The following is a 62,289-nucleotide window of genomic DNA, read 5'->3' on the forward strand; positions in this document are numbered from 1 at the left end:
TATATTTGAATTACAAACTATGTCACGTGTAATAGGTTGGTAAGTGACCCTAAAGCTTAAAAATAACAACAATACTATCAATCATACTGTGTTTTAGGTAAAGGAGACCGCATGTAGCGTGTCTTATAGAGGTAAACTGACCATACAATGTGAAAACCTTTCAACATGGAGGTCTGAGATTGATGGAAAGCTTCCTGAATGTCAACCAATGAGAAGGCTGGATGCTAATTAACACACAACCTATTTTATATTTAACTGAAATAATAGCATATAGAACAATAATCGCAATAAATTACGCATAAGGGTCAGATTGAGCTAAAGACGGTAAACTACATGCAACAAGTACAAGTTGAACAACCATTAGAACTTTAAACCATGAGCAAGACAGCTGTACATACTGATCATAAAGGTTCTTACGTCTGTATCACGTCATCTTCAGTGAGGTACATCCTTACCTGTTACTCCAAACATGGAGTATCAGATCATGATGAGTGGAGGATCATGAGATATGATTAATATCTCTGTCTGATAGGGAACTGCAACACCCTATTAGATCCATTCTGATCTACTATGTGAACAATTAAAACAGATTTGATAGTAATTATATAGATACATAGAGAGTTGAGAGGTGTATTTCTGAAGTATTTGGATGGTTGAATCATATTTGAATATACTGTTACGTGTAATATGTTAGTAAGTGACCCTATAGCTTCTTAATAACTACAACACACTCAATCCCACTGTGTTGTGTTTTAGGTAAAAGAGACCTGGAGGAAGAAATGAAGGAGATCATATCAGTCAGTGACTTTTTGCAGGAAGAGCTGACAACTTGTAAGACACAAAATGATCCCTGATAATTGTTTTTGATCCACATGTATCACTCTTATTGTACCTTCTTGCTGAGATGTTTCCAAAGACTTACTAAAAGTAGACAGTAACTGTGTTTGCTACCCTCTAGGCAACCATTCATGTGTTATGTATCGATACAAATGTTCACTATTGTATGTTATAACTAGGCACTGTTGTTGTTTTGACAGTACGAACTGAAGCTTACAAACTGGAAGGAATCCATAAAGAAAAAGAAGGTACTCAAAAAAACAAATGTGTAGTTGATTATTGGTGCCGTGCAGAGGTTTCTGGAAACAAATAGCTCATCTGCTGTAAATCCACAAATAACTTAAAATAATAAGTTGACGAGCTTTGATGTTTGCCTCCAGAGTTGAGCAGGAAGCTGCAGTTCCAGTGTGAGGAGTCTGAGCAGGACGCTGTCAGGTGAGCTCCACACCAGCCAGATAGACAATATTATTCAATGTCTCCAGCTGTTTGGAGTCAACAGTTGTAACACTAGATGGCAGCAATGATCAGAATCCTGAATATTGTTTCCTTTGAGAAATTGTCTGGTGTCAGACCTGTATTTTAGATTTACCATATTGGCATATTAGATTATTTTCTTCAGTCCTTCTATTTGTTCTGTATATTGTCTTTTTGCATAATTTCCTATTAATATATTGATATCATTTTAAAACTTGAATGTTGAAATTGTAATCAGCATTATTGGCCAAGTAACACAAACAAGGTATTTGACTCCAGTGTACATATATATATATATATACCTTTCTCTGAGGTATATATTGAGTAGAATCACTTCCTGCTAGATGGATTTGAGATATTAAAATGAAGAAATGTGCATATGTTTCATTCTACACATCGAAAGTCCAAAAGAAGACGCTGTAGCGTCAAGGCTTAAGTTTAATACCAGTGTAACTCTTTTTAAATGTTATGCTTTTATGTTGTTAAGCACATTTACATGTATGGTGACTGGTGACTCATCAGTCATCATACATGTAAATGTGCTTTAATTGTACTATATACCGCGTACTTAGCTTGTCATGGCTGTGACACATTTTTGTGTTATGTCACAGGATCATGTGATATCGATATCTGGTGTTACACAAATGTAAAATGAAGAATATGCTGTAATCACAGACCAAAGCTGATAGCTGTGAAGTGATGATTAACACTTTGTGAAACTTGCACCGGGTCTGCTATGCACTCTGTACGTTTAGGTGAAATGAAGGCTCTGGTGGAAACGTTTACGTTTTATATATATATGTTTATATTTTGCAGGCATTTGAAGCAGAACAAGAAAAGCGAGGAACTGCTGGAACAGTACAGATGTGAAATTCAGGAATTCAAGCTGAAACAGCGGAAGCAGCGGTACGTATTTAAAGTGCAATTATGTATCACGGAAAAACTTTTTAAAAGTTCGATATTTCTGATAAAGTCAGCCTTGTTTTTGCAGGATGAAGTTTGAAAACCAACTTCATCAACTGATAGAGCAGCATAAGAGTCTGCACTCTGTCTTTGTAAGTTTATTTCATATAAAATAACTTGCACATAATCTAGATTTTTGTCTTAAACTGATAACCTTCAAATTGTTACTTAGACTCCAGAAAGGCTCTCAGATGAAATAGAAAGTGCAGAGAATACAAAAAGTCAGCTGCTATCAGCTGGTAAGTTCCCTCTCAAGCAGTAAAACATTTAGTGTTTCTTTTCTATTCCCGACCCCTCTTTGATTTGGTCTTCTTCTGTAATTCTTACAGAACAAATGAAGTTGGCTCAGCTGCACCGTCTCAATGAGGAGCTTGGCGAGATGGAGAAACAGAGGCAGCCGGAGAAAACAGCTGCAGAGACTCGGGAGTGAAACAGCGTTTCTTAGGTATTTTATAGAATCAGAGGGTCCCTCATTTAGATGTGCTTTGATCTGTTCGTGTCCGTTGAAAACCTTTAATCTCACAAATGTTGTCTTCTAGTATCCTGTGTGGATATGTTCCTGTGTTCATCTTACTTAAATATTGTGTATTCATATCATAAGTTATTCACATATTTAAACATATAAAGGTTTTAACATTGTTGTGAAGTCCATGGGTTTACTTTATGAACCTTAAAGAGCCTATAAATGAATAGTACAACCGTTCACTAGAATATTCTGTATATATGTGCACACAGCCAGATTAAATTTCTTTTTAAAGAGATTTAATAAAAGACATTTTTGCAGTATTTCAAATACAATTTAATACTATCCGAGGTTTAAACAACATCAACACATTGACCCTGTGCAACTGATTTCACCGTACTTAATGCCAATTAGTTTTTACAGCCAAGAACACACGCTTGCATATTAATTAAAATAAACACACGACACTTTGACAGTACAGTGAGGATGATCATCAGCTAATTTGTTATTTAAATTATCAACAAGCCCCCTTTTTTTTAAGATAAATATGTACATCATTATCCCGTATAGAAAACATTGTATCCCCTGAAGTGTCTGTATGACAATCGATCCTCCAGTCCGACAGTCCGATGCCCTGTCGAGCTCTCAAGCAGCCTGGGAACCGTACCGTAGATCTAAAGCTTTGCTTTACTAGTATTTACAGACCAACAAAGGACTCAGCAGCTCTGCGTGGGGCGTAGGCCTCACAGGTTAAGTGACTTATGTAAGAAGGCATGGCCCTGCCCCAGTACGCTCAAATGTAGCCTCGCTTGTTCTCTTCCTTTCCTTTATCGGTGATGACTCATTTAAAAGTGAAAAGACAAAGAAACCGGGTTTGTAGTCAAATCTGTCTTCTTTTTTTTTTACAGTGTTCAGGACAACTGCAAGTGCTTTTATATTTTTATTTACATTACATAAGACAAGTGCTAGCACACTTACATTTTTAACCCCACTCCTCCAACCATGGACGCCTGTAGGCTTCCGGATGCTTGTTGGACACCTTCAACCCTGAGCAGTAGGTTCACGACTCCACGCCTCGACAGAACGGTATATGTAACTCTTTTGTTTCACTGTGTTTTTCATTCTCTATAATCTCACATATTTGCCTTTAAATTCTCCACCTTCATCTGGCGTTACTCCTCTTCATTTTCTCATCTTTGCTTTCTGCTCTGGGTTAATAATTGCCCTCGTTGGGCCATTGGCACACGGTGAATCCACAAGGACAACTTTCTCCCATTCGGTTTCAAACAAGTACCAGCGACACAAACACTTGCAGAAACACACATCAATGGCATGTTACACATGCTGCGTTACGCCACGTTTTTTAACTGGCATGGATCTATTTTCTATCCCTCAGGTGCAATATGTAATATCTTTCTTTTATCCTCTCCAACTCCCTCAGCCACGTTCGTACAAGTTGAATTGCCCTACCTCTTTCTGTTTGGTGGAACATTAGCCCGTGCAGTCGAGTCACTGCTCTTTCTCTCAGTCACCATATAAGGTCAAGGTAGTACCAGGTTTTGGCACTCAGGCACATTCCAGACCCAATGACTTTAGTTTGTTTTCAGCATTTTCATATATTGTCTTTCAAGTTTTTATTACTTCTTGTGAAAATCCAGGAAAGGCTGCAGTGTCGAGCCGCAGAAGAACTTGGATAGTGGCGTTTGTTGGCACATGTGGGCAATGGGCCTTTTTGATCATCTTGCATAAATAGTTTCCATATAAAAAGGTGGCTCCTCCTCCTTTCGTTATCCCAAGTTATTCCCCATCTGTCAACAGAACAACAGGGATGACATTGAATGAAACAGTGTAGGAACTCATTTTAGTCATTTTCCTCTCTACTGTCCATAGTATGAGGGACAGCCCTAAGTCACTTATATTTAACCAGTATACCAGTAAATATACAACCAAATTCAGTGGTATTTAAAATATAATAATAATCAATAACAATCATATAGTTGTACTAGACTTCTAGTGAAACAGCAATGAACCTTAGCTCGTCCACCAACATTTATTTTCACAGGTGAGAAGCAAACACTATTTCAACATTAATCTGTAGTTGTTTGGGAATAAAATGATGTAGACCATCTATAAAAATATCACTAAAACATATATATATATATATATATAACGTTTATCTACATTTCAGTAACTTATTTCCATTTTCAAACCTGAATTAAAAATCAAAAATTGCGTAAAGCCTTAACGTGAGTTGCAAAGAAATCGTTTTTTCATGTTTTACTTTATAAATTGTAAACGTATCACATTCACACAAGTGTACTGTATCCTGCTGCATCTCATTAACTCAAATACAGGATCTATATTTTAAACAGCTGTGTCATGAGGTTTAATCTAAACCCCTGACTCCACTCATACATGTCCTAACTGCTTTACACCTAACGCTACTTTTGCTTCTGTTTATATCTCTCTCCCCTCCACGCTGCAAACATCACCCTCGCAGTGATATATTACCTCAAAGCGGCTGTAGACCTTCTTCTCCTTCCTCAGACTCTCTATCCTCTTCAGTAATCCCTCCCGCTCCTGGATGTTGGTCAGTGGATGCAGAAACCGACTCTTTTTGATGGAGTTTTGTCTCTCCAGCTCCTTCTCCCCGCTGGCACCGCCTCGGTCTCCTCCGGCTTCTTCTCGCTCCACTCGGTTCTTCTGGCTGTTGGCGGAGATCTGCTCTAGAATGACTTTGGTGTCATCTCGTAGGTTACTGCTGAAGATAACCGAGCTGCCCGTGGCCTGGTATCGAGACGGGCCCGACGTGCTGGTCGGTGTCTTGTGATTGGCTGTGGTTTGGTCCGTCGCGGTAGGTCCTTTATCTTTAGCCGTGATCTCTCTGACCGTGCTCATGGTCCTATCATCTCCGGAAGATTTCTTTTCTTTGTCCTTGGGCCCCAGGAATCCCTTTAGCCTCTGAGTCTGCTTCTTTAAGAATTCAAGTGTCTTACCCTCACCCTTGCTCTCCCCAAGTGTGTTGATGGATGTATTAGATCCCAAATATTTGTGCAGTCCTTCCCTGGATTCATCACGCGGCATAGTTGTAGAACTATGAGAGCGACTCTTTTTCAGTTCACTCTTTTCTGCATCTGTAGCGTCTGTGGTCAGGATGTCTTCGCCAGAGGAGATGCGGCGAGGATTCAGTCCTTTGAGCTTCAACGGATCCCTCCTGAAGAGCTTCGGTGAAGCGAGGGGCTTTAGAGACTTGAATATATCCTTCTTTTGACCCTCAGACGCACTTTCCTCTTTATGAGGTTGAGTTGTCTCCGAAGGTCGCTGGTGGCTCGTAAAAGGCCTGGCGGAGATTATGGATGGTTTCAAGGAAGTAAAGGAAGATCTGCGAGTGAGCTCTGCCAGCTTTGCAGAGATGTCTGTCTTCTTTGGTTCAGGTTCTGCTGAACTAACAGAGACAGTTGGCATCTTTGGAGTCATTGCAGGTTTTATGGGAGGTTTAATAGAAAGGTCTGGCTTTTTTTCAGCAGGCTCTGGGGCTTTTAGCGATGACTCGGTCTCCATCTTTGAGGCTTTTCTCTTCTCAGCCAGCTCTTTGAAATACTGCAGTCTATTGGCTGGGTCATTCATGTTCATAGAAAATGATGTGACTTCAGATTTCTGAACACTTGGTGTCTTCTTTACCTCTTCGTTGATTTTCTGCTGTTCCTCTTTGGCTTTAATCTCGTCTTTCAATCGAATTTCCTTTTCTTCTTGCTGTCGCTGTCGCTCTCTCTCCTTTTCGTTCAGCTTCTCCCTTTCTTTTTCTTTCTCCTCCCTTTCTTTCTCCTTCTCCCTTTCTTTCTCCTTTTCCCTTTCTTTCTCCTTTTCTTTCTCCTTCTCTTTTTCGTCGGCCTTCTTTCTCCACTCAAAAGGCTCACGAGTCAATGACCTTCTCTTCTCTAGTATCTGGGCCACAATCGAGGAGGTGCGCACTGCGTCTAACTCCTCGTCTTTCTCTGTTGCTGGTTTCAGGCCAAGGCTACCACTGTGTACCTCTGCTTTGGAAGATGAGAATATAAGCGAGGAACGCAGGCGAGAGCTACGTTGAAGAAGTGGGTTAACACGTGAACGGAATGATTCATGTTTGGACAGGAAGAGATCTGGAGTCTCTTTCACCTCCACATCTACACCCACTTCCCTTGCTGCCCCCCTCTCTGTTGGAAGCAGATCCTTGGTTGTTGAGTCTTTACTGTTGCCCTCAGGTAAGACGGGCTTTCCATACCGTGGTCTTATGGCAGCTGGTCTGGGATTGGCGTGAACATTCGGTTGCTCGTTTGTTGGCTGCTGAGATGGCGGAAGATCTTCAAACGCATCAGGCCCCAAAGGTTGAATCAGGCCTTCTTCTCCACTGTCCTCATAGGTGCTGAGATAGGATTGGATTCTCCAACTCCTCATGCCTTTCTTAGCACCTTCATCTTCATCATTCTCTTGATCAGATGGTTTGACAAACTGTTTCTTCTCTGGTGGGTGGATCTGCGTGGGAGACTTCTGGCAGGCATACGCCTGACCTATGGTTGGCCTTTTATTGGTGGTATCCCCTCCATACCTCCCGGCTAATGGATGTGCCTGGTGTTCCTCTGGTCCTCTCAAGTCCTCAGATGAAAAGTAGCCTCGGCCATAGTTTCCTGGTGGAGGCTCGGGATCTGAGCGATAGCTTGAATCTGAATACTGGTCAATGGAGAGTTGTGAAGGACGAACTTGAAGTCTGTCGTAGTGTCCGTGGCCAGATCCCGGCCCAGGCCCTTCATTGTAGTGATGGCTACCTTGGGTCTGCTCCCTGCCAAGAAAGAGTTATGGTTCTTAATTGTTTTATTATACATGTATTGTTATGTGTAAAGACATGTACTCAATTAGGATTGTGATACATGTGATGATTCTGAATAATTCAGATTCCAAACGGTTGTAGATATTAAAGGGTTAGCTACCTTTGAAAATCGGTCTCATCCAGATTATTCATGACTCTGTGCCTCATGTATTGCCTCGAAGATGAGTAGTTTTCCTGGGTTCCCTCTGCATAGCTGTGCCTCTTGAAGGAAGTGTTACTCTGCTCCATTTGCCTGGAAACTATGGACCTCCCCTGCTCCAGGTACGACTGCTGCTGACGAAACTGTTGCTGGGAATATTTTCCAATTGTAATTCCTGCCCCAGGGTCAGCGGTGTGACGAAACGGATCGCTCCTTCGGAAAGGAAGTGTGAGGTTACGATCAGAGTCTCCGTAGGGGAAGGCACCGGGAAGCTCAGGCTGCCTGCGGTAACGCAAAGACTGGGTCCTATTCAGACCGAACTGGCTGCCCAAGTAACTGCTGTTGCTGCCGGTGTCAGAAAGAGCAAGCGCTCCATTGGATGGGTCAATGACTAGAGGCTCTGACTGAGCAAAGAGAATGCGAAACTCTTCATCAAAGGTGGAAACTAGCTCCCCGAGGAAGAGGTGGGCGATGCAGCGGTGGATCTTCTCAAAGGACCACATGAAACTGTAAGAAAAAAAGAAAGAACAGTGGAGGTAATTAAAGTACTTACATTTGCAGAGTGAACGGCAAGGGAGTCTTGAGAATTCAATAAAAACAGCATTTAATGGCTCACCTGTAGTTGCCACTGAGTACCGCTTTGCAGTCAGCAATCAGGAAACGATCCTTCACCTGCCCCTTAAAGGATTTCCCCGTACGGGAATAATAGGTTACTCCTGCCACAGTCCTCACGCGCACCATCTGTAAAACCAAATTTCAGTCAAGTTATGGACAAATGCAAGCCTTAGTGGAAATGACGTGTTAGAAATAAGTAAAAACCACAATAAAAGCCAAAGGATAGCCAACTGTTAGCCCAGTCTTTTGAGGAAATGCAATGAAGGCGAACTCACAGGATGCATGTCCAGGTTGACTTTGCAGTTGACGACCATAGAAACAAAGTGATGGGCTTCCTGCTCGTCCAGTAGAATGTAAACCGGAATGTGGCGTCCTGCTGCGCCCAGGAGATCCTTAAAGATGTCAACATCTGTGAACGTGTCCATCACCACACCAATAACCTGAAGCAGAAGAGCAAGAGTTAGCTCACTATAATAGTGTCTTTATTAGTTCCGTTTTATAACAATTTTAACTAAATAAGTCATTTAAAATTGCAATATGAACGATTTCATATTTTCAAAAAAGGAATGTATACAATATGTACATGTTTATGGTACTTTTGACGGGATTGCGTAAATGTTTCTGCTGACAATGTGATAATGAAGTAGGACGTTAAGACTAATTTATGTACTAACGTTATTTACACCGTTCCATAGATTCTATAAAAAATGTAATAATGAATTCAAATATTGTGTAAACCTCAATGAAGACATCTCTTCCTCATTCCTCACTCAACCGCATTGGGTCAAATAAATAAACCAAAGGCCACATGATGAATACATGTACAATAACAACCGGCTCTCAAACAAATAACTGACACTACATGGGAATTTAACTTACAATACACGTTGTACACAAATGTACACAATAAACAGGGTATAGAGAGATTAATGACTCTCTGTGTTCTACGGTCCTGTTGAAACACTTTTATGCCTGAACACAGGAGAGTCACACGTTAAAGAGATGTTTTCACTTCACAAAAAGACAAATAAATAACAACACAGCCTAACTGACGTGGTTTGACTCATGTTCACTTCGTGTAAATTGTATTTCAAATCGAGCCAAAGGCCAGCGAGGTCAAAATTCATCTGAAAGGGAGTGGTGTCGAAGTTGGCAGCAGCAGATAAAAAGTAAGATTAAACTGAGAATGAGACAGCATTACCCACACATACATTGATCCCTGCCAGCCCAACTGTTTTTTGTTTTTTTTAAAGATAAAGTTTGATTTGTACCGTACATACTGATAAGACAGAGAAAGAGGATACTCATGGTGTGTTAATGTATTACATCATAGGTGTTTTCCACCCATCCACTGTTAGATGCCATGAAAAAGAATGGTATGTGCTTCGAAACAAAAGCATTCTTAGCAGTTGTACACTGAATACGTGTATGTTTAAGTGCAATGCTTTGATCTCAGCTTCAGATGCTGCTTTTCCTAGTAATACCAGCCGAACGCAAACAGGATATGCAAGTTTAACTCCCGTCTACCCTCCCTTTTACTTACTTGGCGTGCATTCTTGATGAGCCTCCTGGCCTGCTCCTTGATGCTCGGCATGTCTGGGTCGGAGGGGTTGACTAGAGTGGTGACCTCCGTGGGCCCCATGAAGCTTTGCTGCGGGTGCGGCCAGCCCATGTCCAGCCCCGGGGCATCCAGGTCAGAATGCATTGGCCAGTAGGTGTCGGAAGAGCCATCGTCCTCTTGACCTCCCTCGTGGTATGTCAGCTCTGGGACATTAGAGGGCTGGTTGGGCGTCTGGATTGTGGACTTGATAAATTCAATTTCTGCCTGTGACAGGAAGCCGACCACCTCTTCAGTCTGGAGGAACTCGTAGTATCCCTGGTGTGACAGGAGACACACCCAGATTCATCAAACCAATACGTCTTTTAAAATAATTATTTATTTGATACGCATGTAAAAACAAGTACAAGTGCAAAACTGCAGTTTTACCTGAATGTCATTTTCTATCAGAACATCAATAGCGAGGCGGTACTCCTCAAGGTAATGAGGGGTTAGGTAGTTTGGGTCGAGGGGGTTATCACCGACAGACGAACTCTGAGATCGGTGTGCCATGGTTGGAGAGAGGGGTGGGGTCAAAGGTCAGGGCTCGGGGGAGGAGGAGTTTGTACCTGTGCAGAAAAGGCAGAACAAGAAAAGGTCAGTGATGGACAAATGATGTTGGTAAATAAAAAAAGATGACACAATGCTAAAACATTACAGGTTTTTAAGAATCTCAGAGCAAACGGGTACACTAAACTATCTTCAGGGATTCAGTCACATTGCTTCTGTAGACTAGACGACAACACAGCACCCCTGCATCAGTGATATACAATACTCATAATTCCACCAAATATTCCTCAGGGTGGTGAGAGGCTTTGTGTCACGATACACAAGAAGACAGATAAACTATAACCTGTTACACAAAGAGTCTATTGTTGCCGAGTCAAGAGCTGGTGCAGTAAGTTTAACAAGTACACTTTTCACATTAACACACCTTTACCGGCACACAAAACAACATAGTAGTATTCCCGGCAGACGTTAGCAGTTGTGACAGAGCTCTACAAACTTTTCTAAGTATACAAGGCAAATTAATGCAGATTTATTTATAAATTATAATTATTATACAATTACAAAATAGGTGTGGCACTAAACTAGAAATAACTCGACAACTCATGTCATGTAATATTTAACTGGATGACCTTGCACAATAATAATATTAATAAAGAGCAACACCAAGACATTGTTTGTAACTTCCTCAGACTAAATATCTGACCCCAATGCATCATCACCAACTCTGCTTAATTGCCCGTTTAATGTAACGTCAGTCGTATTCAGCAAAGAAGTATCCTGCTCCCGGTAGCACAGATGATAAACTAAAACTCCACGTAAAGAAACAGGATATGGAAAACACAGTAAGAGTAAGAGAAAGAAGACAGTCAAGAGAAAGGGAGGAGTAAGAAAGGCATTTAGAGGTGTATAGACAGGTTCTCTCGTATCTCGGCTCAGTAAATCCTCCTGCTGGTGCGTCATGTTTCAAGTTGCTACTCGGACCTCATCCTGAAAAATCTGGTTCAGTCGCAACACACATTTACACATAAGAGCAGAACAATGACGAACTGACTTAATTTGAGGTGGTGAAAGGAACATTGTCAATAACAATTTGGGAATGTGCGATTGAGAAAGAGAGGATAGAGAAGGTTAGGAATGACTTTGCAGATCCACAGACCCGGCAAAGAGCCAAGTTTAATATCCTTCACATCATTTGTACGCGGATGAATCGATTCATTACAATTCTCTCACTCAAAGCCCAAAAGAGACAATAAACCACCATCGAAAAGCAAGATAGATGGAAGGCAAAGACAACTAAACCTGCCAAAAATAAACTTTACGACAAAATACACAAGGAGGGACATAATAATATCAATCAGGACTGCAGCTAGCGGTTGTTTTCATTATCAATTCATCTGCAGATTATTTTTTTACGATCAACAAATTGATCATTTGTCCATAAAATTGCTTGTTTTGTCCCACCAACACTTTCAAACCTAAAGATGTTCAGTTTAGTATCAAATAAGAAAAACAAAGTCATCAGAGCCTCACAACTAAGAATCTGAAACAAGGCAACGTGTTGCACGAAGAATTATTAGTTGATTGTCAAAAAGGTTGCCGATAACAATAGCGTGTTTGATTCACTTCGTTTAGACTACGTTTGGCCATCATTATTTGGCATCTGTTAATCATTTTCTGGTTTACTTTATCTACTTTCAAAAGATAAAGTAAATGATCACTGACTGAGGTCTCAGGCTGGATTCCAACCCTCCACACCGTCATCAGGCACCATCAGCTGAGCCACGCAGGACATCTCACTGATATGTAATGTGGTCCTGACGGCTGCATACTGGATCTGTCATCTGACGGTGGACCCACCAGTATTGTTCAAGTATTCAAAGTAAGCTGGTTAAAAACACTTAGACAGTAAATCTCAGGACTATGCATGTGTCCCTCCTGCACATTGCGGCCCATGGTCAATACAGGAAGTGTTTTTGACTGAGTGGATATATCACCACGGAACTGTGGTTTATTGATAGCTGGATCAATAAGGGTGTGTGAGACCTGGGGTCTGAGTGGGAGGGTGAGTAGATCTTTTGTAAGGTTGTACCTGCTTTAGAAGAGTGTTGCGTGTTTTTCTGTTAACTTCCTCACACACTTGAGAGATCAGCGGGGATAGCAAAAGGCCCGAGTCCTAACCCGCAATCAGTGGCAGAAGAAGCCGGTTCACCATGAAGCCTGGTGAGTCACCGGGGAGCCCGGCCTTTTCTAGCCTGGGGGATAACTCGGAACATGCTGCTCTCTGGTGATTCATCTGCTGGCAAAATGGCTGACATCCTGTTTCCGTACTCGGTTTGTGCCATAGAAATCAGGCCTTTGCGGTGTGCTGTTCCCATTTAAAAGTTCCATAGCGGGCAGCGGGGTATGCTAGACGCACATACTGCTTTCATGGAATAATTTGACTCCTGCCAAGTTTCTAATATGGACGAATCACAGCTACGTTCACGTGTTTAGTTTTGTTCGTTATTTCAAAGAAGTGTAGCAGCCTGGGGCTTGATGTCTATAATTATGCTAAGGCAGCAGTAGAGAACATACCTGAGGACGTGTGATAACAGCTAAAAACTTATAGGCGTGCACCTGGCTGTGCATGTCAAAATGTTTAAACCTCAGAAAAGCTGCCTGCCATGTGTGGCAACACAACAACAGCCAACAAAATGGCAAAAGATAATGAAGCGTGCCACTAAAACCGAAAGATATCAACACAGAAAACACAATTGAGGAGTTGAAAGCATGTGATTTTCAGCATTTCTACTTGAAAAATGGATTAATTATTAAAATTGTGGATGATTACAACACTCTCAACTGAGAGGAAAACAGCTAATCTGTGAAAATCAACCCTTAGGTGAATATGAGCTCAGTAGGTGACTGCAGAGCACAGTAAGGAGACCCTGTGACCTCTGGGTCACTGCAGAATGAAGCAACGGAAGAACAACACAATGTAAGAAGCATGGAAGACTTTCTCCACCTCGCCTGGTCGGATATTCAAACTAATTTCGGCTGCTTTGTTTGTTGTTATAGCAACTGCAGTAAGCATCAAACCGTAGACAGTGACACGATGATCGGGATTGTTCTCTTTCTTTTCTCTCTCTCTCTCTCTGTTCTTTAGTTAAAGCTTTCTGCTCCCCACACAAGGACGAGGCTGCCCTAAATGCACCACTGACAAAGACGGTTTGAAACACTAAACCACCGCAGGGCCGCAGCTCTTCAAGGCTGATAAACCCAATATTCAGATGTGCCGGGACATTTTGTATCTGTCTCAACATGTGAATTAGAGAAACAAGCCTGAGGAGACACAATCTATCAATCACAAACTCCCAAAACTATGTTCTATTTTCTCTCTTGTCTTACATGCACACACACACACACACACACATGCAGCTGACCACTCCTCACTAAACAAACACCAGGATTGATCCGGCATACCGCCTTGGTTGATTCATTTTGTGCGATAATTCTGTGTGAATGGTGTAAGAAACGTATACCACAAAACAGGTTTGGTGGGACGAGCCACTAATCTCCCGATGCTCCAGTCAGGACCTTTCAGTGCCACTTTCGTCAGGTTAACGCACACACAAACACAGATGAATGCAAACACAGAGCACGACTTTGTCTCTCTGTATATCATCGCACCTGTGGAACGGACTGTGGAAAGTCACATGTAAGGAAGAAATGGCGACACATGTCCTCCCCTTTTTCTAGCAGCACTGCTAGAAAAACAGGTCCGCTGCCGTCCTCGTCATCTGTTCCACCTGCCTTAATGTCTGCGGGCCTCTTGAACGGAAAACACGACAACAAGAGCTGAGAGAAATACTTCTACTTCGCATTTGCTCTCCCTAGCAAAGCACACTATTGCTCATACATGTTTTACAACCACAGACAATGACCCCTTGTAACATATACAATGCAAACACAGCTATGAATGGGATGCAGCCTTGGCCATACTGCTAGTGTGACAAGATGAAATCTATAATAAGAAGCACACATGCAGGGAGGGACTTGCCACTAAAAAAAAAAAAAAGAGCTGGCACTAGAAAAACCTTTCCCTCCAAATTATAAACACATGTTGGATTATTTCTATCCAGTGAGTCACTGAGTGAATCGAGCAGAAGCTTGTAAAGGTGAAGTTTGAATCATTATATTGCTTGTTTGGTACAAAGCTACCAACAATTTGAATAAAGATAATATAAGAGCCAATAGATTAAAGCCGAGAGAAGACGACACGTAGCGGATGTCTTGCTTGCTCAACACAAGGCTGCAGGACAAGGACCCTGTATTATCTCATCAATATCTCCAAATTAGAGGGATGTCATGATAGCTTCATGACAACCTGTAATCCATACATAGCGTTGTGCAGCCAATGCATCAGACACGCTCGTAAAAGTGTCTCTGCCTTTTCGAGCATTATTTATCTTCTCTACCCCAAACAATACAGTGCAGACAATGCTCGACACAATCTGACAAAAAAAAAAGTGGCAGTTATTCTCTTTCCTGGATGTCTTCAAAGGGCAGGAATAAGAGCAGCAGTTCGTCAGTGACAGCCAATGCGGAGCCTTCTGTGTGCTTAAGACTATAATAACACCACTGTTCAGGTTTTGCAATACACAGCAGCAGCTATAGCACGATGATTAATCCTCTATAAACGTCAGGCTGCTGGTGAGGAAAGTCACCAGCATTTCACTTTTTTTTATTCCACACACGTTAATGGAGTAATGAATAAAAAAAGCATAAACCAGACTAGGATACAGGAGATATTACACCAGCAGGAGAATAGATTATAATTAAGATGCAGGTAGAGGATAATAAAGTTGGATTTACATAAAGCAAGAAACAGCTAGAATAGAATAAAACAGGATTGAGTGGAATAATAATAGGATACATTTTAAAATATATTAAAACAGGACACAGTAGAATATAATAGACCCTTTGTACAAATAGTTCTTTTGTCCCATTTTGCACTTGCAAACTTCGCCTTTATATCCACTCCTGTCAGTACCTCCAAACTTTGCTGCAGTACTTTGTCTCCTCACTTTGTACCGACGTGAAACCGCCGATGTGCGTCTCCCTCTCGTCGGTATTCCTCGGATCGGGCTACAACTCCACCCAAACCCCCGGTGTGCACCCTCCACTGACAAAACTAGCGAGGACAGGCCACAGGGTCTCCAGGCCCGGGCTACTTGCTTCACTCGGCGGGGTGTGAACCTCCGAAGCTACCGCCACATAGGGCACCGACCAGCGCGCGGAATCAGGAAGGAGTCGCGACTCCTGCTGGGCAGGGCTTTCCCACCGGCGTGACTCCTCCCAAAACCCGTTGATCACTGGAAGCAGACAGACCCATTGGAGGTTCACTCCCACTGGTGTATTTCAAAAGTGTTGGCCTTTATGTAATAGCTGCTAATTTGGGATTTATCCAGCCTTCATGAAACAGAAGTTTATCCAAACTTTTTCCCAAAACTCCTTTAACATTGATGTTTTTTTTTTCTGTAGGACTTTGTTTAAATTGTGTCAGTTTTGTTCAAATAAATTGCCCTTTGCACTTACTTTGTACAATTGTTTCTGTCTTCTTTGCACAGTTCTGCACTTGTTTTGTTTTATTTTTGGCACCTTACCTTGTCTTTTGGCACGTTATGTTGGATGGATTGTTTGTGCTGCGTAAATAGTATTTGTTTGTGGATTGGTTGACAATAAAGTTCTCTTGAGTCCCTGGAGGATTGTGAGTGTCTGGCAGCCGTTCAACGCTGCACTATAATTTAAGACAGGAGAAATAACAGTATTCCTTCCATTTCTTAATTCAACACTCTCAGCAGTTTTGCTGCTAAAGCCTCACTGGGTCTGGTATGACCGGTAGCCTTTGGTGGCTAATGTGAGCTAACGTTAGATATATGCTGCTTTTTAGCAAAAGTTAGGCTCCCTTTGGTCTCCTTGGAGACCATGTTCCCCACTGAAACACTGTGTGGATGAGCCGCATGCTGATTCTCTCCGTGGTAAAACACCGAATCAGCAGACTTCTGCACTTCTCCTTTCTATGGATCCTCTACTGCAGACAGCACTACTCAGTGTCTCCTTTACGCTGGGCTGAGTTTGGGAAGCCTGTTTTTCTAAAGGCCATGAAGCCACAGTGCAGGCGCTACTCAGATTCAGTGACACTATTTGAATGTGTATCATTTGTAGGAGAAACTGGGTTTAGCAGATTGTTTTAACACCTTTGGCCAAAAGGTCAATGACTATTTAACATGTTCCTGAATGTTCCTTAATTCCAACATTCATTGATTGTGCAATAACTCACTTGCAGTCAAATACACCTGCAACCATGACATTAAAACAAGGCATAGTACCGGTTAAAGTATACACCGCTGTGTGTGTACGTGTGTGTGTGTGTGCACTTTATAGCGGCCGTCCTTTGTCCTGAAACGTGTCTATGAGACAGAACACACCTTGTTTTATGGTTTTCTGATAGCAACACACACACACACACACACACAGGTATGAATATTGCTGTGTGTTCAGTCCTGCTGAAAGGTGTGGCTCCCGTTTATAAGCACCAACGTCCTCGCAAGCTGTTATTCACGCAAACTGCAGGATCCATATTCCTGGGTTCTTACTTTACCTGTTTGCTCTTTTACTAGTTATGCAAATGTACAATTCTCAGCTTGACAAAGATATGAAATGAGAGTTGAGTGCATACGGCTGAGTGAGCATTACAAGTAGACTATGGCTGTGTGCAAGGAAAAAGAATACTGTGTGGTTGTGAAATTATATCCGATGAAAGAAGTATGAGTGCCAGGAGAGAGTCTGCTCACATGCACAAGCTCTGATAACAATCCTGAGCAGGTATACAGACGCTGAAACACAGGGTGCGGCCGCTCCATGGAATGCGCTCAAGGCATCTAACCACACCCACGGTCTGTCTCCCTCTCTCTCTCTCGCTCTCTCTCTCTCTCTCGCTCTCTCTCTCCCCCTCTCCCCCTCCCTTGGCCTCTCTCACCCCATCCTCCTCCCTCTCTGAGTCACCTGGCAGCCATTGAACAGGTGTATACAGGTCCAGGCAGAATCCAGGCCGCAGCTGAATCCTGGCCTGCATCTCAACCTGCCTGGCAGAGGAGTCTGCATTATCTGGGACGATTTGAATTCAAACAAGATTTATTGTGTTGGCTGTTGTTCAGTGTTGTTATATATGTAGAGCACAATCACAGTGAGTACATAATTAATGGTTTGGACCACCACAAGCCAAAACAGCTTCAGTGTCTCCTCCTAAAAAACTGGAAACGTAGTGTATTATAATAGATGTTAGACGTGGTTTCATTTTCCTTTTTCAGAGGATAACTTTGTTGTTAAAGTGAGATGAGAGATGGGAGACAAAAGCACAATAGTTCTGTGGAAAGCGGAGTAGCTCAGTGGATCAGGAGTCACTCAACACCAACAGTTTGCAGGTTTTGTCTTTCTATTATCTCAGTTCTTTCTCAGGCCTGGCTTTATGCAATTGTGTCAGATTAGTTTTTTTAAAGCCGTTTGTAGATTTGTGTGTCACGGGGCATGGTGGAGGACTCAAACGCAGACCAGGCAGAGTAGAGTGAAGCAGGAATTTGAATCAATGATGAGATCGGCACAGGAGACTTACAGAAATACAACAAGGGAATCCACGGACGAGACAAGAGACGAGGGGGGGGGGGGGGGGAAATCCAGCAGGACTGAAACCAGGAACAGGACAAGCCGAACAGGCGGGTAGACATTGCAAGGAGTTTATGAAGAGGGAAGAACAGGTGAGAAGAGTTGTGCTGATGAGGGGGAAGTGCTTGATTAATGATCAGAGGCAGGTGAAGGGAATTAGGCTGAGGGAGTGACTGACAGGTAGAGTGGAGAAACACAAAGACGCACAGAACACAGAGGCAAAGCCTAATCGTGACATTGTGTTCCTTATTTGAATTTGGTGCATGTCTACAGTCTAAAGCTGTTGTCCCAGAGCAGACTTAATCACCATTTACTTGGATCAACAGGACTTTACTTCAGCACTAGAAAGTGAATACAAAGAGGTCAGTCTGTGAGTCCGCTCTTGTCTTGTCTCTCTGGAGCCTGCATCTCTGAGGCCCTGAGTTTTCCCAGCATGCTTTTCTCACGCTGTAATGTCACACCTGAGTATAAGGTGACTCTCTGGAGCCTGGGGCTCTGAGGTCATCTTTACACCACTGTGCCGAGAGGAAAGGGGCATACACATTCACTTCAGCACTATACAGTATATGGGTTGCTATGTATGTATGTGTGTGATGGGGGTGGCAGTGTTGTGTATAGTTGGACTGTCATGCCAATGAGACGACACTACATTCTCATTACCACCCTCCATATAATGATATTTCACATGTAGTTTCTTCAGTCTGCACCATGTGAAGATCCTGCAAATGAATACTTCTCAAGAGAGTAAAACAGGATCCTGATGTGTGTGTGTTTGTGTATGTGTGTGTGTGTGTGTGTGTGTGTGTGTGTGTCTCTGTGTATGTGTGTGTGTGTGACAAAGAAACCTGATTATCTAATTCCCCTTATGTTGTTACGCAAGAACACCCAAATAGTCACTGATAAGTATCTAAATGAAATTTGCATTTTGAACCTGTCAAACCTGCATGTGTGTGTTATCAAATGTGTGTGTGTGTGGGTGTGCGTGTGTGTGTTCCTGCTTTGACCAGAACTTGAGACCTTGTCAAGAGACTCTGACAAGCATTACAGTCCAGTTCTAGTACTGGGTGGGGCATCATATGAACCATGAACAACTCAGGTAGAAGGAAAGTCCCATAGTGTGCGCAAGGTTTTCATTATAGTAAGTGTGTGTGTGTGTGTGTGTGTGTGTGTGTGTGTGTGTGTGTGTGTGTGTGTGTGTGTGTGTGTGTGTGTGTGTGTGTGTGTGTGTGTGTGTGTGGTCTGACAGTGTCACCACATACCTGTGACAGGTGTTGTCAATCTGATGCTATTATTTCCACTGTACTGAAACGATGATAATGACTATTCGGGAAACACCACGCGTAACTTAACAGACAGGATACAAAGACGGAGTAAACATGCTTTATCAAACCAGCTTGACACCATCATGCTGTTACTACAATGGCTGCTCCAAGGTTATTGTTACTGCCTTTACCACTAAATAATGATAATAAACTTGAAACAGCAACAAATATTTCATGAGCACAAGAACAAACATTAAGCTCCGACACATTACACTCTGCATTAAACCTCACAGGACGGCTGTGCTCGGGGACATAAAGGAGTAGTCTTGACTTTTACATAAAGTTTATATATCAAGAATGTAGTTGAGGGTTGAAACCAAATATTAAAGCAATTAACGATGTCCTAAAATAGGTCTAGGTGGGAACAGCAAGAGATCAAAAACTGTTTTACCGTCTTTCAAAGGTGACTTAGATAAGTGTTTGCACCAATAACTTGGGCTTTACATTTCAGAAAGATCAACAGGCGGACAGGACTGATAGAGGCGTAAACATGCAGCAACACAACGATGGATATCACTCACCAAACAGAACAAGCTGGCAAAGCAGTTAAGACTCAGCTGGACGGGGGCACCTGTATCAAACAAATGCTGGTTACCACGAAGAGCAGAATACAACTTAAATGTAATGTTTAGGTGTGAAGTGAGTCTCCTATTAGTTAAATACGTATATTAATGACACTATTTTAACATTCATACTGATGTTTTTTCCCTGATATGGGATAAATTGGTCCTCTGGGCTCTGGGGATAAATTAAAGATCACATTTCACTCAGTCATCAGGATGTCCCGAATGGTTTCCAGTACTCAGACATTGAAAGTAAAGCTGATCCTGTTGTCCTACTTCTGGGACGTAGGCAGTGGCTTGTGGGGAATCCCTTGACTCCTTCAAATACTTGTTTCCACTGTGCACCAAAAGATGCCACCCTTTAGTTCAACCGCACTGCAATTAAAAGTCCATTTCAGTTTGTGGCGCGTGTAGATCAACCAGCTGTCTTATACCGCCCCCTACTGAACTGACCTGAACTGAACTTGAGAGTGTTAGCTGACAGTTGCAACGATGTTACTGTAAATTAAACAGAAACTACAGCAATTAAAACAAGTCATGGACGGACACGCCAATCTCCTTCTCATATAAGCCTGAGGTAAACTGAAAACATGATGAGGACAATTAGAAATTGTTGTTTTAGGAGATAAATTGTTGTTTAAATGTATTGTCGGAAAAAGGGCAAATTAAATGGGGTAATAGGGTTTCATACATGTTGCAATGCCTGTCTAACCCTCATTCATTACAGAGTACAGTAATAAACTAAAATCCCCTTTTACGTAAGGCAATAAGCGATCTCGTGATGTTGTTTTGTTTCTGCATCGTCACCCGAAGCCAACTAGATGGAAAATGAAACTAGGTTGGTAAGTTTCGTTTTCCAGAGTAGAGCTGCAGTCGGTGTTTAAATACAGAGACTGTCTGCGTTGCAGCATTCACGAGTCAAACATCGCTTCATCTCACCGGAAGAGTCTCTGATCACCGACCAACATGAGCAGATCTACAGGTAACACATAATGTCTTTTGTGTGTAAATACGATAATATGCTGTGTTATTTGGTGCTTTGCAATATTTGTTTTGCCATATATACACTATATAGGGTTCATAATCGTCTGTGTTGAATGCATTTCGTTTTTTTTTCACGTTCGTTTTTTATTCAAAAAGAATGCTTTCTATATTTAATTGACTTTCCACTCGTGCAGACTGGGTTCCTTCCTTGTGGAGGGAGACCTTTGAGGAATTGCTGGACGATGAGCTGCACTCCGGACACCAGTGGACTCTCAACTATAGCTACAGTCAGACAGACCAAGTCACCCCGGAGGAGAGAAAGAGAGGCTGGAAGGTCTACTGCCACTCTTCCGGCTATGGACAGTATGTATTGTTACATATTCTCAAAGTATCAAGATATATAACTTTAAACTACAGTAATTTATATTTAAGTTAAGGAGGATAAGAATTAGCTGTGAAAACTGTAGACAGAGTTTATGTTTTTCTAAGTTGGCTGAATGTGCAGCAGGCGGTCTTGTTCTGCTTTTTCTAATCTCTGTCAACAGATTGTACAATCACATGTAGAAACTGTAGGCAACTGGGCAAGATTTTTGTTTTTGTTTCCATTTGTAGTCTGAGTGGTATTGATTATGGTGCCTGAAAAAAACACAGAATATGATTTAACCAACAAAGTTATGAGAAGATTGATCCTTCTTAAGTTAAATGTTAGTTTAACAATTCTAAAACATGAATTCTGGACAATTTTACACATTTGTGCACAAAACCACGCTATTTCTCGTACTAAGTTTCTGTTATTTACAAATACATCAAAGAAAAATTCCTTGTATGTAAAAAAAACCTACTTGCCCATAAATCTGATTCTGATAACTTGGAGGAAACGCTGCAGACCTGAGAATACATCAGGTAGAATCTTACAAACCCTGAGATGCTCTGACTCTTATATATTGTCTTCTCATTTCCCACAGTTTCCTGTGTGATTCTTGCTCCAAGATCTGGTCTTCAGCAAAGGTGACGTTGTTGTTTCGTTACCGGCTGCGAGGTGAAAAGGGGATAGTGATCATGAGGCCCTTTGGACAGGCCTGTCGCAGTTGCAAAGACAACAACTTTGAAAAACCTGGTTTTTCCACGGAAGAGGTGGAAAATGTCTTACTCAGTCTGTTTGCCAAAATCCGGAAGAATTGCTACGGAGAGAAGGACGTCAACGATCATAATGGCGGTTCAGGAAACCGCACGGATAATAGAAAACCACACAGGAAGGCCTTGTGTGAGGCCTGCAGTCAGGGCATCTGCCGTCAGAGCGTCTGCCATCAGGATGATGATTAGGTGTGTGTGTGTGTGTGTGTGTGTGTGTGAGACAGATGTAGATAGAGACCGACAGTCACTGACTGGCAGGTTGTGTGCTGATGTTGCTTTGCTGTTTATATGACTCTATTTTCCTATTTTGAAGTTGGCTAATTCTGTTGTTATGTTGATATTGAGTTATGATTTCTTTTGTACCATCAACACCAATAATACAAGTTTTCTTTTTTACTACCAGCACCAATAATACCATTGTTCCAGTCAATATATTAAAAAGGTTTTGCATTTTTTTCACTTTTAATAAAGTCTTATGTTTTTGTTTCAACATGTGTAGTTTTATGGTTGTTTACATACATAAACATATACCACAATGTTTGACAGTATCATGGAGCCTATATTCTGTTTTCAGTTTTTTAAACTATATTCTATATAATATAATAATATTATTGTATAATTATTATAATAATATACATATTATTAATTAATAACAATTATTAACTCACCTGTTATCGCAGCTAAAATACTGTTGGCCTCCTTCTTGGAGTAGGCAGTGGCTTGTGGGGAATCCCTTGACTCCTTAAAATACTTGTTTCCACTGTGCACCAAAAGATGCCACCCCAGTTTGTGGCACTGTGGATCAACCAGCTGTGCTGTTTTATACCGCCCCCTACTGAACTGACCTGAACTGAACTTGAGAGTGTTAGCTGACACTTCACGATGTTACTGTAAATTAAACAGAAACTACAGCAATTACAACAAGTCATGGACGGACACACCAATCTCCTTCTCATATAAGCCTGAGGTAAACTGAAAACATGATGAGGAAAATTAGAAATTGTTCAGTAGATAAATTGTTTAAAACCCTTACATACTGTTAGGGTCAAATTTGACCTGTTTTGACATTTGACAGCAGTAAAAATACCCTAAACGTCATTCCTTTAGCTTGAAATTTGATGACTTTTCCTAAAGTGACCCAAAATACACAAAAATGAAAATATTTTAAAATTGTTTACTGCTACACATTTTTGTACACTGAGGCTGTTTTGGGTCAAATTTGACCCGTATCTGTTGAGATGGATTTTAGATCTATCAGTGTGGGTAAATCAAGGAAAATTGTGGTTTTAGGGAATCTTGAAACTGTACAGGCCATGTTTGTGTGTATTTTTTATGGGACAGTGGTGACAGAGTTCAAGGGGGACCTCGAAACTGTCACGAGAACTGTCTGTGTTCCCACGACATTTGCCCAGGTTCCTGCAGACAGACACCTGCTGGTCTTTGAAGGGGCATGGGGGAGCCTCGAAACAGTGAAATAGTAAAACAGCATAGGAGTGATCATGGTGCACAAAGGGAACAGAGGTCATCCAGAGGTCAGAGGGTGCCTTGTCACAGACACAAGGGGCCTTTCTCAATATGCGTACTTCTCTGTAATTGTGAACTCGTGGACTTGTGAAACGTCATCAGTCTCAGCCCAAGTACTATTCGTCCAAATCCCAATGTCCCCCCTAAACCCTAAGCCCTGAACCCTCAAGGACTTAATTGACGTCACTGGTAAGTGGTTGAGTGTGAGAGACTGTGAGGGCTTGAGATGGTGGAAATAGGAATGGGACAGCATTTTGCTGCAACATATCACATTGAAAACGACAAAAAATATGATGTATATTGTAGGTATTTATTTTATACTTTGTACTCCCTGATTTGAACGTCTTCCAGGCTCTTTCCTCACAAGATGAGAGGTCATTTCTTATAATCTATTTTCTTGTTTTTGCCAAAACAGCTTCAATGACAAAATCAAATATTTGATGAATAAATAAATAAATATCTTCTGATTTAATGTTTAGTTTTTGTTCCATCTTTAACCCTTTCTGTTTCTGAGTGAATGTATTATGACAGGCTGAACACACGTGATCCGTCCTCTTTGTTTACCTTTTTTTGTACGTCTCCATGCGTCCACTGGTTACCCCGTGTTTAACGTCACATTGCTATGACTTGTGGGTAATTCCCTTATGCTAAGTCAGCATACTATGCAGACTTACGGAAAGGGTTCATAAAGGGCTCAAAATGTCTGCGAGAGAGCCCTCAAACACTCGATGATTTGACAGTGGGACACCCCGAAACCCTCACGGACTTCGCGGGAGCGCGCCTCAAAGTCCGTGAGTCTGGGAGGGGGGGGGGCGCGATTTGGCCTTCCAATTCAAAGTTCACGTCAAGTCAAGCCAGGTCCAAATGCCCGGATGTGGCTTGCTCCGCCCATTTTACCGTGGACGCATCGGAGGTGACTTTTCTGTACTTGGGACAGCCAAATATCCCAGAATGCATTTTGCACCAGCAACAGGAAACAATGGCGGAGGAGAAATCACACAACTGGAAGTTGAAACTTTCGAAATACTACTGTTAAGTCACAAAAAGTATTTTAGGATGTTTTTAGGCGAGAAGTTAGTTGTTTAAGCATACAATCTGTGGTCGGCTTGTCAAGATTCAGCCGATTTAAAAATCTGCTCCGACGATTTCGGAGATGGGAGGTGTTGCTAGCGGGTCCGGCAGTAATCCAGCACCGGGGGCTCAGCGCTCATGTTACCCGCCTAGAACTGCCTGATCTCGGCAGTAAACAGCAATCTGGATCTGATCCATATATATATATATAATTGTATGTATATATATATGTATATAATATAATATATCTTTTTATTTTAAATGAAAACGAAAAAAGCAGGGTTGTCATATTTAGTTTGATTGTAAAAATACTTTACAGTAAAAACGGATTAAACTCATTAGCAAGACCAGCTGAGGTGGTGATGTCATCAAGTAAGCTGCTGTTCCAGTTACTGCGTTCTCTGTACTTGGAGTCTGGACTTGGAGTCCAGACTCCATCATAACATGATAAAGGTACCTGAGCTGCCATTTCAGTGACTGGCATCATGGCAGCAAGATTTAGTGTGCAACAGGCCCTTGACCTGTTCTTCCAAGATGAGGAGGTTGATAGTGATTTGGAGGATGTGTCAGAGCAGAAAGACAATGTGGAAGAAAGCTCTGATTACTGACTGATTATTGACTAGTTTATAATAAGCATTTTATAATGTAATGTTTTGTGTTCTTCGTGGTAAATGTTGAATTAATATTGATAATTATGATTTCTTATGATATAGCAGTGGGGACAGCATTTAATGGTTGCAATGATTAAACATGGTTATATTATAAATTCCAACAGTTCCAGAATGTTCATGCCATTTTCAAATTCAATAAAATATATTTAAGTCACTATGGCTTTTATGTTTTTATGTCTTATGTAAAACAGGACATGATAATGTGTAATAGTAGAGTTTTTTCTCCAAAAACGAATGTTGTAAAACTTAAAAAAATACACTCTCCCTGCTCTCTGAAACATTTATTAAGGATTAATCATACATGTATTAATGAGACATAAGCTATTTAGACATTCTAAATAGATCTGTAGTTTAAAATTTGGTATATAGACACTATGAAGGAATTCTTGGTCTGGGTCAAAATTGACCCGAACCATACTGTGAAGGCATCAAATATAAACAGTGTTTACGGGTTAAATGTGTTCTAAGACCCCAAACAGGAAAACATAATTGCTAAAAAAAATTAAATGAGCTCCAAGAGAACCACAAGAAAAAAAAAACTTGAATTTGATTTAAAATGTATTGTAGGCAAAAGGGCAAATGGGGTAATGGTGTTTCATACATGTTGCAATGCCTGTCTAACCCTCATTCATGAGTACAAAGTACAGTAATAAACTGTGGTCAGAGTACTACTATAAAATCCCCTTTTATGTAAGGCGATAAGCTATCTCTCGATGTTGAGTTGTTTCTGCAATATCACCCGAAGCCAACTACATGGAAAATGAAACTAGGTTGGTAAGTTTCGTTTTCCAGAGTAGAGCTGCAGTCGGTGTTTAAATACAGAGACTGTCTGCGTTGCAGCATTCACGAGTCAAACATCGCTTCATCTCACCGGAAGAGTCTCTGATCACCGACCAACATGAGCAGATCTACAGGTAACACATAATGTCTTTTGTGTGTAAATACGATAATATGCTGTGTTATTTGGTGCTTTGCAATATTTGTTTTGCCATATATACACTATATAGGGTTCATATGGGTTCATTTAGGGTTCATAATCGTCTGTGTTGAATGCATTTCGGTTTTTTTACATTTTCGTTTTATGAAAATTCTGATTTTTTTCAGATGTTTTTTTTGCTTTAATTTCCTTTTACATGCTGAGAGTTTGGTTGCTGCACTGTTGCCAGTGTTGTGACACAGGGACCTATATTTAATTGACTTTCCACTCGTGCAGACTGGGTTCCTTCCTTGTGGAGGGAGACCTTTGAGGAATTGCTGGACGAGGACAATGAGCTGGACTACGGAGACCAGTGGACTCTCAACTTTAACTTCAACCAGACAGACCAAGTCACCCGGGAGGAGAGAAAGAGAGGCTGGAAGGTCTACTACCACTCTGTCTATGGACAGTAAGTATTGTTGTTACATATTCTCAAAGTATCAAGATATATAACTTTAAACTACAGTAATTTATATTCAGGTTAAGGAGGATAAGAATTAGCTGTGAAAACTGTCGACAGAGTTTCTGTTTTTCTAAGTTGGCTGATGTCTTGTTGTGCTTTTTCTAATCTCTGTCAACAGATTGTACAACCACATGTAGAAACTGTAGGCAACAGGACAAGATTGTTGTAGAGTAGTATTGCTTGTGGTGCCTGAAAAGAACACAGAATATGATTTAACCAACAAAGTTATGAGAAGATTGATCCTTCTTAAGTTAAATGTTAGTTTAACAATTTTAAAACATTACGTTTGGACAATTTTACACATTTGTGCACAAAGCCACGCTATTTCTCGTACTAAGTTTCTGTTATTTACAAATACATCAAAGAAAAATTCCTTGTGTGTAAAAAAAACCTACTTGCCCATAAATCTGATTCTGATAACTTGGAGGAAACGCTGCAGACCTGAGAATACTTCAGGTAGAATCTTACTAACCCTGAGACGCTCTGACTCTTATATATTGTCTTCTCATTTCCCACAGTTTCCTGTGTGATTCTTGCTCCAAGACCTGGTCTTCAGTAAAGGTGACGTTGTTGTTCCGTTACCGGCTGCGAGATGAAAAGGGGATAGTGATCATGAGGCCCTTTGGACAGGCCTGTCGCAGTTGCAAAGACAAAAGGTTTAAACTCCCTGGTTTTTCCACGGAAGAGGTGACAAATGCCTTAAACGGACTGTGTGCCAAAATCCGGAAGAATTGCTACGGAGAGAAGGACGACAACATTCATAGTGGCGGTTCAGGAAACCGCACGGATAATAGAAAACCACATGAGAAGGCCTTGTGTCAGGCCTGCAGTCAGGGCATCTGCCGTCAGGGTGGTGATTAGAAGTGTGTGTGTGTGTGTGTGTGTGTGTGTGTGTGTGTGTGTGTGTGTGTGTGTGTGTGTGTGTGAGAGAGTGTGAGACAGATGTAGATAGACTGACAGTGACTGACTGACAGGTTGTGTGCTGATGTTCCTTTGCCGTTTGTATGACCCCATTTTCCTATTTTAAAGTTGGCACATTTTGTCGATATGTTGATAGTGATTTATGATTTGTTTTTGTAAAAAGTGTTCATTTTTAGCATCAGCACCAATAATACCATTGTTCCAGTAACTATGTTAAAAAGGTTTTGCATTTTTGTCACTTTTAATAAAGTCTTGTTTCAACATGTGTAGATTTATGGTTGTTTACATACATAAACATATACCACAATGTTTGACAGTATCATGGAGCCTATATTCTGTTTTCAGTTTTTTAAACTATATTATATATAATATAATTAATATATATATATATATATTATAAATTATCATAAAATCATTTATTTTCTGTCTATAAACACAACTCACCTGTTATAGCAGCTAAAATACAACTTTTCAAAAAAAGGTTACAATATGATAGCGTTTCCTCAAAACATCCCCAGACAACCGACCAATCAGGTGAGAGCCTTTCCGCGTGACAGCTGGTTCCCGAGCATGCGCAGTACGTTTTTCTCTTTTGGCAGCCACAACAACATACACTGAAGCGATCCAGTCAGTCTCGCCCCTCCGCTCTCAGCAGCATCATCATCGGCGTCGTCGTCGTCCCCGCCGGGTCCGGGTGGCAGAGAGGAGGATGGTCCAGTGGAAGAAAAGCAGCCGGCGATGCGAATGACAGTGACACGATAATGTCCCTCCATTTACGCAAGTGCCCGAATGTACGACTAGTGACCAAGTGAGACGACCGTGTAAGTAAAACGGCGCAGATTTTTGACGTTGTCCTGCTCGAGGTAGTTGAGGCTAACACAACAACGCGCTAACCTGAGAGAGGCTGGTTTGCTAGCTTCGGTAACGGGCAGGACGGTAGGCTGCTTTTGGGGTGTTAACGTTTCCTCCACCTCAGTGGTGGAGACGTTAACACCCGGGGGTAAAACGCGTCTTTTTTTTTTTCCTGCAGCTTTTCGGACAACCTACACCCTAACACTCGCGTCCCTGTTTGTGTTAGTGATCCACTGTCAGTGTGCTGAACAAAGGAGCTGTAACCGAGGGGCCGCATGGACAGAAACATGCACAGAGAAGTCGGCTGCTGTTTGTTTTGTGCTCCATTTCATGCTGACACACTTCTTCAGCGATAACCACACGAGGTCTGACCTGAATGTGTCGCTGATTGACGGTGACCTAGCTCATTTTGCTAAATGCTATTGAAGCAACTTGCTGTTACTGTATGTCGCCGTGCAGCTGTAGAAGTTTGATGTCTCTGTTGACAACCTGGTTTAGTCAGTTTACACAGAAGCCTGTCAGGATCCACCCTCACTCTGACTCAAGGTGTCTGATGTTTATCACGTGACAGCATGTTTTGATAACAGTAAAGGCACAACAGTGGGTTGTATTTGTTTATAATAACAATATAGTAACAGTAGTGACTGTAGATGTGACTATACAGGTGCTTACATGCTGCATGTACTAAGTTAAGGCTACAGTTAGTCACAGCTGTACTGTTATAGAGCTGATACCTTGATAGACATACAATGAAAATAATGGATATCTATTGTCCTAATTAATCACTAATAGTTAGAATATGCAATATCATAATTTGTGTTTGGTAGCTGGGTTCTTGAGTTTCTGTCAGCGGGAATCATCGGACAAAGATTTCCAGACAACACTCATGTGTTTGGGATTCTTGAGTTCATGAGTCATTAAGTCTTGATTATCACATTACCGGAGATGGTGAATACCGTATGTTCTAGAGGCCTGTTCTGTGTAGACCTGTGGCATGAGCGTAACTTACAACAAACATAATTGATAAAAAAACAACAACCCTGTATTCCTGGCTGGATTTATGGCTCATAAGACGAGTGTCCAGTCAACAAGGAGTGAACACTTGACCACAGATTGCTGTGTAGACTCAAAGAGCTTTGGATAATTGAACCGTGCAAACCGTACGTTCCCTGGAATTCCAAAGTTCCTCCATGTCCAGACTTCCTGTCCTTATTTAGTATGAGACAGAGGGAGACCGGCGGAGATACACAGAGGAGTGAAGTGAACTGGAAGTAAACCAGTGTGCACAAAACAAGAGAGCCAAGCAGACACACTGACCTAATAACTATAGTAGCCCCCCCCCTCTGCTCCCCCGTACCACCACCCTTCAGATATAAACACACACGGTCCGGTCTGCTGCATGCATCATTGGAGCAGAACGTGAAAGAAGTCGTCTATTATTCGCCGGTGGTTGCCCTTATGCCTCCGTCTGTCAGTGCGTGTTTTCCGTGTCCTGTCACTGCATAGAAATGGGAGGCAAGAGGAGGGGAGGCAGCCAGCCACGTTATTCAAATGTTCCAGAGCTCGGACCAGCCAGCGGCCAACTGTAGCCGGGGCTAAAAGAGGCTCTTTGTGGGGGCCAGACAGATGGCCGTAGAATGAAGACTGTAATGATACCCTCAACGGCCCAAAACACACATGCACTCGCATGCACACTCCGCTCGTTACAGGATGTAATGTTGTGTGCGTTTGTGTGTTGAAGACGGGACAAATTGTGTGTGTCTGAGGGAGAGGTGGGGAAGATGAGGAAGGAAATGAATCGGAACACACAGATTTGAGAACCTACGGGAGGTTAATCAGCTGTTGCTGGGAGAGTAAACTCAGCTGTAGCAGCCATAGCTGCGATTCTTGGGATTCTTTGGTTGAGCGCCTGAGAGGCAAAGTAAAACTGTTTTGTTTTGTCCAGGATATTAGTGCTGCACGGTCGTATGTAAACAGTAGCATGTAAACAGCCTAATGTATGCAAGTACTTCACAAAGGAAAGCTAACTGGACTCGCTGTGGCCAGCTGTGGTAATATTGACCATGCCTTTCATCAACTGACTAACAAATCGATGGCTTGGATATCATTAACCTTCCCGTCTCGCCCGCCCTCTTTATAATTATCTCTGTCTTTCTGGCTTCTTTCTTCTGCCTCTCCTTTTGCCTCTCTATTTCCGGTGAGATAACATCCTCGCCACAGCACATCAGCTGATCGATAGATGGACTGATTGATTGATACGTCTTCACTTTATGACTTCTGAATTGTTGTTTTTTCTTACCTTCACCAGCCTTTTTCCAATTCTTTCCTCGCCTCGTGTCCGTCTTCAACCATCCTTTTCCTCTAATCAATCTTCCCCTCTCTCTCTCTCTCTCTCTCTCTCTGTTTTACTTTCAGGGCAGGAAAACGCAGAACCATGTTGCTCTAAGTTGTGACCTGTGGTGAACGGGGGAGGAGGAAGAGGAGGAGGAGGAGGAGGAGGGAGGCGCAGGCAGGCAGGCAGGCAGGCGGACGGGCATCTGCCACAGCTCCCTTTAGGCGGCCCTTTGCAGGCTTGAAGCCATGGGCAACACAGCCACCAAGTTCCGCAAGGCCCTGGTGGGTGGTGACGAGGCCCTGGCCTGGCAGCTGTACGAGGGCAACCCTCAGTTCAGGGACGGCCTGGACCCGAACGCATCGTACGGAGAGCAGTACCAGCACAACACGCCCCTGCACTATGTCTGCCGCCACGCTATGACACGTCTGCTCAGGTAAAAAAAATGTGATTTTGTTGAGAATGTCAGAGGTGTTGATTGAATTCAACACTAATGTTTGAAGCTGTGACTTGTGGTGTTGTTAAGCAGTTATCAAATACAGTTAAGAAGGCATTTATGCAAGTGAGTCATGTTAAACTGAATAACATTGAGCAGCATGTCAGCCGTAATAGGCTTCTGAGAGTCCTCGTCTTCATAATGGGCGAGAAAGAGGACTTTCTGTACAGAAGGGACCTGATGCGTATACTGTCAAACTCTGTTAATGATGTTACAGCGTAAAATAAATCCTGTAATATCACGTTGACAAATGCCAGACGCAGGAAAAGTACGTTAACCATGAAGAACGCTGGCAATCGGACACAATTTTGAGCCACACAGACGGGGGATGAACAAAACTGCAAACAACTGCCTCAAAAAATGAGCAATCGCTGGAAAGAGCAACCGTGAGCGTCTCAAAGTAAGCAGGAAAAGGGGCGCGCTGCCAATTCTGCTCACTCAGCCTGTTAAAACAGCTGCATAATGGTCCTCTGTCATTCTGGATGAAGTTTTATTAAGTCTGGGGGGAAAAAAAATAACTCGCATGAGCTCTGTCTCTTGATTTAGACTTCAAATTGATACCAGAAAGTGTGCGTTACAAATTTTGAGTTGCATTTGGAGCTTGTTTGCTTGAGGCTAAAATGCAGGATGTCTCTGCTTCTGCTGTGTAGATTTTGATCATCTCGTGTGAGTCCCCCAACTTAATGTATACTTGCTTGAAGCAGGTGTACCCAAAGTCCAACACAACCTAAAAGAAAGGCGTCAAAATTTAAAAACACAGAGCGGGCAAGACACCAGCGTGTCTTTCTACCCCCTGCAGGGATAATCAGGCTGCTGGCCACGACCGAGACAGCTGATTCAGTGACTCAATAGCCATCCTCACCTCCTCCTGCTCGCACTCTTCCTCTCTCCTGCCCTTTCTTTCCATGATTACAGGGGAGGGGGGGGTCAGAGGAAGCTGTTTGAAAAGGCCAGTCAATTATCTGTGCATCTGCATGTGTGCACACGTGCATGTGTGTTTTGAGGAAAGGGGGGGGGGGCTGTGACTCCACAACTGCTTAATGTGTCTGTGTGCTATTTGGGTCCCTTTTCCTACTAACCTCTAATGTTAGAGGCGTGCTGAGCGCACACTCTGCTCCGGATCAGTATCAGAGGAAACGCTTCTTTGTTGCACCGAGGCAAGCAGGAAAAGACGACCAAGAAATCTCAGACACAGAAAAGACTCGCGGAGAACAAGCGTGGGCCGGTAGATGCAGAGTCTGTTTTTCAGATTATTTTTAAACATACGCCTCATGGCTCTCTTCTAGTTGTCTCCTTGGGACGGATTGGGGAGTAAATCCCATGAGATGTGCAAACGGGGAAATCGCAAGAAGACCTATTACGGGAAAAAGAAAATGGGTTCAGTTCAGGAAGTGTAACCCTTCCTCCACAACAACGGAGAACACAGTCTGAGAAACACGTAAATACCAACAGTGACTTGGTCACTCATTGTAAACAATCGACCTCCTGTTGGCTAAGACATAAAGCAGATGTGTATGTCAACACACGGCAACTCCCTTTTTTTATTTTAGTGTGAGTCTTCAAGCTCAAGGACACGTTTGGTTTGTTTTTGGTCACACACACACGCTACAAACTAATTCATAATATCAATGTGAATTGTAACATTTTAACTTTCCCTGGAGGTTCCCCGTCGTATTCAAATGACTGAACGGTCTGAACAGCTTTGGTGCTCGACAATTACAGCAAAAACATGCGATGTCCCCTAGCCTGCTGTTTCTAGTTGACTCATATTAGGGCCATGTGTGTGTGTGTGTGTGTGTGGAAAGAGGTGGGGGGTGACTGGTTTGTGGTTGAAAGGGGAATAATTAGTGATTATTGCTGTGTGGGTGAATTGGCAGTGGACCGTCATTAGGGGGAGGCTTCAGGGGCTCGTGGCTGACAGGATAAGAAGGTCAGAAGTGGAAGAGCAGGACAGCGGTGGAAGAATAGGCTGCAAGGCTGTACAATAAGGAAACATTCAAACACTAATGTAATAGTGGCGACTGCAAAGGGAGCAGAGAGGCAGAGGGGTTTTTACTGTGTTTTTGTATACATTGAACCAATGGAAATCCCCACATCCTAATTATTTGTGAGACGGTCCTTTCATGTCATACCACTGATAGAAACAGGTTTTTCTCTACAGTTTAACATGCAGCTGCGTTAGGACAATGTAGAAAAGGACGTCCGGTTAAAGAAAGCAAATAGGATATTGTAGAGGAGGAGAAAAGAAAGCAAGTACAGGATAGAAAAGGACAGATGTAAGTGGAGCCAAATAAAAGAGTTGAAAGCTAATCAGTAAATGGAGATTTTGACAGACCAACTATTTACTAAACAGAACTGCAACCACAGCCGGGCTCTCAGTGCAACTGGAACATCCATCACCATCTGTGTGTGTGTGTGTGTGTGCGCACACCCACCAGCCACCACGTCCATTATTTCAGAGATGTGAAACAGAAATAGTCAATATTCTGCCATCTTTCTTCTCCTCCCTCTCTCTACTCTTCTTACCCACCAAACTCATTTCACTACGATTCTTCATCCTCATGTCATCTCCACTCATGCCTCCATGTTCTCCTTCCTCCACATCTGTCTCTCTCTCACCTTTTCTCTCACCCTCTGATTAAAGCCTTCTTTCTGTTGCCGTCAGCTCTGTCTTCCCTTCCCAGCTCATTTCTGAACTCTGTTGTGTCCTTATTCCTTCTTCTACGTTGTGTAGGTCCTTCCTGTTCAGCAAAGAGGGGAACCCCAACAAGCGCAACGTGCACAACGAGACGTGCCTCCACGTGCTGTGCCAAGGCCCGCAGATCCTGCTGCTGCCGGAGGGAGCGCTGTCGCCACGACTGGCCCGACCCCAGAGGGACGAGCAGCGCCGCGCCGACTGTCTGCAGGTACGAGCACACCGATTTAACTTACACGTGGGTGTGAAAAGAAAAGTGCATTTAACCAAGTTGACGTACAAATAACGTCGCATTTGTGGGTTCGTTCTTCCCGCTGCCAGATGATCCTTAGCTGGACCGGTGCCAGGCTGGAGGGAGGCCAGTACGAGAAGGCCAACGTCAACGCCACCGACAATCACCACAGCACCTGTCTGCACTATGCTGCCGCTGCAGGCATGAAGAGCTGTGTGGAGGTGAGAGGAAGTGTGTGTGTGTGTGTGTGTGTGTGTGTGGACCCCTCTGGAAGCAAAGCTCACATTAGGGAGGAGCCTTCTCCTCTGTGAGGCAGATCTGTCTTTGTGATTGGGTTTTAGAGGCAGCGAGATCAGTCCCTGCTCCAAGAGCATCTGCTTTGTGTTTCATTACTGTCAGATTCAAGTTGTGCTTCCTGCCTTGGGTTTTTTTTGAAGGTTTTACAGCTTCTGAATTAGAAGGAAAATCCAGTTCCTGAAATGAAAGAAAATTTAGCTCAACTCTCGGCTGCCTGGGGAAATGTTACCCAGATATTATGCTTTAAGATACAAAGTTTGAACACATTTATCTTCATTTCCTCCTCTCCTTCCTCTTCTGTTCGTCTCTTTCATAAACATTCTGCCTCATTCTTTCTACATTTGATTAAAATGCCTTTTGATTCTTGTTTTATTTGCTCCTTTTTTCTCCTTGTCGTTTTCTTTCATGTCACTGTCTATTTCCCTTTTCTTATATTTCTTTTCTGCCGTCACATCTTTCTCTTTTGTCCCCTTCCTCCTGTTTTCTCTTTGTCTGCTCCACTTGCTCAAACGTCTCGCTTCCTTTTGTTCTCTTTTGTTGCAAGTTCCTTCAATTTCTTGTTCCTCTCCATTATCCACCTCTCTCCTTTTTTTTTTTCCTCCCATTCCTTTTGTCCTCTCTTCTCTCCTCCCCTCCCTGTAGCTGCTAATCCAGAGCGATGCAGACCTTTTTGTGGAAGACGAGGACAAGTTGACACCATGTGACCATGCCGAGCGGCATCACCACACCGAGCTGGCCCTCAGCCTGGAGTCACAGATGGTTTTCTCCTCCTCTTCGCCTCAGCAGTCAAACACAGACGCACGTGGTGAAACCAACCTGCTGCAGTACAAGGAGGTGAGACCACAGTCACCAGATCTGGGGGTTTCCTGCTGGCTGGACATTGAAGACAATTGTTTTGTTTTTATGCTTTTTATAGAAATACTTCCGCCTTAAAATGACTATTTGTTAATCATTTACTCACCACGTGTTAGCAGGAATTCTTGAAGAACAAATTGTTTTTTTCTCACATGCCTTCACAGTAATAGAGAATCTGAAAATGGCGTAAATCCTTAAAGTAATTGATATAAACGGAGGCCAGCTTTAACAACAGCAAAATGATATAAAAATGTGTTTATTAAGTCTCACACAACTCGTGTTGTATAATCCAGGTCTTATCCAGTTCATCAGTACTTCTCAAACATAAGCATTTTTTCCAAAATCTTACAATTCAAGTAATGTTGCCTGGGTCGGCTGTTTACCTGTTTATTACATTTTTATCATTTTAATTATTTTGTCGTTTAACGTGGAAGTATTTTTACGTGATCGTTTAGATATTTATCATACTGGTTTGTTGGTGATGTGATGTCACTTCGTCACACAGATTCTCACATCTTTTACTCTCTTTATTTTACACCCTTGACAAAATGTAAACTTTTACGACATTGAAATCATCTTGAACATTTGATGTGTGCCACACATTAAATTGCATTTACAGAAGAAAATGTTTTATAGACACCAAAATATCTTCTTTTTCCCTTTTCTCTCTTCAAAGGTCAAAAAACGTCCTTGATTTTGTTAAATAATGTTCTCGTCCTCTTCCTTCATCACTCTCTTTCTGTATCTCCCTAACATTTCAGCCTTATGAGGGACTGAAACTTCAGGATCTGCGCAGGCTGAAAGACATGCTGATCGTGGAGACGGCAGACATGCTGCAAGCCCCCCTCTTCACTGCTGAGGCCCTGCTCCGAGCACACGGTATGTGGAAGTTGACATTCATCAGACCTTCACAAACCCTCACAGCACTGTCGTTGTGATTGCCATATTTAGAGAGAGAAACGTATTCCCCGTCTCTAAATGTGTCTTTAACCTTTGTCTCTCTCTCTCTCTCTCAGACTGGGACAGAGAAAAGCTTCTGGAAGCCTGGATGTCAGACGCTGAGGGTTGCTGCCAGCGCTCAGGTGTGACCATGCCCACCCCCCCACCCAGCGGGTACAATGCCTGGGACACCCTCCCCTCACCTCGCACCCCCAGGACCCCACGCTCACCACTCACACTCACCCTCACCTCTCCGACTGACAGCTGCCTCACACCCGGAGAGGAGGGCCTGGCTTCGGTGAGACACACCCAGTGATGACTTTAAACGTTTTTCTGTTAAAACCTACTTTTGTGAATGGAATGCATTAGTTGATTAATGAGGGATGACTGTTGTTCACTGTGATATCATTTAGTGTCTTTATCTCCTGTGTCCCTGCAGTGTGGAATCTGTCTCTGCTCTATCTCTGTGTTTGAGGATCCAGTGGACATGTCCTGTGGACACGAGTTCTGCAGAGCATGCTGGGAAGGGTAAGGGGCCCCTTGTTTGTGTGTGTGTGTGTGTGTGTGTGTGTGTGTGTGTGTGTGTGTGTGTGTGTAGATGTTCCTGCATACTTCAGTGTGTTTGAGCAATTAGGGATCAATTGTCCTGTGTATGTATTTGTGTGTCTCTCAGGTTCCTCAATGTAAAGATTCAGGAGGGGGACGCACACAACATCTTCTGCCCGGCCTATGAGTGCTACCAGCTGGTGCCGGTGCACGTGATAGAAAGTGTAGTTTCCAGGGAGATGGACCAGCGATATCTACAGTTTGACATTAAGGTAGAAATTAACGTCCATACAGATATCGATGTTCATGTTCTCATTCAGGCTCACCACAGCTAAAGAAATGCTTTTCATCCAACTGTAAATATATTTAGAGTCTGAAATTGTCTTTTGTTTCTGTTTGTTTCTTCCTGTTTTTTGGCATTTCCCAATCATTTCTGCTCTGTACATTCCCTCTTGCCTGTCTGTGTTCTCTTCCTCCTTCGAAATGCTCCATAACGTATCTGAGTCCCGTCTCTCTCTCTCTCTCTCTCTCTCCTCTCCTTCTCTCCCTATTGCAGGCATTTGTGGAGAACAATCCGGCCATCCGATGGTGTCCTGCAGCACGTTGTGAGCGGGCGGTGCGGCTCACCCGACCAGGCCCCGGGGACAGTGACCCACACAGTTTCCCCCTGCTGCCCTCCCCAGCCGTCGATTGTGGCAAGGGTCACCTCTTCTGCTGGTACACCTCATGATTTATCCATGGCTCTATACACATACGTGCACACTCAACACAGCTGTTGACCTAAAAACTTAAGAGCAACTAACAGAAACGTTCCTTCTCTTCTCTTTTTGCTTTCCATTTCTAGGAATTATTGCTTATTACTGCTTTAGCCTCATTAACTGTTTATCACCCTCCCTGTCTGCAGGGAGTGCCTTGGTGAGGCCCATGAGCCATGTGACTGTCATATGTGGAGGAACTGGCTCCAGAAAGTTACAGAGATGAAGCCTGAGGAGTGTAAGTCTGTCTTTGTGTTGTTAGTGTTTCACTGTGTGTTACTGGGGGATCATTTTAGCTGCACCTCCGTAAGATGACGCCATAACGAGGCAGTTAACAGCAGCTGTCAGACGGCCTTCCGGGATGTGTCTAATATATTTAACGTAGTGACAGGTGTTCAGGTCATGGATATTTGTGTGTGTCTGCAGGGCAAGTGTTGGCCAATTGAGAGGTTGCTAATGTGTGTGTGTGCGTGTTTGTGTGTGTGTGCGCGCTTTCCACAGTGGCAGGTGTGAGTGAGGCCTATGAGGATGCTGCTAACTGCCTGTGGCTGTTGACCAACTCAAAACCGTGTGCCAACTGCAAGTCGCCCATTCAGAAGAATGAGGGATGCAACCATATGCAGTGTGCCAAGGTATACACATTTATCTGCCTGTCAGCTGTGTGTCATCATTTGTTTAGATACTGATATCTGGTAATGGACTATAATTTACTGCAGTTTGGTTCGAATTGTAAAACAGTTTTTCTTCTTCTCTCTATCTGCAGTGCAAGTATGATTTCTGTTGGATCTGTCTGGAGGAGTGGAAGAAGCACAGCTCGTCAACAGGAGGCTACTATCGCTGTACTCGCTATGAGGTCATCCAACAGCTGGAGGAGCAGTCCAAGGAGATGACTGTGGAGGTATTGACACACACACACACATGCACAATCCAAAAAAAAACTACCCCGTCACCTGTCAGATGATACATTATTGAAGCTTGTGTTGATGTGCTCTGCAGCATTTAATGTACTCGCATACACCGAAGCACACACACCAAGCCATGTGAGTGAAATCAATGAGTTTCTTTTTGTTACAGGCAGAAAAGAAGCACAAAAGTTTTCAGGAGCTGGATCGTTTCATGCATTATTATACTCGCTTCAAGAACCATGAACACAGTTATAAGGTAATGCACCCTCCAACCGTAAACACACATTTACACACACGCAGAATTTCTTTAATGCTCAATCTGTTACAATCTGATGATCATTTAATGTGGGAAATGTGTATTTCTCTCCTCTTGTCTGTTAGTTGGAGCAGAAATTGCTAAAAACAGCCAAAGAGAAGATGGAGCAGCTCAGCAGAGCCTTCATTTGCCGTAAGTCTCTCTTAGGTGATACGAGGTGACAGAGCGTTTCGTTTGCAATCATAACACATTCCTCCTATCTGCATTATAATACTGGCTTGTTTCGTCCAGGTGAAGGAACTCCTCCAGACACGCGTTTCATTGAGGACGGTGTGAGTGAGCTGCTGAAGACGCGACGCGTCCTAAAGTGCTCTTACCCATACGGCTTCTTCCTGCAGCCAGGCAGCACCCAGAAAGAGATATTTGAGCTAATGCAGGTATAACACTATACTAACGACGTTAAAGCCCCTCCAGTGATCCCATGCTGTGCTCACCAGACCACAGGTTGGCTGGACTGGTTAGGAAAAACAAAGTACTGTTAGGGAATTCTGTGGCAAACTGACCACTAGGTTTTGTATTATTTTGGCCTGATGGTCATGCTAGACGACAAGTTAACAAAATCCTATTCGCTTATTCATTATCTGTCTATAATTAATGTTCTTCAGACATTTTGCACAAAGCTCTCCTCAACGTAGCACACTTTATAGTGTCGGTGCAGTTTATGATCTGTGTTTTTGATGTTTTAACATCCCTGTTCAACTAATGTTTTGTATTCTTACTACTAATCCATAAACTCATTTGCAACATTGTTCAAGAAATAACGAGCATTTCCTTTTTATAAGATACTCATAATTTGGCTCACTTGCAGTAACTTGACACTTGTGTGATGTTTTCTTTGAGTCACACAGAATAATGAGATTGTAGTAATTAGTTATACTATTGGATGATTTCTCCTGTGAGATAGAAAACACTCAAAACACACTCTACTCATGTCTTGTCTTAACAGTAGAAGTTAAATATGAGTGGCAATTTGAATTTCCTGTCTCTGAGCAGATGGAAGTTAACGTGTCGGTTTTGTGTCTTCTCAGACGGACCTGGAGATGGTTGTGGAGGATCTGGCTCAGAAGGTCAACCGGCCGTACCTGAGGACTCCCTGCCACAAGATAATCAGTGCAGCGCGTCTGGTGCAGCAGAAGAGGCAAGAATTCCTGGCATCAGTGGCCCGAGGCGTCGCGCCCAATGATTCTCCGGATCCTCCCCGCAGAAGGTAATGACAAACGCACTCCCACATACTCAAACAGTACACGGTTTTGTTCTGCTTCGTCATCCTCCCACTGGCAGGGACGAAGAAGACAAAGTGGAAATATTTGATATTTGTTATTCTTCATGTGTGGCACTGTGAGCAAACACTCTGGTGTTTGTTTCAGTTACCCTGGAGGATCATGGGACTGGGAGTATCTTGGCTTTGCCTCCCCTGAGGTAAACTGTCGCACCATACACCGAAACACTAACTTCTGTTCTGCTAACTATTTGGTTCATGCCCAGCTAATGGTACTCCCTAAACCTGCACTTAGTGACCTACTTCAGTATGAGGTCATCTAAATGCATGACTACGGCTGCAGCTGACTTAGTTTGCTTTTGTGTGTTAAGATGGGGAGTCGTCACTCTGTACTGGCAGCAGGAGATCAGAGATCACAGGTAATGCACCATAGTTTCTGCTGTTTTGTGCATTTGCATGGCCTGAATGCAATTTTTCTGTGCTGAAGATGTTGCACCTGTTTGATACAAAATAGATTTACAACACAGCTTTTAGAGTTTTCTTTTTTTAGTAACCCAGCTTTAATGACTCTTTGCAGGATTATGCTGACATCCAGTACCGTCGTAGACACAGACCACGGCGCAGAGGAGACATGCTGAGTCTGCACAACCTTCGAAGCAGCAGCAACACACCAGAGACCAGCAGGAGGAGTGACAACACAGGTCTGGCAAAGACCCTACTACAGTATATAATGGCCTCATATAAAGCCCTTTATTACAAAAAGGATTATCCAAAAGGTGTATATTTTACGTCATGGGGCATTTGGGAAATGAACTCAATGTTGCACTGTATAGGTTCCATTGTCATGTACTTATAGCAGCTATAGTGGAAAACTCTGGATCCTAATCCAGCTCCATCCTTCGCCTCCATCTATACATTTTGTCTTGTCAGCACACCAGACAACCAGCAAATAGGATTGTAAGTTATTGCTCCATGAATCCAGTTTGGTCAACGCACACAGAGGCGTTGATCACTGGGATCAATTTGTAATCAAGCTTCACAAAGCAGTCCTGGTTTCTAATGTGATATTTCGTGTTCCAGAAAACCCAGAGAGAAGTGAGGGCCGCAGAAGAGTGCTGGGCTTGCTGGATGAAGATGATCCAAACATCCTGCTGGCCATCCAGTTGTCCCTTCAGGAGTCTCGCAGAGAGCGAAGCCTGGAGGGAGGCCCGGAGGGAGGGACGGAGGGGAGAGTGGAGCTGGACTGTGGACTGGATAGAGGACAGGAGAGGATGCGGCGACACTCGGGCGACCTGGGCGACCTGACCTCTTTGCAGTCTCTCAACACGGACGGCCCTCCAGGTGCCAGAGGCTCCTCCTTCCCCACTTCTCTCCTCGGTCCTCCTCGGCCCCCTAACAGGACAGACTCCACCTCTCAGCCTCCCATGTCAAACTCCCTCTCCCTCCCTCCCCCTCCTCCCTCCCTCAGTGCAGAGCTGCTGGAGCTGGGAGACAGCCTTATGAAACTGGGGAGGATAACCACTCCTTATGACCTGGACACACACACACAGGAGCAGCTCTGCTCTCACCACACATACAACCACAGTACACTCAACGCTCCCTACACCATTGAACCCGCTTACAGCGACTTCAGCCATAGACCAGACCAGAATGCACTGACCACTCCGTATGTGCTTGACCATATCACCATTACAGATCCCAGTTACTGCCACTCCAGTGGGTATTTGGCTGAGGCTGAACACACTGCCTCTTGCTCACTTGAACGCACCCAAAACCCCGCCCATCCTAGTTCAGGTAACCGGGAACACGCAGCCACGTACGACAGAACCCCAAAACTAGACATCTCTTACAACCCCTGCCCCGAACACAGCAGCTCCTACACCCAGGAGCGTCCTGCCGCCTACACTCTCGAACGCCCACCCAAGTCAGACCCCCAGCCCCTTGCCCAGTTGTGCCTCCCATCTCCAGAGCTTGAGCCGGAGCTGCTGCTTTCACCGGTGATCCCCCCAGGGGGCCCTTTCACCCCCAGTGACCCTCAGAGTCTGGAGCCCCTGGACCCAACAGCCAGTGCCCAGCTGCTGGACAACATCATGGCCTGGTTTAACAACAACATTAACCCCCAGAACAACCCCCAGAGCCTGGCCCTCATCCCCTCCCCGCCCACCACAGAAACGGACTCCTCCCCTGACACACACACTGAGACTGAGTCAGAGAGCCAGACCTCCAGGGACATGACCCCCGCCCCTCTCTGGCAGCCCCTGGAGGGCGAGCCAGAAGCAGACAGAGGGTCGGCGAGTCCCTGTCTAGGTGCGGAGGGCCTGAAGACGTCGAGGCCCAGCACTCTGGAGCTAGAAAAAAGAGAAACTGGCGAGGAGGGTGCGGGCGCAAGGTGTGTGTCTGACCTGTCGCTGGACGAAGCGCACACACACCCGTGTTCGCACTCCCAACGTGGAAACAGTCCCGCACACACTGCCCCACCCACAGAGAGAGACTTGGACCTCACCCTCCAGTTGGAGGGAGACCAATCGCCTGAGGAGTGGGAGGAACAAGTACACCTGGTGTGACGGCGACAGAACGACGTGGAGAGAGAACGTTAAGCCAAGTACAGGAAGAGAGAGATGAAAGTTAAAGAGGAAAGAAAATCAAAGACTGGGGAAACTAGAAAGAGGAAACATTTAAGATATAACGGTGAAGCCTCAATGAAAGATGTAGGTCTTTGGAGTGCTTACTGTATGTATTATACTGTATCTACAGAGGACATAAAACCCTGGGTCCAGTGAAGATGATGTCATACGCAGATAGATTCTTTTTTTTTTTTTTTTTTTAAGTGCTTTTGTCTGCTCTAAAAACAGACAACCTATTCTTTGAAACAATTTAGTGTTTAAAGCAAAGTACATCAATGGAAAGCTACTGATATCATAACACATACAATGCTGCACATGTTTTTTGTTTTCATGTATTATTTATTCCCTGTGTTTGTCCTCTCAGTTTGTTCAGGGTGACGTTTTGGTGCTGATCATGCTGAAATCCAAACCCGCCTCACTTTAATTAACACACCGACCCAACCACCAGGAGCCAAATATGATGATTAACTGTAACCTTGGAGCTTGTTTAGCGTACTGTACAATCGGAGGGCCTAATTCAGATTTTTGGCCCTTCACGCACACTGTGCCTGTTTTGTGAGTGAGCCAACACACTACGGATGTTTCCTTTTGATAGGCTGCAGAGAACGACAATATACTCGCCTGCTCAGTGACCGCCACGCTCGTACAACGTGCTATCTGGATTTTATGAGAGTTATAATTCTTTTGTAAAACTCCAGCGATCACAGAAGAGATGATATATTGTCCCTCTGCACGGGGAGGTCAGAGGTCAGTCCCAGCTAAGTCTTGCTCAAAGGCACTTCCACATCATGGGTGCTTGTTGTTTGGCTCAGTTTTTAAGTGTCAGTCTGCAAAACTCTTCAACCCAAAATGCTGTTACATCAATAATGTTTGCCTCACATTCTACATGGAATACATGATGAAAACATCTTTTTTAAATGAGGTATCACAGCATCACAATATTGTATATTGCTTAATTTTAATCACTGTTGCATTTAAAAATATATGGCTTTTATGAAATAATGCCATCAAACAGAAATGAATCATCAAAACAAAATATGTAATGTCATGTGTGACAGAAGAAAAATCAGAACAGCAGATATAGATTAAGAGTCTGACTTCACACTACAGTAAGCCTTGTATTCATAAACATTTATCATATATCAATTTGTCAGTTGACTGAGCCAAACAATCAGACAATACTGTACATGAAAACACTCATTTAATTTATTTTTCACACCGTTATGTCTATTCCACTACTGATGGCTAGTGCAGTGTGCTGTTGATAGACGAGAGATGGGTTGGGATTTACTGTAATTTATCCTTTTTTTTTTTTTTTTTTGTATTTCTTTATTCCATATAGAGATGATTTTGTTTTCCAATTGAGACCCGAGTTGTTGGGTCTGTGTGCCTTTTTTGTTTCAGTCGTGTTTGTTCGTTGGTATTTATTACTGTCATTGCTTTTTATACATGCAAAACAAAGTTGTCGATGAAAGATAACGGAGAACACACCACTTTGGCAGTTGCCATACACTGAGGTTCTTGATGCACATTAGTATCGTTTGTCCTCACACCACAGGTTGATCTTACTTTACCTCTTCCCCTGAGGAAAACTGAATTTGAGCTAAATGAAAGAAATAATTTGTCAATTATTTACACTTTAGTGTTTCTGCTATAATTAACGACCATTTTATCTTTAAGTGGTTCAAATGTGGCCTTTGATTTTTCTTGAAATGCGATGTAGCATTCTGAATCCTGGGTTGTCACTCAGCCTTTATCTTTCAAAACTTTATTGCCCAACTGGAATGTTTACAAGAGAATCAAACACTGCCTGTTGTGTTGAGATATGATCTGGTGCTGCTGGGACTGACGTCATAATAATGGAGTGTTTTTAAATCATCATACTTTCATGCCAAGACAAACATGTAAAGATATCCGAATTTAGTTGAAATCTCTCCCTCTACTTTAAATGTGCCAGTTATGCAGAATGTGATTTGAAAAAGTGCATCACTTATAATTGATTGAATTTGAAGCCTTGTTTAAAGTGTGAGGTCTGGCGTGCTCCACTGAAGTGACAAAACCCCTAAAATAGTCCCTTTTCCATTCTGTGTTCAACATTAAACTGTGAAGGCGCTGGACAGGTTTTAGGTGCTGATGAAGACATTTCATGAGGCCTGCTGAGATGTGAGGGCGGCTGTTGTTGCCCATAAACATTTCAGACATTGTTTCTTGAGGAATAGTTTAACATTAATTTTAGGTTGCTACAGGATACAAAATGGAAGAGTCTGGGGTCTTTTAATTTGCACAAGCATGCTGTTGATGTGTTGCACTTATCCAGTGGACGGGCAAGATGTGGAGGATTGATGAGTGGCTTTTATCATTATTTCCTTTTTTGTTTTCTTGATTTATAATTTAATTCATGGTGTCATGGGAATGGTCCTGTATCATTTTGTGCACCATATATAATGTTTATATTTCAATGACCCCTCAAACAACCACTTCAGAATTTTAAAAAATGAAATTGCACTCGCATAGATTATACTTGATACATTCCCAGTCGGTCCATAAGAGAGGTTTGATGTGTGGCCAAAACTGTAAATGAAAGTGTCAGTGCAAAGTTTTCTCTCAATAAAAACAACTGAAAGATTGCCGCTTTGTGTTTTCCAAAACCATCTCAACAAAAATCTGCAAAAGAAAGAGTAATCTGATTACCAGAACATCGTATACTGTGTGTGTAGGACTCGTGTGAGAGCTGTGAGGCTGCCGTCTACAGTCAGTTTCTCCTTGTCATGTTATCAACAACATGCCAAACATGATCAAGTAAACTAACATATTTATAACCATGAATACTCTGTAGCAATATAACTTGTTTAAATATTGAACTGTTTGCAAATACTTTTTTTTACAAAAAAAAAGAAAGATATTCATTGATCATTTTTACTCAAAGCATCATGCTGCAGCTTCAGCACAGCCCTACTACCAGTGAAAAGGGTACTAAGATCTATCAATCAATGCCATAAAGGTGAAAACAATACGACATTTAAGGGCTTTTTAGCAGCATCTACTGGCAGCCAGTGAAAACTACAACAACCCCGTCAAACTCGTGTCTTCCTCCAACTAAAGTAAATCTAGTATTGGGCATTTCTCAAACAAATTTCACAATCTGAACTCATACAGTACTTCAGAAAACCACTGAGTGTGTTTGGTTTACCTGCACAGCGTTACTGCATATTAGTCTATTTACATCTCCGGCAGGTATAACATGGTGGTGTATTTTACAGCAGTAAAAGCACAGGTGAAGATATAAAAAAATAAAATAATGATGGCTTTTGGGACACTTGAACAGAGTCATAATCAATGTTATTAGTAACACCTGTGCTTTCCAACTGGGACAAGTTCAAATGGCTGCTGCGAAAACGGTCTGCTTTTGTATTTAATTGGTCGTGTGTGTTGTAGTTTAAATCTGCTCATACTGTCTTAAACGCTATTGTTAGGGAATTAGCATATCCATAAATCAAGAAACAAGAATGTTGTTAATGTTTTATTTGACATTAAAAAAGTATATTCCTCCGCCAGACAGAAAACAGCTGTTTTCTTTCTTTCTATACATTTATTGTGCAGACATGTCTACTGTTCTGAGATGCAATAATGTTTTTAAAAACGTAGATGTTGTTAATCATTTTATTAATGGAAGTTTAAAACCATAGAGTCAACTGTTTAGGGTTATATACAGTATGGTTTCGCCCCTAACTGTTGTTCACTACTCCTCATGTAGGCGGCGGTGAAGGCGGTCGTATTTCCTCTTTGCCGTCGCTCATTTGATGACGTTTAAACAGCGCGACTCTAAACGTAAAGCTTACAACAGCGGCCTGTGTTTTCACTCGACCGTTGTAATTTTTTGTCTCTTGTGGAGGATTTCTCTCTACAGTCCATCACCATCATGAAACTAGTCAGGTGAGTGTTCGTTAAAAGTCACATTTTATTAAATGCTGTGATTGTAGAGCGATGAAATAACTCGATGCTGATGGATGGAGTTAGATGTTAAAAGAGGGACTGTGAGGATGAGGCGGGAAGAACGGAATGAATGGAGGCTGTGTACGGGGTTACAATGGCCGAGCTCCAGGCTCTGAAATAACACACGGATACAAACCAACATGTAGTGTAAATACTAATAATGTAACTTTAGTTTGAGCAGGTATGATGGCAGCAATGTTTGTTAACTAGCTTTAACGGACATACCGAACGTTAGCTCGTTAACGGCTAGGCCCTGTCTGTCTCGGTGTTACGTGCAGTTAACGTTTACACATTTAGCGGCAGGATTTAAAATAAACTAGACGTAGCCTTACGTAAATTACGTTTAGTCACTTAACATCCCGTCCCAAATTAAATGCATGGAGGTTTAAAACGTTACCATCGTCCTCCAGAGTAACGTTACCTTTGTTTTGGTGCTGAACGCTACACGGTCGGTAGCTAACTTAAGCTAGGTAACGTTAGCTAACTTTACCATTTTTTTTATTGTGGGGATACACGATGTAAAATGTTAGTTTTAAATTGGGAAAGGTTGACAAACAACGACGTGTTCACACTGTAATGTTCGTCTCACAGGTTTTTGATGAAACTCAGCCATGAGACGGTTACCATTGAACTGAAGAATGGCACCCAGGTCCATGGCACCATCACAGGTGAGACATGCTGGTGCATCATTTAAATGTGTTAAAAATTGCCTCCTACCTAAGTAAAATGCAGTGAATGTTTCTTTAAAGTCCCAATGTTAACATTTAAATTAATATATTAGACATGCACCAAGTAGCCAGTTTAATAGGTCCACCTAGCTAATGCAACAGTAGGAAGTAAATCATACCTTCATGTTAGATCATAATCCTTAATTATTGAATCAGTTTTGAGAGGTTCTGATTGAACTGACGGATTTTTTTTTTAGGCTGCGGTTTGTGGTTTTGTATTGTTAAACAGCGTATCGCTCTACTCTACCAAAACTGCTTCTTTTTAGGTTGCTTCTTCTTTTTACCCTGCTTTCAGTAGCCAATGCCACTGGGACAGACAGTCTGGTTACTGCTGGGTCGCAGTTGGTCAAAACTCTGCTCGATCATTTCCTCCTCACTGTGATCACCTATAGTGCATTGTAGCACTAGTTAGATCACCGTTAAAAATAATTAAGTGTGAACAAATAGTCATTTTTAATAGGGAACCACTGGACCACAGGTCAGCAAAGATGAGACTGCCAGTTGTTCAGTTACTTTTTTTTTTTTTTTTAAATTACTGCCACAAAGCTTCAGTCACTGATTTCCAGGATTCAGTTTAACCACAAAAGTCGCTAAAACACACGACTGGAGTTTTTTAAACGCTCATTTCGTGTTGTGGAAGCGTTGGTTTAGTGTGGATTAGAAGCTCAAACTGCAAGAATGTTTTTAGCCAGCTTAGTATTTGCATACTATCACTCACTGGTCTTATATTTCTACCGTCATATCTTTGTATATTAGAATAAACGGCACGGTCATTTCATTTTTTTGTTATCTCCGTTTCCTTTCTTTCCCCATTTAGGTGTTGATGTGAGCATGAACACCCACCTGAAGGCGGTGAAAATGACCCTGAAAAACCGGGAGCCCACTCAGCTGGAATCGCTGAGTATTCGTGGCAACAATATTCGCTACTTTATCCTCCCCGACAGCCTCCCGCTGGACACCTTGCTGGTTGACATCGAGCCAAAGGTCAAGTCCAAGAAGAGAGAAGCAGGTGAGGAATGTCGATACAGCAGAGGGAGGACCATAATGCAACGTACTAGGATAGTTGGAAGTTGATGTTTTGGCGGGGGTGGATCATTGTTAAGCCCTATTCCTGTGAGGAAAATGTGCAGTATTGAAGTGTGTCTAAATGTCAAGTCATATTCCTGACATCAAAATACTGTGTAGTTTAGAGAGAAGGAAGTACTGATGTGATTCACGGCCTGCAGGTGCTGCAGGTAGAGAGAGGAGGGGCTGCTTTGTCTCAGCCAGCAGAGACGTTTAATAGAATTTGTCAGATTTGAAGATGCGTGGCAAACTAAGCTAAACCGTTAGACTACGTATAGCTTACTTTTCTTGTAGCTTGTATAGCAACCAGAGTGTAACATTACGCCTTTACATTATGATGGTGATATAATAATAATAATAAAACAGGCTCTGTAGTCTGCTTTTAAAGTTTTTATTGTACTTAAAATAGAGAGCATTTCTAGTCGTCTTCACTTCACTGTCTCCCCCCGCGGCGTCATTAATCTGCTGTTCTCTGAGGCAGAGAGCCCCTCCACAGCCCAGACAGAGCAGGCAAGAGGCTTCAGCATGAACACATATTCTAGGGCCTTTAGCGATGTATTTATCGCGATGTTCATACCCAGATGGTGATGAAAACACCACTTATCAGTCAGTACTATCATAACCCTGTCCAACCAAATGTTGGTTGGTTTTGTATACTTTTAGAAAGTGACTTGATTATTCACAGGTGGGTCCAACTATTGGAAATGTTAGATCGCCCACGTGACTCACTATGCGGGTCAATGTTTGACGCATGTTGCTGACTGTCTCTGTCTTCTCAGTGGCTGGACGGGGACGAGGCAGAGGAAGAGGCCGCGGCAGAGGAAGAGGGCGAGGTCGGGGCGGCGGCCCGAGGAGATGATCACCAGGCTCTGTGTTTTTTTGACCACCAACCCACTGTTTGTACAGGATTTTCTTTCTCAGAAGAAACATTTTGTGAATTTCCATGTTTTTTTTTGTTCAATTTTGTTTTTCCTTATTTTGTACATTAAAATCCTTTTGAAGAGGATACGGTGAATCTGTGTATTATTGCAGAATTTGTAACAGGGGTTGTTTTGTTAGTCATTTACTTTGTTTCTCAAACATTTTATTTGCATTACGTGGCTGAATAAAGTACCATTGCATGGAGAGTGTTCCCCTAGTGCTAATTAAGAAGAAATTCAACATCAACTGAAAAGCGCTACATGGTCATTTATTTATTTTTAACAAATACTGTATGTATATTTTTTTAGGGACACTTAGAAACTGAACAATTATTTACAAAAGTATGCATTTGAAACCTGGTATATAAAAGTCAAATTACATCCACGCAAAGCTCAACGATCATTAAACTGCAGCACAGTGTGTGTACCTGCAGCTTCTATAAAAGCATGAATCTGGCTGTTTGGTAAAAATCTTTTTGTAAATTTGTGCAGCATAAAATCTTACTAAACCTATATGGGTAACATTAAGGTTAGTTATTGTAACTATCAATTATAAGTGGTTATGCTACTGTAAATAGAAACTGCTTCTAATTAGGTCGTTTATATGAAATGCGGGTAAAGGCTGCTAGAGATTGGCATCTCATCTGAGAATGAAATGCGATATCACACCACTACAATGTTAGAATAATCAGAAGTAAAAACAATACAATTGTAATGTCAAATATATATGTTTAAACCCCACGAGTCGCAAACAACTATTTCCTGATTATAGGTGACGTAGTATATGTTTGTCAACGAGTGACGAATCTGCCGACAGAGGCACCACAACGGCTGATGTAAGCGGCACAAACTGCTAAGGATCCGGTTAAAAACCAGTTGGGACGTAACAGCGGTCCGTCTCCGCTTCGACGGGCAACAAGCAATTGAAACCCTTTTTCGGACACCAACATCCATACATTTCAAAAGAAATATATTTCTATATTTCTATATATATTTCTGCCGACATCCCGGCAGCTAAATGTCAAGTTTGAGCTGTGCAGCCGACGGGAACCCAACATATCAAAAGATGTCATTTGGTGCCATCGGTCGCTTCATGTATTTCGCATTTGGAAGTAATTTGTTGAAGGAAAGACTGCAACTGGCGAACCCCTCTGCGACGTTTCACACCATCGGACGATTAAAGGTAACCAATCACTTTATTGGAGAATATACCAATATGGCGTCCAATCATGTGGGATAGTTAATTAGTCTGCAAACATTTGTCCGACACATTTGGACCTTAACAGTCATTCATTGTATGTGCCAATGGTTTTAGTGTTTTCTCATTGTATCTACTTCTGATTTAATAAGCGACCGTGTTAACTGGCGACTTTAGTGTGGTTGGATCAGTTGTTGAACATAGGAAGAGGACCCGTAGTTAGCTGTCCTCGTGAATGCCTGATTGTTTTTATTATAACGTCAAAACGTATTGAAGTCGTTCTACGTGACACGTTTACCAAAACAGGCTCCAAAGAGGATCATGTGCATTTACAAACTGTATTAATTCAAAAGAAGGGCAGCTTGTTCCCTTCCTGTTTCAACACTAAAAACAACTCAAGCGACGTTTCACACGTTAATGACACGTTTCCTTCAAAATAGACTCCCTAGAATCTGGTATGTTTTGACATAGAAATAATAAAAAAAACTAAACAATTCGGCGTTCACGAGGACAGCTACGTGTTCTCTTCCTACTTTCGACAGCCGTCGTAACTATAACAACCACAGACACATTCGGCTGGAAGTCTCACAGGTCAACCGAACCACTGATCCACTCAGTGCCAATTGCGGTTAAACTGACACATATTATATCCGTCATGTCACATGACACATTGTCACACATAACGCCTCTTCTTCTGGGTAAAGTGACCGGATAATGTGTGCCTACTTCAGGTTTTACCAATATGGAAAGCAAGTGATTTAGCGACCGCGTCCATTATTTTCTCACAGCCCCCCCCCCCACACTTCAATGATTACCAGCTGTAACAACATTGTGCTCTGGCCCAGCCATGCTGTTGTTTAAAACACTCAATGACCTATCTATTCACAGCCTTTTGTCCTTTACTCTCCACCCCCATCCCGTGTGTGTGTGTGTGTGTGTGTGTGTGTGTGTGTAGGACCATGAGTTAAACTTTGGCCTGTATGAGAAAAATGGACACAACGCTTGGCATGGTGGAGTGGCCACCATTGCTTCCTGTCCAGGGGAAGACGTGTGGGGGGTGATCTGGACTTTGAGCAACGAGGACCTCCCGAGGCTCGACACGTGAGACACACAAACACAGCTGTTGAGTCAGTTCATGTTTGTCACTTAACTCAACTGCAGCATGCTGCTCTTTTGTGTGTGTCTTCAGACAGGAAGGGGTGAATAAAGGAATGTACTCTCCTCTGGAGGTTTCAGTGGAGACTGACAAAGGACTCATATTGTGCAGGACTTATCAAATGATGAATTTCCATGCCTGCCCCCCCTCTCCTCAGTACAAACAGGTGTGTGCATGTAAACACAAACACTGGTCCAAAGACAAAACCTTTATTTATTAGCAATAAAACCCATATTATGCAATGAACTTAACTTTCCAATTTACCTAGTCTAATGTCTTTGTGACTGAATCAAAATGTTCATTTGAACGTCTCTCTCTCTCTCTGTTTCATATAAGGTGGTGTTTCTGGGTGCAAAACAGAACGGACTCCCGGTGGAATACCTGAAGAGGCTGGAGGCCATTCAAACCAACAACTACAGCGGCCCGTCTTTGCTCGACACAATCGGGATAGACAAGTAGAGCTCGAAGGTTCACGTTACTGGATATGGAAACATCAGTTGGCAAAAACAACCCCAACACAAAGTCATGCTAGTAGCTGTTCTGAGAACATAACGAGCAAAAATGGAAAATAAAATACACTTAAGACTGGTCCATTAAATCACTAATTTTCTGGCACTTTAAACTTTAAACTAATGGTGATGAAGACTGTGAGACTCTCTTAAGAGACGATGAAGAAGCTGGTCAAACTTGAGAAACCCTGTTAGGAAATTGAATTGGCACCATCGTGTGGCCAGAAGTCGGTAGTGCACGAAGGTAATAATGAGACGTTTTGCTGGGCCCAACATATACGACACACACACATCCTGTCTTTTATTGGAAGCTGCTGTCAAACAATTGATGCGTTTATAGTTTAGAGCCATCACACTGGAAGACTAAAATGTATGTGACAGGCAGAATATTAAACACTGATGAAACACCCTCGAGGCTTCTTTTATTCTGACTTTAACCCATATGTTCTATTCCTGCTCATTAACCAATAAAGACTGGACCGATATTTTAAATGATTTTCCAGGTTATTCAGTTACACATGAAAGAAAATGAACCTTTGGGTGCTTTGACACAGCTTGATTTAACTTTATAGGTTTTTATTATGAAATGAAAAACAACAATGAATCATTCACGTAAAAGGAAACCACTTTATTTGTTACAACACAGTGGCCTCGGACAGAATGATAATTTGCACCCCTAACCCAACATTTTAGATCCTCTGGGAATTCTAGAAAATACAAGTGTAGTACAAAAGAACTGCTGTCAGGAGAACAAAAGACATACGGTGTCCACCCAATAACTTGTTTTATATTGTGTTGAATCTCTCAGTCTCAAATCTTTGCAAACCTCACCATGGCACAAATCATAATTTTATCTGACAACAAAAACAAATGCCCATGCAAGCAACACATGGTCAGAAATATATAATAATATATATAACTAATGGTTCTTTAACCTGGCAACTCATATATTTGTACATTCTTAAGAATTTGGCTTCGAAACTGCAAGATGAACATGAACCTTCTGCAGCAGCGAGAAACATGGTCTCCTTAATCTGTTTAAATGTGTGTGTGTGTGTGTGTGTGTGGGGGGGGGGGGGGGGGGGTGAATATGAACAATAAACAAAACAACACACACAGGTCCAAATATGTAAGACAAAACAATTATAAACTGAAAGCATAATATAGTGATAAACCAAGTCTATGTTGAAGTGTGCACGTAAGTTGTAATATTAGCAGACAAGCAGCGATGTAGGAATCACACATGTGCTTTAACAAAGGTTGCAAAAAAATAAGAAAGAAGCTCAAATCAGTGCTGGAGTTGAAGTCAGTAGCCATTGTTGAGTAAGAGATTGTAACCAGCTAAATATTGTTGCAGCTCAACAGTCTGACACCTTTATACCTCTTTAATAATTATATTCTCTAACAAAGCACTATCAACGTGGGCTGCATTAACAGTGTGTGGAGTCTCCAGTGACTGGCTGTCATTAAAGTTATCTGGGTTGTTTTCTGTTAATTCATTAGGGGCATTTTCACACATTTTCATGACTTACTCCATCAGCTCCACCTCCGTCACTTTCTTACTTCCACTTTCATCCATCGGTTCTGGTCCGTCCTCACCGTTCTCCATCTGCTCCGTTGAATCCGCGGCGGGCTGCTGTTCGGGGATGGCGAGATTGTGCTTGACTCGGCTCAGTTCGGTCATGTTAAAGCCGAGGAATATGGCCGTCGTGCTCCTCTTGAGGCTCTTCATGCACTTGCTGCGCTTCTTGCTGAAGTGGGCCGCCAACTCCGCCTTCGTCAGGGTCAGCCTCTTGCACAGCTCGTCGGTCTCGGTTTTGGTCGCGTAGGGGTTCACGTTGAAGTACTTGGATATGAAGTCTTTGCGCTCCTCGCTGCTGCGGCGCTCCACCGCGCTGGGCTCCAGCACCAGCTTCACCGTGGGATCGATCTGAACCACGGGCACCGGCGGGGGCAACAGCTTGTCCTGCTCTCGCTTCTTGCGCATGGCCGCCTTTTGCTCCCGCTCTCGTTTGTTGGTCTCCAACACCTCCCTCCACGCGGTCTCCAGCCTCTTCTTCGACAGCAGCTCGGCTTCCGTCTCTGGACGCGCCGCGGCGGGAATCACGCGAGCTGGAGCTAAAGTCGGTTTCATGGTCAGCCCTTGTGGCATTTGGAGAAAGTAGACCGGCTGACTGAGCTGCTGAGCGGGTTTCGGCGGTAGCGGTAGCGGCGGCGGTGGTGGTGGTGGTACTACTATCGGTTTGGCTGGCTGCGGTTGTTTCGGGGAACACCGGCACCGCTGAATGTGGAGCATCACCGCCTGCTGGGTGACCTTTCCCGTGTACACCCCGTTGCAGTATATGCACTTGAAGGCCTCCGTCTTGAGGATAGCGTGAATCGTGGGTGCTACCAAGTGTTTCTGCTTCAGGTGCTGAAGGTGTTGGGTCTCATTCTGAAACTTTTCGTCACAGAAGGGACAATACGCACTGTTGATTTTCGCAGTCGCCGTGCAGATATCCGGCTGGTTGCTGGGCTGCAACTTGAAGAAGATCAGGTCGAGTGAATTCGTGACCAGAGCGAGGTTGACCTCGGTGTCTCCTAAAACCTCCTTCGGTCCGGTGGTGTGGACGTCAAAGTAAGGGAACAGGATTCCTCCGACACCTTTAGAGTACACCCTGTACTTCTGCCTCAGAAAATCACAGTATGTCTTGCTTGTGGGATTGTGCTGCTTCACGTGCTCAACCAGCTGTTTGATAGAAAAGAACAAAGCCGAGCAGTACAAACAATTCAGGCCATGCAGAAGGTGCTGGAAGACGCTTTTTTCTGACAGAAGAATTTTGCACGTTAGACACTTGACCGTTTTGTCCGGCATTTTTTTCAAGAACGCCGCTCGTGCCGCCACACTTTCGGACTTGGGCGCGCTGGATTTTTGCTGGTGAGCGACCTCTGTGTGCACGTCGAAGACATTAGAAGGGAAAAGTTCATTGCAGAGGGGACATGTAATCCATTTCTTAGTTTGTGGTGTGGAGTTCCTCGTTTGCTCCACAGCCTTGAGAGGGGTACTTGTGCTCTGAGAGACGGGCATCGCTACTTGCAGCGGAGCGAAAGTGTACGTGGGCATGCCGTTCATCTTGTTGCCGGTCGGGATCAAGTGACTCAGCAGGGACTGTGAAGTCAGCATGGTGCCTTGTAGGGCGACTTGGTTCGTCGGCGCATTTTTTGTATCCACAGCGGGCTTCGATACAGCTCCGGCTACCATGTTGGCCCGCAGTCCAGATGGGAGAAAGATTTGCTGCGATTGTGGAGTATGTTGTGCTGGAGCTAGAGCCATAGCTCCCTGTTTCAGAGACACGTTGGACACCGTGGGAAGCTGGAGCATAGTTCCTGCTCCGTGAGGCAGAGCACCTCGGAGGGCTATCGTGGCACCCGGCTGGAGCAAACCTTTAGCTTCAGCGCTAGCTAGCTGCACTAGCGCCGACGCCTGGGGGGGCAAAAAAGCCTGGTTGCTTCCGGGGGCACAGATCAGAGTAGTACTGTTGGATCTGCCTAAATGCTGTAAGGCCAGCATAGTCCCAGTGGGTTGGCCATTACTCTGTAAAACCAAGGACTTGCTGTTGAACATTTGAGGTTGCTGTGGTTTAGGAGCAATGTTTGGGAATGTCACAAACACGCCGTTCCCATTGGGTGTCGCTTTAATGGTGAAGTTCTTGTTCTCGTAAATCATACTCTGCACTTGCGTGCTGACCGAATAGTGCGACGGCTCGACCAGCATGTGATGCAGCATTTGGTCCAGGTTCCCGGTGTTCACCTTGCACACCTTGCAGCAGTAGACCTTCACAGACGTAGTCCCTTGAGGGAGGAATCTGTAACCGATATACTGTTCTGCCACACTGTCCAGGTGCTTGAGGATGATGTGCTTCTTCATCGTGAAGATGGAGGGGGCCGGAAATCCACATCTTCGACACTGGTACCGCTCATTTCCGCGGTGGGCGGGTTGAGGCCCTTCCCTTTGCGGTTGTACCATGGTGGCGTGGAAGAACAGCATGTGCTTCTTGACAGACCTGGGGTGTCCGATGAAGACGCACTTGGAGCAGGGTGCCAGCGCACAGAAGGACTGCACATATCCATGGCAGCGAGAGACGTGGCTCCTGAAGTTGTAGATGTTTTGTGAAGAGTACTTGCACATGGTACAGCACAGAGCTCGAGACCTGTAAGGCCACTGAGTAGAAAGAGACAAGAACAGAGTTAAAAATCGGCACAAGTTTGTAACAAGTTAATACCAAGCCACACACCGTAAGCTAAATGGAACGACTACTCTCAAATGATCATCCAAACGTGTCATATTCACCTTTTTCTGGAATCTGACATTGTATCCATCCGTGAAATCAACCCAAGCAGTCTCCTGAAAGGCCTCGTCTTCATCAGCGTTGTTCTCAGACTTTTCATTGAGATCCTGCGCAGTAAACAACACACAAACAAACACATCTTGAAGTGGCAACAGGCAACTCTCTGGGAGAATCCCATGTGGAACTATAAACCCCGATCTCAGTACTATTATAAACAGGCAGAGTAAAATATTCCCGATATATACATTGTAAAGCGGCGGCCTGCTGCAGAATTCTATGAGATTAAATGAAACAAGAATAAGACAGCACTCCCCCACGCTAGGAGACTACTTTGCCAGGAGGAGAGCAGGTAGTAGCTCCGGAGACGGATTGTCAGTTAGCTGCAAAGTGGGGCTGGAGGTTTAGCAGAAGTGACCCGCGGCACTGGCGTTTGCACTGGCTGATTTCAAGTTGTTACAGCTGCTAACTGAAGGTCCGTCTGTTTCAGCGGGTGTTGACACAATAGAAAAAGAATAGGAGAGCGGTCATTGAACTATTGTGGTTGCAACCTGCCGGGAGGAGAGCGGATGCAGCTTCGGAAAAGAGATGGCTGGCTAGTTAGCTAGCTGGCTTGTCCTTCTCCAAAGCGGTGGGGAGTGAGGAAGAAGGACCGGCAGACTCAGTGCTGACCACCAACCGGCTGTAGGGCTCATTGTCCGTTACCGGTGTAGCATTAAAGCATGGCGGAATTAGAAAGCCAGCTAACTACCCCCGCTGTCTGCTAACGTTATTTAGCTATCAGTCCGCGACCTGCTGCAAGTGCTACGATATTTGACTGGGAATGTCCCTTCTACTTCTATTTCAATGGTTGACGCACTTTCTTGGTGCCTTTATTTTCCTGGGAGATCGTACCCGGTGGTCCACAGAATTGTGAAACCAAAGCTTTTAGGGCGCCAATGTGAGCTCAGATGCTGTCCGTATTCTCTCGCTTCTACATTTGTGCAATCAACATTTACTTCCGAATGATAAGTTAAAGCAAAGAAACTTTTCTATTGCAACTTTATTGACAGCAGCAGCGAACAGTGTCATTCCAGTAGCAGCGCCTCAACACAGTGTCCGTCATTCACGCTCAGCTCTGTGTGCTTATAGATGCAGTCTAACTGATAAACAGTTGCTTTAACAGGATTTTAGTTTTAATCCTGCCACAAGCTAGTCAAGTGTAAGAAAATAAAAAAATCTGTAAATCCAACATTGCCATTAAGCCATCTTGCTCATTGATTGTCCACATTAGCCCAATACCACAGACATGACGTCATATCGCCCAACCCCACTTGTTGCCATAACAACCAAAGACCTAAAAACCCTCTGAATCGCTCTTTCATGGTAACCATCACGATCCAATCTGATTTTACATGTTTTACGTTGGCTGTTAAAATGTTTACAACCCAACAAAAAAATTAAATATAAATATTATAAAATACATTTGTTTTAACCGGTGAGGCTGTTGCTGCACACACTATAGTGTTGGTTGCATTAACGGCTGACATTACAAATCAAAAGTGTCTCCAGTATGACCAGATTTGGTGACAGACTGTAATTATTGACCCATGCTTTGCATACTATTCTTGTTATGACTCAAATTTTTGGACAGCAACGCGGATGATATACATAAAATCATCAACAATATAGGCATAGTGTTTGTAACTTTTGCTATAATATATATATACACACAGACATATATGAGACAACCTTATCTCAAGTGTTTATTACACTTATATACTAGCTTTAGACCAGACCCAAATCTTACAAGGAATCCTCAGTTGTTAATAATGAATTAAAATGTATAAAACATACCTTCAGCAGGTTTTGGCAGTCTTCCAGGCCAATCTCACCCAGGATGTTTTTCACCGCCTTGCGTGCCTTTCGGATCTTCTCAATATTTCCAACCGGATACTGATACATTATTCCTCCGAAGCCTGGTAGAAGAAAACAAGCTTTCATCTTAGCATCAAGCATTAAACAAGAACTATTCTGAAGCCATGAGAAATATCACTAGAGTACATTCACAACATTCCCCAGTCAAGGCATAGAGAGTAAAAACTATTTGAGTAAAATAGTCATTTTACACTTTTAAACTACAGCCCCTACATACAGCTGTTTGAATTAGAAATAGCACACAGACAAATGGCACACACTGGAACGAATGGCCACACAAACAACAAGCCTGTCACCTAATCATGTTAAAGAATAGAGGTATTAAACGCCTATGTAATAAGTCTTACTGCTAGCATTATTAAACCTGCACAAGAGATGCATTGATTCATATACTGTAGTAAAATACTAACTGCAGAAAGATGATCCCAGGAAAAATGACTGAACATAACATGACTGTAACGTAACGTGCATATTTTAACCAGCATAAGCATTGTGGTAATATAAATAACACAACAGTTAACTTACTGTGCAACAGCTGATTTTACAATTGCACACGGCCAGTCTCTGCGTGAATTATAAAGGATTCAATCCCTGGCCATTTCTGAAGGGAAATAAAAAAACAACTTGTTCTAGCAAGTTGAAACTGTGTTGATTTAACGTTAGACCACATACGAACTAAACCCTTTCCATCCATGCTAACACAGTGTATGCTGCCCACACCGGACTCGTTAAGCAGCCTCTGGCAGCACGCTGGCAGCGATGAGCCGGCCACGCCGCCTCTTCCTGCTTGAGGACGCACACGTATATTTACCTCGTCCAGATTTCGGTGTAGATTGACGTTAGTTGTCGCTGTGCCTCTCCGACAGGGCTAACGTTTTCCACTTCCACCGGCCCTCCTCCGTGTGTGTGTGTATGTGTGTGTGTGTGTGTGTGTGTGTGTGTGTGTGTGTGTGTGCGTGTGTGTGTGTGTCGCTGAGCTGCGTCTGCTACCACCAGCGCTGCACACAGATACTCATCCGAGCAGCATCCTCCGTACACACACACCGCTGGATGAAGAACCTAGTTAAATATTAAAGATGGTGTTTGCGGACCCTCCTTCAGAAGGGTAGGCTCCTTTTTGGTCAGCTTTTGTCCCTTTCTTCCCCTATTGAGGAAAAAATGGCGCTCAAGTTCAGGATCTGACGTAGCCTGTCCATATTTGCATACTGCACAAACTGACCAATGGCAGGCCACTCAGCACAAAAACAGAATAACTTTTTATTCTTTCACCAAGACTGTCACACATCGTTCCAGGGTGTCCAGGTGATGCATTTCATATGTCTGTTTCTGAATTTATTGTCATACTTGACTTGTTATTTGGACTTTAGTGTTCTACAACAGACAGCTAGGTCGGGGGGGCGTGGCTAATGCGACTCCCACTGGCAGTCACGTGGTACCAGTCTAAGGCTAACCAATGAGCTGTCGAGAAAATGAGCTAAATGGGTGGGTCCTCGTCGTGTGACGTCATATCATGCTACTTTTTGTAGCCAATTAAATTGAACCACCATTTTGATAGTGGAGTAAGTGGAAATTGATAGTTCACATGTCTTTTAGCTAGCATAGCATAAAGTTATAGGACTTTTTAAATGTATTAAAGAATTACAATAAAATCGAAATGGCTAGCTACCATTGCATAGTAATGTATGCCAATAGCGAAGCTTAATTTTACATTTTTATGCTTAGTGATACGTTCTTGTAAAAGTCGATACTTGTAAAAATCGTAAGGTCGAAACAATCTTATGTTCGACCTTACCAATTTATAAATGTCTCGCACAAATTTAGCAAAACCAAAGCTACCTGCCTGAATTACGGCCTACCAATACACCTTTACGAAGAAAGGTCAGTTTGCTTGGTGACAAATCGACAATTCATCAAAGCAACAATGTGACGTTACTCCAGTCTAAAGCTTCTATGGTGGACTCGTAAACTACAATTTCTTGGGTTACCAATCTTCTGTACAATTGACTCCTGAATGATTTTATTAGCCATTTTAAAGTATCACAAGTCCAGGTGTCAATACAGTGCTTCATCCGCACCAATACGCTGTCATTTTCCATTACAATTCCCTTCATCTGTCAAATCTAAACTTGACCACTTGAAATGTTTTTTCGAAGTTCTGTTGCATGTAGCAGTTTGGTGTTAAAGTGATGTCACAACCTAATTTACATTTTGACTGACGAGATTAAACCATTGTGCCCTCTGGTCAGGCAATGCAAACCAGGGTGATTTGAACATGAGATAGTAAACATGTCGACATTCATAAGGGCTGCAGCTTAAACTAAAACAGTGTTTCAAGCTGATAGCACTGCAGAATTTCCCAATGGTCGGACTGCTGAAGGACAAGAGAGTTAGATGGCATCATCTCTAGACCCGAGGTAGAGAAGAAGGTCAGTCAGTCAGATCCCCTCTTGTCAAACTAGGTTATGTCACTAATCACAATCAACCACTTGGAGTTCAGTCATGTTTACTCAGTCATAGTGGACTGAATCTAGTTGCTCTTTAAGTCATTTCAAATCTACATGGTCTGTGTTGTGACCTTGTAATTGTAAAGTTTATTTGTCTTTGTGATGCTCTGCAGTGGAGTGTTGTGTGCTTTGTTCTTGACAGAATCAGTCGTCTGCTATTTGATTAACCTCATATCCACCACTATCAAATGCACCATGACCCTTCCCTTCTATATACAGTCTACTCAGCACTTTTTGACCAGGGTCATATGCAGCGAGTGGCAAAATATGTGAACTCTTCACTCATCTATTCATCTTATTTCTAATGTAATTAACATTTCGTCTCCTCTAATAAACACGTCAACATGAGACACTTAATTAGAGCTATAATGGCTCCTCTTAGACGCTCTCACATACAACACCAAGGAAATGTTTCTGTGCCTGTAATTCATTTAAAAGCCGAGGCAATCAACAGTTTAAAATTAGACGTGTGCACATCAATCTGCCCTTGGTATTTTAACGATGTTAAACGACTAAAGCTACCTACTCAATATATGGCATATATATTATTTACAGATCAGCACTACATCATGCTTTAAGGATCCTACTGGAAGCTACACAAGCAAGAGCCGAGTGTGTTGTTCAGGGACAGACAGGACAGGACAGGATATTAATGGAAATTATTGATTTCAATATCTATGATTCAATTCTGATCAAATTCCTCTTGAGCCAGCAGGTCATCCTGGCAACCGGATATGAATTTCCACCTCCAAATGTCTTTAATTATTTAATTTAGAAATGTCTGGTTTGTGTGAAAACAGGCTTCAGAACCGTATAAAAACAGATACTGTAATGTACAGTAGCAAGCGGGTGGGTGAGCCATATTGTAGATACTGAACTCTTATCATTAGACTGTAGTTAAAGTGTTCGGCGTTTAATGTATTTGTCATCAAAGCGCATACAAGAAAACAGCAGCAGCCAAATCTACAGATTAAATCCAGTTTTCTGGCAGAAGATGATACTGTTGAGCTGTTATCTTGTAATATACATTTAAACTAACTTACAGATTTAATTCTCTTTGGGACAATTGAGACTATCACCAAAACACAGTAAAATACTCTAGAATGGTATTATTAG

The 62,289-nt window shown here is 42.9% G+C and overlaps 7 protein-coding genes across 12 annotated transcripts; 5 read left to right on the forward strand and 2 right to left on the reverse strand.

Moving 5' to 3' along the window:
* Positions 1 to 2,188: 2,188 nt before the first annotated feature.
* Positions 2,189 to 15,730, reverse strand: fam83hb (family with sequence similarity 83 member Hb; the record flags this gene model as incomplete). 2 transcript variants are annotated; one of them, XM_079176040.1, is made up of 8 exons in its annotated part: positions 15,495 to 15,730; positions 10,343 to 10,521; positions 9,899 to 10,231; positions 8,631 to 8,795; positions 8,357 to 8,481; positions 7,702 to 8,247; positions 5,249 to 7,553; positions 2,189 to 4,545 (listed from the first exon to the last, which is right to left on the reverse strand). In XM_079176040.1, the coding sequence occupies exons 2-8, from the start codon at positions 10,463 to 10,465 to the stop codon at positions 4,525 to 4,527; spliced, it is 3,618 nt and encodes a 1,205-aa protein (XP_079032166.1). In that variant the 5' UTR covers positions 10,466 to 10,521; positions 15,495 to 15,730. The 2 variants fall into 2 exon arrangements, with proteins under 2 accessions (XP_079032166.1, XP_079032165.1); XM_079176039.1 differs by lacking the exon at positions 2,189 to 4,545 and having other exon boundaries at positions 5,195 to 7,553.
* Positions 15,731 to 20,871: 5,141 nt separating this feature from the next.
* On the forward strand, positions 20,872 to 28,062 carry LOC306708711 (receptor-transporting protein 3-like). 2 transcript variants are annotated; one of them, XR_013767456.1, is made up of 4 exons: positions 20,872 to 21,033; positions 21,230 to 21,398; positions 22,001 to 22,427; positions 27,849 to 28,062. XR_013767456.1 is itself a non-coding variant. In XM_079176630.1 (3 exons), exons 1-3 carry the CDS (start codon positions 21,018 to 21,020, stop codon positions 22,356 to 22,358), a joined length of 543 nt encoding a protein of 180 aa, XP_079032756.1. In that variant the 5' UTR covers positions 20,872 to 21,017; the 3' UTR covers positions 22,359 to 22,703. The 2 variants fall into 2 exon arrangements, 1 of the variants encoding a protein (XP_079032756.1); XM_079176630.1 differs by lacking the exon at positions 27,849 to 28,062 and having other exon boundaries at positions 22,001 to 22,703.
* LOC306708713 (receptor-transporting protein 3-like) lies at positions 26,231 to 28,062 on the forward strand. Its single transcript, XM_079176632.1, has 3 exons — positions 26,231 to 26,349; positions 26,649 to 26,820; positions 27,393 to 28,062. Exons 1-3 carry the CDS (start codon positions 26,334 to 26,336, stop codon positions 27,733 to 27,735), a joined length of 531 nt encoding a protein of 176 aa, XP_079032758.1. The 5' UTR covers positions 26,231 to 26,333; the 3' UTR covers positions 27,736 to 28,062.
* A 462-nt stretch (positions 28,063 to 28,524) lies between these two features.
* On the forward strand, positions 28,525 to 45,476 carry LOC306708334 (ankyrin repeat and IBR domain-containing protein 1-like). 3 transcript variants are annotated; one of them, XM_079176144.1, is made up of 21 exons: positions 28,525 to 28,616; positions 31,063 to 31,415; positions 34,210 to 34,381; positions 34,492 to 34,623; positions 35,342 to 35,533; positions 36,316 to 36,433; positions 36,571 to 36,791; positions 36,933 to 37,021; positions 37,167 to 37,311; positions 37,596 to 37,756; positions 37,944 to 38,032; positions 38,296 to 38,426; positions 38,558 to 38,692; positions 38,869 to 38,955; positions 39,081 to 39,147; positions 39,247 to 39,392; positions 40,044 to 40,222; positions 40,383 to 40,434; positions 40,606 to 40,653; positions 40,812 to 40,935; positions 41,315 to 45,476. In XM_079176144.1, the coding sequence occupies exons 2-21, from the start codon at positions 31,228 to 31,230 to the stop codon at positions 42,796 to 42,798; spliced, it is 3,960 nt and encodes a 1,319-aa protein (XP_079032270.1). In that variant the 5' UTR covers positions 28,525 to 28,616; positions 31,063 to 31,227; the 3' UTR covers positions 42,799 to 45,476. The 3 variants fall into 3 exon arrangements, with proteins under 3 accessions (XP_079032270.1, XP_079032271.1, XP_079032272.1); XM_079176145.1 differs by having other exon boundaries at positions 38,302 to 38,426; XM_079176146.1 differs by lacking the exon at positions 40,606 to 40,653.
* Positions 45,477 to 46,678: 1,202 nt separating this feature from the next.
* Positions 46,679 to 49,769, forward strand: snrpd1 (small nuclear ribonucleoprotein D1 polypeptide). Its single transcript, XM_079175919.1, has 4 exons — positions 46,679 to 46,791; positions 47,443 to 47,519; positions 48,397 to 48,588; positions 49,424 to 49,769. The coding sequence occupies exons 1-4, from the start codon at positions 46,778 to 46,780 to the stop codon at positions 49,501 to 49,503; spliced, it is 363 nt and encodes a 120-aa protein (XP_079032045.1). The 5' UTR covers positions 46,679 to 46,777; the 3' UTR covers positions 49,504 to 49,769.
* Positions 49,770 to 50,393: 624 nt separating this feature from the next.
* ggcta (gamma-glutamylcyclotransferase a) lies at positions 50,394 to 52,839 on the forward strand. Its single transcript, XM_079176672.1, has 4 exons — positions 50,394 to 50,747; positions 51,718 to 51,863; positions 51,952 to 52,084; positions 52,255 to 52,839. The coding sequence occupies exons 1-4, from the start codon at positions 50,583 to 50,585 to the stop codon at positions 52,375 to 52,377; spliced, it is 567 nt and encodes a 188-aa protein (XP_079032798.1). The 5' UTR covers positions 50,394 to 50,582; the 3' UTR covers positions 52,378 to 52,839.
* Positions 52,840 to 53,069: 230 nt separating this feature from the next.
* On the reverse strand, positions 53,070 to 59,806 carry adnp2b (ADNP homeobox 2b). Of its 2 annotated transcripts, XM_079175532.1 has the most exons (4): positions 59,481 to 59,806; positions 58,589 to 58,710; positions 56,758 to 56,862; positions 53,070 to 56,628 (listed from the first exon to the last, which is right to left on the reverse strand). In XM_079175532.1, the coding sequence occupies exons 2-4, from the start codon at positions 58,694 to 58,696 to the stop codon at positions 53,956 to 53,958; spliced, it is 2,886 nt and encodes a 961-aa protein (XP_079031658.1). In that variant the 5' UTR covers positions 58,697 to 58,710; positions 59,481 to 59,806; the 3' UTR covers positions 53,070 to 53,955. The 2 variants fall into 2 exon arrangements, with proteins under 2 accessions (XP_079031658.1, XP_079031657.1); XM_079175531.1 differs by lacking the exon at positions 59,481 to 59,806 and having other exon boundaries at positions 58,589 to 58,917.
* Positions 59,807 to 62,289: the final 2,483 nt, after the last annotated feature.

Source organism: Pholis gunnellus, assembly GCF_910591455.1.
Source record: "Pholis gunnellus genome assembly, chromosome: 16".
NCBI lineage: Eukaryota > Metazoa > Chordata > Actinopteri > Perciformes > Pholidae > Pholis > Pholis gunnellus.

Bases quoted from the DNA above. Each gene is read 5' to 3' on its own strand.
- LOC306708711 (XM_079176630.1), top strand. The intron at 21,399-22,000 runs GTATGTATTGTT...CATTTCCCACAG, and splicing joins CACTCTTCCGGCTATGGACA to TTTCCTGTGTGATTCTTGCT.
- ggcta (XM_079176672.1), top strand. From the start codon at position 50,583: ATGTCAAGTTTGAGCTGTGCAGCCGACGGGAACCCAACATATCAAAAG. The intron at 51,864-51,951 runs GTGAGACACACA...GTGTGTCTTCAG, and splicing joins GACCTCCCGAGGCTCGACAC to ACAGGAAGGGGTGAATAAAG. The intron at 52,085-52,254 runs GTGTGTGCATGT...GTTTCATATAAG, and splicing joins CCTCTCCTCAGTACAAACAG to GTGGTGTTTCTGGGTGCAAA.
- LOC306708713 (XM_079176632.1), top strand. The intron at 26,821-27,392 runs GTAAGTATTGTT...CATTTCCCACAG, and splicing joins TACCACTCTGTCTATGGACA to TTTCCTGTGTGATTCTTGCT.
- snrpd1 (XM_079175919.1), top strand. The intron at 47,520-48,396 runs GTGAGACATGCT...TTCCCCATTTAG, and splicing joins GGTCCATGGCACCATCACAG to GTGTTGATGTGAGCATGAAC. The intron at 48,589-49,423 runs GTGAGGAATGTC...CTGTCTTCTCAG, and splicing joins GTCCAAGAAGAGAGAAGCAG to TGGCTGGACGGGGACGAGGC.
- LOC306708334 (XM_079176144.1), top strand. From the start codon at position 31,228: ATGGGCAACACAGCCACCAAGTTCCGCAAGGCCCTGGTGGGTGGTGAC. The intron at 36,792-36,932 runs GTGAGACACACC...GTGTCCCTGCAG, and splicing joins GAGAGGAGGGCCTGGCTTCG to TGTGGAATCTGTCTCTGCTC. The intron at 40,936-41,314 runs GTCTGGCAAAGA...TTCGTGTTCCAG, and splicing joins CAGGAGGAGTGACAACACAG to AAAACCCAGAGAGAAGTGAG.
- adnp2b (XM_079175531.1), bottom strand. From the start codon at position 58,750: ATGCTTGATGCTAAGATGAAAGCTTGTTTTCTTCTACCAGGCTTCGGA. The intron at 56,863-58,588 runs GTATGTTTTATA...TTTACTGCGCAG, and splicing joins ACTGCCAAAACCTGCTGAAG to GATCTCAATGAAAAGTCTGA. The intron at 56,629-56,757 runs GTGAATATGACA...CTTTCTACTCAG, and splicing joins ATGTCAGATTCCAGAAAAAG to TGGCCTTACAGGTCTCGAGC.